The sequence below is a fragment of the Bos mutus genome, chromosome 7, assembly GCF_027580195.1.
Source record: "Bos mutus isolate GX-2022 chromosome 7, NWIPB_WYAK_1.1, whole genome shotgun sequence".
NCBI classification, from domain to species: domain Eukaryota; kingdom Metazoa; phylum Chordata; class Mammalia; order Artiodactyla; family Bovidae; genus Bos; species Bos mutus.
Genome location: NC_091623.1, coordinates 80,505,870 through 80,577,958, shown reverse-complemented (window position 1 = coordinate 80,577,958; position 72,089 = coordinate 80,505,870). Strand labels below are relative to the sequence as shown.

The 72,089-nt window shown below is 40.2% G+C and overlaps 2 protein-coding genes and 1 non-coding gene across 4 annotated transcripts in view; 1 reads left to right on the top strand and 2 right to left on the bottom strand.

Annotated features, from left to right (window-relative positions):
- Nucleotides 1–3,369, top strand: part of LOC102265395 (olfactory receptor 2H2) — a 17,826-nt gene extending 14,457 nt beyond the window's left edge. Inside the window, exon 2 of the mRNA XM_005891107.1 lies at nt 2,409–3,369. Within this exon, the coding sequence (XP_005891169.1) occupies nt 2,409–3,369 (961 nt within the window). The remainder of the gene's footprint in view (nt 1–2,408) is intronic.
- Nucleotides 3,370–12,052: 8,683 nt separating this feature from the next.
- NLRP3 (NLR family pyrin domain containing 3) lies at nt 12,053–61,020 on the bottom strand. 2 transcript variants are annotated; one of them, XM_005891102.3, is made up of 11 exons: nt 60,931–61,020; nt 58,901–58,962; nt 58,413–58,715; nt 54,008–54,112; nt 51,745–53,500; nt 45,966–46,133; nt 38,327–38,497; nt 37,126–37,296; nt 16,485–16,655; nt 15,857–16,027; nt 12,053–12,650 (listed from the first exon to the last, which is right to left on the bottom strand). In XM_005891102.3, the coding sequence occupies exons 3-11, from the start codon at nt 58,693–58,695 to the stop codon at nt 12,551–12,553; spliced, it is 3,096 nt and encodes a 1,031-aa protein (XP_005891164.2). In that variant the 5' UTR covers nt 58,696–58,715; nt 58,901–58,962; nt 60,931–61,020; the 3' UTR covers nt 12,053–12,550. The 2 variants fall into 2 exon arrangements, with proteins under 2 accessions (XP_005891164.2, XP_070230303.1); XM_070374202.1 differs by lacking the exon at nt 37,126–37,296 and having other exon boundaries at nt 58,413–58,962; nt 60,931–60,991.
- Nucleotides 61,021–65,345: 4,325 nt separating this feature from the next.
- Nucleotides 65,346–65,452, bottom strand: LOC138988731 (U6 spliceosomal RNA). The gene has a single exon (XR_011464986.1). It is a non-coding gene; the product is annotated as a U6 spliceosomal RNA (small nuclear RNA).
- Between the last annotated feature and the right edge of the window lie 6,637 nt (nt 65,453–72,089).

Here is a 72,089-nt window from a genome sequence, read left to right as displayed (position 1 = left end):
ACGGAATCAAGATTGCTCAGAGAAATATCAACAACCTCAGATATGCGGATTATACCACTTTAATGTCAGAAAATGAAAAGGAACTAAAGAACCTCTTGATGAGGATGAAGGAGGAGAGTGAAAAAGCCAGCTTAAAACTGAATATTTAAAAAACCAAGATCATGACTAGAGAAGGAAATGGCAACCCACTCCAGTATTCTTGCCTAGAGAACTCCATGGACAAAAGAGCCTGGTGGGATACAGTCCATGGGGTCACAAAGAGTTGCACACAGCTGAGCGACTAACACTGAAGATCATGGCATCCAGTCCCATCACTTCATGGCAAATAGAAGGACAAAGAGTAGAAGCAGTGCCAAATTTCCTCTTCCTGGGCTCTAAAATCACTGTGGATGGTGAGTGTAGCCATGAAATTAAAAGATGATTGATTCTTGGGAAAAAAGCTATGACAAAACTAGACAGTATGTTAAAAGCAAAGACATCATTTTGTCAACAAAGGTCCATATAATCCAGGCAATAGTCTTTCTAGTAGTCATGTATGGATGTGACAGCTGGACCATAAAGAAAGCAGAGCACCAAAGAATTGATGGTTTTGAATTGTGTGTTGGACAAGACTCTTGAGAGTCCCTTGGACAGAAAGGAGAATAAACGAGTCAATCCTAAAAAAACATCAACCCTGAATATTCCTCAGAAAGACTGATGCTGAAGCTGAAACTCCAGTACTTTGGCCATGTGATGTGAAAAGCCAACTCTTTGGAAAAGACTCTGATGCTGAGAAAGATTGAAGACAGGAGAAGAGGACAACAGAGGATGAGATGGTTGGACGGCATCACCAATTTAATGGACATGAATTTGAGCAGCCTCCAAGAGATGGTGAGGGACAGGGAAGCTTGGCATGCTGCAGTCCATGGGGTTATGAAGAGTCAGACATGACTTGGCAAATGAACAGCAACACAGAATTAAATCATCTTCGAATTAAATCATCTGCAAATTGGAATCCTTTCCAATTCTATTGCCTTTTGTATGTCTTTCATGCCTGATTCCTCTGGCTAGGACTTGTAGAACTATGAGTGGTAAGTGAGTGAACCCCCTGTATTATTCCTAATCTTAAAGAAGAAGCTTTCAAACTTTCACCATTGAGTATGATGTTAGCTGTGGACTTGCCATATATGGCCTTTATTATGCTGAAATAGGCTTCCCTGGTAGCTTGCTGGTAACCAATCCACCTGCAATACAGGAAAAGACCCTGGTTCAATCCTTGGGTCAGGAAGATCCCCTGGAAAAGGGATAGGCTACCCTCTCCAGTATTCATGGTCTTCTCTGGTAGCACAGATGGTAAAGACTGCCTGCAGTGTGGGAGACCTGGGTTCGATCCCTGGGTTGGGAAGACCCCCTGGAGGAGGACCTGGCAACCTAGTCCAGTATTCTTGCCTGGAGAATTCCCATGGACAGAGAGGCCTGGAAGGCTACAGTCCATAGGGTTTCAAAGAGTCGGAAATGACTGAGTGACTAAACACAGCACAGCATGCTGAGACACTTTCCTTCTATACCTAATTTGTTAAAAAGTTTTATCATGAACAGATGTTGAATTCTATCAAATGATTTTCTGTATCTATTGAGATTGTCATATGATTTATCATTTCATTTTATTAATGTGGCGTATCACACTGATTGATGTACCTATGTTGAATTATCCTTGCATCCCAAAGCCAAATTCCATTTCGTCATGGTGCATGATTCTTTAATGTGCTGCTGAATTTGATTTACCAGCATTTTATTGAGAATTTTTTCACCCATAGGTATCAGGGATATTGGTTTTAGTTTTCTCTTCCAGTAGCATATCTAGAATCTGACTTTGGTACCAGGGTAATGCTGGAATCATAAAATGAGTATGGGAGTTTTTCCTCACCTTTGATTTTTTGGAAGAGTTTGAGAAGGTTTGGCATTATTTGTTCTTTGGGTATTTGAAAAGATTCACCAGTGAAGCAATCTGATTTTGGGTGTTTCTTAGTTGGGAGATTTTTGATTATTCATTCAATCTCCTGACTAGTAATTGGTCTATTTTGATTTTCCATTTCTTCCTGATTCAGTCTTGGTTGTTTGATAGTTCTAAGAATGTTTCCATTTCTTGTAGGTTGTCCAGTTTTTAGCATGTAGTTGACTGTAGTGGCAAGGGTTAATTTTGAACATTCACTTACCATATTCTTGGTTTCTAGGAAAATGCTAGAATTATCCAAGTTTGAAGAAATGAACAGATGAAAATATCCAAAAATTAACAGGATGAATAAAAGGTCAGCAAAACATCAGAAAAAATATTAATATAGGATAATAGAGACAGTTTTCTAAAATCACAAATCACTTTTCTCTGCTACCTCTAGGTGATATTCTAATTGATGTCTTGCTTCTTGCAGTCCCAGATGGGCACTAGATGGACATGTCAATGGCACCATCCCAGATGACTTCATCCTTTTGGGTTTTTCAGATAACCCCAGCCTTGAAATGACCCTTTTTGTGACTGTGTCTATCTCTTACATGGTCACCCTAATGGGCAACACCACAATCATACTTCTGTTCCACCTAGACCCCCACCTCCACACCCCCATGTACTTCTTCCTCACCAACCTCTCCCTCCTGGACCTCTGTTTCACCACCAGCTGCATACCCCAGATGCTAGTCCATCTCAGGGGCCCAGACAAGACCATCAGCTACCTGGGATGTGCAGTCCAGCTCTATATCTTCTTGGGACTGGGAGCTGCTGAGTGTGTGCTGCTGCTGGTCATGGCCTTCGACAGATATGTGGCAGTATGCCGACCCCTACACTATACAGTCATCATGCAGCCTCGAGTGTGTCACAAGCTAGCATTTTTGGTCTGGACAAGTGGGATATTTGGCACCTTGGTGCAGTCACCCACCACCATGAAGCTCCCCTTTTGCCATCATCACCGGGTGGATGACTTTGTCTGTGAAGTCCCTGCACTGATCCGTCTGGCCTGTGGGGACACACATTCCAATGAGCTCCAGATTTCTGTTATTGGCTCTGTTTTCCTGATGGTGCCACTCCTGCTCATCCTTATCTCCTATGGTCACATTGCCCGGACAGTGTTGGCCATCCAGTCCCATGAAGGGAGGAGGAAGGCCTTCCAAACCTGTTCCTCTCACCTGGTGGTTGTTTTCCTCTTCTACTGCACAGTCACTGCTGTCTACATCCAGCCCCGAAGCCATTTTTCCCAGAAGGGAGGAAAGTTTCTAACTCTTTTCTACACTGTGGTGACCCCCACTCTCAACCCTCTCATCTATACCTTGAGGAACAAGGACATGAAGGGGGCTCTCAAGAGGCTATTTGGGAAAGACAGAACATCCAATGTGCAGTAAGCAAATCAGCTCAGATTCATGAGCTAATTTGTCAGCCTTTGTCCAGTTCAGTTGCTCACAGCATTAAATATGTGGTATTTCTTTTGTGGGAACTCTCAATTATCAACAAGAATATGAAAGGTCAAAAGCCTTATTTGTCCAGACAGAGGATCCATCAATACTAAAATCTGATGCATCCTGCAATATTGTTCTTAAATTTAAATGGAAGTGCAACATTGCTCCCATCAGGTTACCAGCACATAATAGACACCATATATTTTATTTTTTTCAGTTTTTATTGGAGTATAGTTGCTTTACAATGTTATGTTAGTTTCTGCCATACAGCAAAGTGAATCAGTTATACATAGACATATATCCCTCATTTTTAGTTTTCCTTCCCATTTAGATCACCACAGAACACTGAGTAGAGTTCTCCGTTCTAGAGTAGCTTCTTATTAGTTATCTGTTTTATATATAGTGGTGTATATATGTCAATCCTGATCTTCCAATTAATCCCATTTCCTTCCTCCTTGGAATCCATAAGTTTGTTCTCTATGTCTGTGTCTCTATTAAAAGAGAGAACTTATTATAAGGAATTATTAACTAGCTATTGAAGGAAGGAAAGGCAAAAGGAAGTAGCTACAACCCCTAGCACTAAGGAAGCACAAGAAAATGACTGAAATTGCTAAATCTGACTATTGAAAAGAGCAACCTCAAGATGCCACCAAGCAACAAGCAAGGTCACCTGGACAGGCTTTTTCTACCTGCAAAGGTTTTCTCTCAATGGAGACCAGTTAGACCAACTCCCGCTCATTGTCAGCACTGTCGGGTTTACCTTCTGTGCTGTTTCTTTTAGTAATACCTGGTTGGGAGACTGCCTTCGAAGGGATAGTATCTATAATAGTAAGTGGAAATCTTGACCAATTTTCACAGCTAATGACATCACCTCAGTTTTGGCCCTAAAAGTGGATCTGCTGCTGCTGCTAAGTCGCTTCAGTCGTGTCCGACTCTGTGCGACCCCATAGATTGCAGCCCACCAGGCTCCCCCGTCCCTGGGATTCTCCAGGCAAGAACACTGGAGTGGGTTGCCATTTCCTTCTCCAATGCATGAAAGTAAAAAGTGAAAGTGAAGTCGCTCAGTAGTGTCCGACTCTTTGCGACCCCATGGACTGCAGCCTACCAGGCTCCTCCGTCCATGGGATTTTCCAGGCAAGAGTACTAGAGTAGGGTGCCATTGCAGGCTGCATCAATTCTGGCTGATAGGTCTCTGGGCCAGATATTCCAGGACTGGGAACAATTTGAACAACAGGAATGAAGAAGGGAAAAACTTATTAAGTTATGTCACCCAGTTTGGCCACAATATCAGTTCGGAAATTGAAAATGGAATGAAGTACACTGTGTTCAAATTTTCATGGCCTTGCATTTAGGTAATAGAACCCAAAAAGAAGTTAAGGCATGTGTAACTTGGAGGGATAAATCCAGGAAGTACATAGAGGACATTTTAATAGACCCTCCCTACAGGACCATGCAGTCAGTATACTTAGTTGGGAACGAGGCCATCTGTGAGGGAAATCCACAATGGAATTACTTGGTGAATTCAATTGATAGAAATAGATGGGACCATATGATTACCCATTTAATAGAAGGTATGAAGAAATTTACAGTAAAACTTGTTAAATATGAAAAGGCAAAACAGGTCCAATAGGGGTCAGATGAAAATCCTGTAGTATTCCAAAGGAGACAAGTGGAGATTTTTTAAAAGTATACAAACATAGATTCCTCCTCTCCTGAAGGACAGGCCCTTTTGGATTCCATAGGCCAGTCTTTCCCAGACATCAGGCACAAAATTCAGAAAGTGATTTCTGAATCACTTCAGTGTGAGTTGTTCCAATTAGCTTAGTCAGTTTCAATAATAAGCATATGGCCTTATATGCTGAATGCACCCAGAGAAATATTTTAAAGGCCCAAATGTTGGAAGTAGCTTTTTCTGCTCGGAGAGCCCCAAAGGGGAAGCTGGTTTTTCTGATCCAATCTGGCCCTGGCAGACCAGCCGGCTTACAAGTACCCAGGCAGGACTAGTGTACTCCATGCAGATGAAAGGGGCACTGGATGAGGATTGCGATCAAGGAGACCCTGGCAAACAAGCAGCACATTGGAAGAAGGAATGCCCCAGATGCCAGAGAGTGGTGGGTGGCCCCTGGGCCATCGATAGTTTTGCAATCAGAAGACTGAAGGAATCAAAACGTAGCTCTGACTAAAGATACCATCTACCTAAGTAATGTAAAGCCTTGGGTGGTCTTTGATGTGATGGACTGCTTGATAGAATTCCCTATAGATTCTTTTTTTTAATTTTATTTTTTAACTTTACAATATTGTATTGGTTTTGCCATATATCAAAATGAATTCGCCACAGGTATACATGTGTTCCCCATCCTGAACCCTCCTCCCTCCTCCCTCCCCAGACCATCTCTCTGGGTCATCCCAGTGCACCAGCCCCAAGCATCCAGTATCGTGCATTGAACCTGGACTGGTGACTCATTTCATACATGATATCATACATGTTTCAATGCCATTCTCCCAAATCATCCCACCCTCTCCCTCTCCCACAGAGACCAAAAGACTGTTCTGTACATCAGTGTCTCTTTTGCTATCTCATATACAGGGTTATTGTTACCATCTTTCTAAATTCCATATATATGCGTTAGTATACTGTATTGGTGTTTTTCTTTCTGGCTTACTTCATTCTGTATAATAGGCTCCAGTATCATCCACCTCATTAGAACTGATTCAAATGTATTCTTTTTAATGGCTGAGTAATACTCCATTGTGTATATGTACCACAGCTTTCTTATCCATTCATCTGCTGATGGGCATCTAGGTTGCTTCCATGTCCTGGCTATTATAAACAGTGCTGTGATGAACATTGGGGTACACGTGTCTCTTTCAATTCTGGTTTCCTCAGTGTGTATGCCCAGCAGTGGGATTGCTGGATCATAAGGCAGTTCTATTTCCAGTTTTTTAAGGAATCTCCACACTGTTCTCCATAACTCTTTTGTGACCCTGGGGAATGTAGCCCTCCAGGCTCCTCTGTCTATGGGATTTCCCAGGCAAAAATACTGGGGTGGGTTGCCATTCCTCCTGCAGGGGATCTTCCTGACCCAGAGATCAAACCCACCTCTCCTGCACTGGCAGATGGATTCTTTACCACTGCACCATCAGGTAAACCAGTCTTTTCTGTAAATATTAGTAAAAAGATTTAGCCGTCTAGAAAAATGAGTTTGATTTGTTCCATCTGCCAGAAGCCTAATTGCAATCCAACAGTTTGTAGCTGATGAGTTTTATGATATTGTAGCTGACTCAAGGCTGAAATTTTGTAATGGGAACTATGAGACCTCTGTGTGTGTGTGATTGTTAAGAATTTGTGTGTTACCGCTGCATGGTATTGCCAAAAATTAATTCAAAAGAGTTCTATTTAATTGGCTTAAAGGAAATTGAGTGCTTATACAAATACTCAGAAATAGAAAATAATCCAGCCAGAATAAATTTCAGGTTCATATCATCTGGAAAATATTCAGTACTAAACTCATATTTAGTACTAAATGTGGCTTAACCTTGTTGAATTAATATATACATGTCTTTAGAGTCATCAGTGTTAAGTACAGAACTTCTGTTGTACCTATATTTACTAGAGATCAAATAAGACCTTATTCTGTTACAAATTTGTTAACAGGAAAGGTGAACTTAATGTGGAAAAAACTTTTAAAGAAAGTAGAATGTGTGTTTTCAGTAAAGAAGATACAAGGAATGAAATTGTATTTTATTAAGGGAGAAGAAAGTAACTCTGTCTTAAAGCTGACTATTTCTGAAGAGAAAAAAATTAAGTGATATATATAGAAAATGATGGGAAGGTTTTTGGAAAGTGGACCCTGAGGAAAGTGTTTTGTGCATTGTCAGGATTGACTGTGTTTAGGATAAATTTAACTGAGTAATGAATTTTAAAAGTAAGCTGATGTAAGACTTGAATGGGCTTCCCTGGTGGCTCAGACAGTAAAGAATCTGCCTGCAAATGCAGACCAGGGTTCAATCCCTGGGTTGTAAAGATCCCCTGGAGAAGGAAATAGCAACCCACTCCAGTATTCTTGAATGTGGCTTTTCTCTCTGTTAAGAAGACAGGAGACCCAGGTTTGATCCCTAGCTAAGGAAGATACCCTGGAGAAGGGAATGACTGCCTACTCCAGTATTCTTGCCTGGAGAATTCCATGGACAGAGAAGCCTGGTGGGCTACAGTCCATGAGGTCACAAAGAGTCAGTTAGCAACTGAGCATGCACACATACATACATTGTGAAACAATCATCTCAATCAAGCTAACTAACATATTCATTATCTCACATAGTTGCACTTTTCCTTTTGTGTATACATGTGTATTTGTGTGAGCTGAGAACATTTAAAACCTACCCTCTTAGCAAACTTCAAGGATACAATTCAGTATTGTTAACTATAGTCACATTGTTGTACATATAGCTTTGCTTTTAAAGTTTGTCTTCATTACATTTGTAATTTATTTGTATTATATAAGGCAGAAATATAATGTTTCTATGTACATGGCTGCTTGTCCCAGTCAGGTTCATTGACTAGTCTTTCCTTTTCTCAACGTTTTTGGTGTCATAAATCATATTACCATGCATGCCTATGCTTGTGCATGAATTCTATCCTGTTTATATTACATCAGTCAGTTATTAATCTCTAGTGTGTCAAGTTCTGCTATGTTGTTGAGTTTCTTCCAGATATGCTTTGATTCTTATTTTTCATATTCATTTAAACATTATCTTGCTCAATTCTGTGGAAATCTCTGTCAGTATGTTAATAACAATTGCATTGAATTTCAGTTTGAGGGGAGGGATAATCAGCAGTGAATGCCGCTGAATCTTCCCATCCATGAATATGACATATCTCTCAATCTCTCCATTCATTCAGGTCTTCTTTTGTATGATTTTTATACAATTTTTAAGAAATTTATTCCAGGTGAATATTGACTGAAAGAAAAATATACAAGTTAAATTTTATTCAAGATCTTACTGAGGACTTTAGCCCAGGAGACAGCCTCTCAGATACCTCTGAGGAACTGCTCCAAAGAGGTAGGGGAAGAAGCCAGTATACATGAGATAAATCCAAGACAAATTCTTAAAACTGAAGGCCTTAGGGAATGAGTATAGCAAAGAATACATCTTGGTAAAAGATTATTGCTAGTCACAAAGAAAAAATATCTCAAGTTAATGATTACTGTGCTTTTTTATGTAAGGTAAGATGAAAGAAACTGGGCTTAAAATTCTTCCTGAGATACATCTAACTAAGAAAACTGTTTGCCCACAACACAAAGCATCTTGTAGTCATCTTTAATTTCCTCTGTCTGAAGCACAGAGTGCACTGTTGGTCAACGACTACAGTGGATGTAGTAATTCAATTCAATTTAACTTGTAGACTTCAGTTCAGTTCAGTTCAGTCGCTCAGTCGTGTCCGACTCTTTGCGACCCCATGAATCGCAGCACGCCAGTCCTCCCTGTCCATCACCAACTCCCAGAGTTCACCCAGACTCACGTCCATCGAGTCAGTGATGCCATCCAGCCATCTCATCCTCTGTCGTCCCCTTCTCCTCCTGCCCCCAATCCCTCCCAGCATCAGGGTCTTTTCCAATGAGTCAACTCTTCGCATCAGGTGGCCAAAGTACTGGAGTTTCAGCTTTAGCATCATTCCTTCCAAAGAAATCCCAGGCCTGATGTCCTTCAGAATGGACTGGTTGGATCTCCTTGCAGTCCAAGGGACTCTCAAGAGTCTTCCCCAACACCATAGTTCAAAAGCATCAATTCTTCTGTGCTCAGCCTTCTTCACAGTCCAACTCTCACATCCATACATGACCACAGGAAAAACCATAGCCTTGACTAGACGGACCTTTGTTGGCAAAGTAATGTCTCTGCTTTTGAATATGCTATCTAGGTTGGTCATAACTTTCCTTCCAAGAAGTAAGCATCTTTTAATTTCATGGCTGCAGTCACCATCTGCAGTGATTTTGGAGCCCAGAAAAATAAAGTCTGACACTGTTTCCACTGTTTCCCCATCTATTTCCCATGAAGTGATGGGACCGGATGCCATGATCTTCGTTTTCTGAATGTTGAGCTTTAAGCCAACTTTTTCACTCTCCACTTTCACTTTCATCAAGAGGCTTTTGAGTTCCTCTTCACTTTCTGCCATAAGGGTGGTGTCATCTGCATATCTGAGGTTATTGATATTTCTCCCGGCAATCTTGATTCCAGCTTGTGCTTCTTCCAGCCCAGCATTTCTCATGATGTACTCTGTATAGAAGTTAAATAAGCAGGGTGACAATATACAGCCTTGACGTACTCCTTTTCCTATTTGGAACCAGTCTGTTGTTCCATTTCCAGTTCTAACTGTTGCTTCCTGACCTGCATACAGGTTTCTCAAGAGGCAGGCCAGGTGGTCTGGTATTCCCATCTCCTTCAGAATTTTCCACAGTTTATTGTGATCCACACAGTCAAAGGCTTTGGCATAGTCAAGAAAGCAGAAATAGATGTTTTTCTGGAACTCTCTTGCTTTTTCCATGATCCAGCGGATGTTGGCAATTTGATCTCTGGTTCCTCTGCCTTTTCTAAAACCAGCTTGAACATCAGGAAGTTCACAGTTCACGTATTGCTGAAGCCTGGCTTGGAGAATTTTGAGCATTACTTTACTAGCAATTGTGCGGTAGTTTGAGCATTCTTTGGTATTGCCTTTCTTTGGGATTGGAATGAAAACTGACCTTTTCCAGTCCTGTGGCCACTGCTGAGTTTTCCAAATTTGCTGGCATATTGAGTGCAGCACTTTCACAGCATCATCTTTTAGGATTTGTAGACTTGGATGGTGACAAAAATTATCTTTGCTTTTCTTTTGCCTGTACACTTAATAACTTTTATTGCTATGATTAATAGGATTTTGTTATATTTTAAGTGGCAGGTGTTTAGAAATAGTATTTCTTTTTAATTAAACTTTTTATTTGGAAATAACATCATATGTACATAAAAGATGCATGAACAAGAACAGTTTAAAGGATAATTTAATAACTCCCCCACCCCAACATCTACCCATTATTAACACTGACATTGACATTCTTGAATATAGTCTCCTTTACCTTTTCATAGAACTTCCTCATTTGGAGTTTGTGTGGTGTTTGCTAATTAAATTTTGGGTTCTCAACCAGAAACACGCAATAATTGATATCAGTTTCTCCTCAAGTCATCTTACCTGAAAGAAGGTGTCCATCTGCCCTCCCTGATATTTTTTATTAGATGGTCAGGGTACTGTCTAGTTTCTGCTTTTTATATAGTTAGTATTTTTCTTTTGCAACTGATTAGCCAATGTAAAAAGATAATTTCAGACTACATAAGAATCCTGCTCATCATTTAAATTTCCTATTAGGTTTTAGCACCCATTGCTGCTTCATGCCTGACTTAATTTTTACTATGATGATTGGAAAGAATGATTTCTTTCTAACTGTTTGTGTTGATGTTTGCATATTGATTTTCTATCCATCATCTTTACTTATTTTTTAGCTCTCCTAGTGAGGAAAACTTCATGGATTTTTCCAAGTTAATAGTTATACTGTGGGGTCTTTATTCAGATATTTCTCTTGACCTTTGAGAGGTAAAATCTTAATTCAATTTTGAGAGCCTAGTGCACAGAAATGTTTCTATCTTTCCAGCTTAACTGTGTGTTTCTAATTATATTTTATCCTGAATGTCAAGGTATTTTTAGCAGAGAGGCAGTCTGCAATACCTCACTTTACTAAGATGCAAAAATACAAATATTGAGACTGGAGTTACTCAAAAGTGCTGGTACTACAGAAGACAAAGACTTTGCATCAGAATATAAATTACATACTGCTTCCCTATTGAAAGAGTCTTACCATGAAAAAAAGTTAGCTCATCTAAAAAAGCAGTTTTGATCCCTGGGTCTGAAAGATCCCCTGGAGAAGGAAATGGCAACCCACTCCAGTATTGTTGCCTGGAGAATTCCATGGACAGAGGAGCCTTGAGGGCTATACTCCATGGGTTGCAAAGAGTTGGACATGATTGAGTGACTAACTTTCACTCTTTTCAGAAATCCAATGGCTACACTTTGACAAGCAAGGTCTAGATGACTCACTTGAAAAAGGAAGTAGTATTTCTATCTTGAACAATTCCATGTGGTTCGAGAGTTTCTCCATGTGTGGAAAAGTAATTAATCAATACATATTAATGAGTTAATGCTGTGTGAAGTGTGATAGATGAAATGCTCTTGTGATGAGATAAATCCAAGACAAATTCTTAAAACTGAAGGCAAAATGCATTTTCTACATAATACTTCTGTTTATGAATATAGGCTCCATCTACTCTAAAATTTTCCTTTGCATGATTTTCAACCTCCTGTCTTACCAGAACTGAAATTTCAACCATCAGAGTTAGAGGGATTTTTTTCCTCATTCATTACAATTGAATCATTTGGCAAAGAGATTTTTTTAATACATGAAGCAATTTAATTTATCTTTAGTAGTTTAGATAAATAAGTAAACGGCTTTCTAGGCACCCTCTCTTAAAACCAAGGAAAGGAAACAATTTAACTCAATAAATACAGTAAAGATTTTTTTCTATTTTCAAAACTTCCAACCAGCTATAATACAATAAAAATCAGTTATTTTATTAGAATATATAACAGTTAAAAATTAAAAATAAATAAGTTGCTGCCACAAAATTGCAGCATAATATATAGTTAACTCATTCTGTTATGGTCAGTTAAGAGAAAGATGGCAGGAAAGATGATATAGTCAAAGAAAAAAAGTGGGGAGAGGTACAAAGGAAAGGAGAGTTAGAGTAAAAAGAGAAAAAGAAAGAAAAAGTGTTTTCCTGAATGAGTTACATACATGAGGTCACCAAGAGGAACACATCCTCTGACTGAGCCACTGCGGTAAGAACTGTATCATTTGATGATTTTACTGCACTGGTGTCTTCAACCTAGGGGTAAAGGAGATTCTCACATTCACCAAGCAGAAGGACCATCAGCAAGTTTTCACTCTTCCTCACTGGACCAGAAGAATTGCAGAGAGGTGATCTTAATGCTGAAGGAGGAATGCTCACTACCACTTGTCCACACCTGAATGGCAGAGTGCTTCCACCACTACCGAGAAGGCTCAAAGACAATGGTTAATTCAGGCTTTTCTTCTTGAAGTGTTTCTAGGGCACGTTTTGTGTCATAGTTGAAATACATTTCACACAACCTATAAAAGCAAAAAGAGAGCCTTGGATTACACTCTTCAAATGAACACTTTGAGAGTTTTGGGCTTTAAAAATCTCGTCTCCTCTCTTAACCTCATACTTCTAAGCTTTCCAGTGCTACATATCATGCCTAATGTGATTTCTGTTACATTTTTAACCTTCATGTTTGGAAATGTTTAAAAGTGCAAATATAAAGAGAATAGTATAATTAATCCTGCCATCTAGCTTTGACAGTTAACAACTCATGGCCAGTCTTATTTCATCTATTACCCACCCAACTCCTCACATCAGTGGATTATTGTAAGCACAGCAGTTCAAGCATCTATAAATATATCAATGTGTGAAATGAAACAACTTTTAAAAGAGAATTACAATGCAATTATCATACCCATAAAGGTTAACAATAACTTTCACATATCAATATATGTCCAACCAGTGTTTCAATTTCCTCAATGGTCTGATAAAATTTTTATATTATGTTAATTTAATCAGGAGCCATATAAAGCCCACACATTGAGAATTCCCTGATGGTCCAGTGGTTAAGATTTGGTGCTTTCACTCCTGTGGTTTAGGTTCAATTCCTTGTCAGGGAAACAAGTTCCCATAAGTCACAGCCCACCCCTCCACTCTGCCAAAAAAACCCCACATATTGTAATTTCGTGGTACACCTATCAATGATATGAGTTCTTCCTCCATCTCTCTCTCTTTTTTTTTTTTAATCTCCCTTACAACTTAAGTAAGAAATTATGCCATTTGTCCTGTATCATTTCTAGTAATCTTGATTTGGGTATGTTACGGATGCTTTATGTTCCTTCAAAATTCATATGTTAAAGCCTTAACCCTCAATGTGATGTTATTTGGAAATGGAGCCTTCAGGATGTAATGAGGGTTACATGAGTTCATGGGGATGAGTCCTCAAGATGGGATTAGTGCCCTTATAAGAAAAGATACCATAGCATGTACTCTCTATCTCTGTCTCTGTCTGTCTGTCTTTCTCTCTGTGTACCACATAAGGGCACAACAAGCCCAGAGGAAAGCTCTCTGCTGCTGATGCTAAGTCACTTCAGTCGTGTCCAATTCTGTGTGACCCCATAGATGGCAGCCCACCAGGCTCCCCCGTCCCTGGGATTCTCCAGGCAAGAACACTGGAGTGGGTTGCCATTTTCTTCTCCAATGCGTGAAAGTGAAAAGTGAAAGTGAAGTCGCTCAGTCGTGTCTGACTCTTAGCGACCCCACGGACTGCAGCCTACCAGGCTCCTCCGTCCATGCGATTTTCCAGGCAAGAGTACTGGAGTGGGATGCCATTGCCTTCTCCAGAGGAAAGCTCTCACCAGAAACCAAATCAGCCAGCACCATGATCTTGGATGTTCCACCCTCCAGAACTATGAGAAATGAATGACTATGATTTGTTTAAGGCATATAGACTATTCTGTTTTGTTATGGCAGCCTAAGTTCACAAGGCAAGTTGACTGCATCCATGGATTCCCCAGTATGTGTTGAGCTTATCCCTCATCTCCAGAGTGTCCTAAAGATACAGATAATAAGTAAACAAGCAAATGATATAGCTTATATGATGGTGTTCAACACAGTGGAGGAAAATAAGCAGAGAAGAGGAAAGGCACTGCTGGGTTGCTATTTTCATTAGGATGGTTATAGTCAGACTCACAGAAAAGACCTCTGAGCAAAGAATTTAAGGATTCACAGGAATAAGACATGTGGACATCAAAGTGTAAGAAGTCCCAGGCAGAAGGAACAGCAAGTGTATAGTGTCAGAGGTGACACTGTTTTTTGAAACAGCAAAGAGAACAGTGTGAATGGAGAAGGAACTAGGGTTAGAAGATGACTGCAGAAATAGCAGGATTATGTGGGGCCTTAGACACTGCCATGAGTTTGTGGCTCTTGCTTTGTGAAACAAGCATGCTAGTAGGAGTGATATGCTCTGACTCACATTTTAGCTATACCCTCCATCTGCAGTGGTAGATGCAGAATAGCCTAGTAGAATGCCATCAGGACAGTCCAGACAAGAGGTGACAATGGCTTGAGCCAGAAAAGGACCTGTGAAGCTAGCTAAAAGTGGTCAATGAGTGGGCATGCTGTGAAAACAGAGCTAAAAGGACATGCCAATGGACTGGATATTCACATAAAGAAAAAGTGTCAAAGACAACACAAGGCTTTCTGTACCTGAACAGTTCAGACTGAGTTACCATTGACTGAGATGGGTGAGAAACGGATTTTACACAGAGGGGACAGCACAGGTTTGGGTTTGGACACGTCAAGTTTGGATGGCTTATTAGATATCCAAGCATAAAGGTGAGACAAGCATTTAGACATGGAATTCAGGGAGATATGAACTGGAGGGAGGGGTACAGCACATATGTGGTAAAACCAGAAGGCTAGATGATATTTAAAAAAAAAAAAAGCAGAAAGTATAGAGAAGAAAAATTAACTCAGATTGAGTTCTGGGTATTCAGCATGCAAAGGTCAAGATGAGGAAGAGAAACCAGAGGAGACTGAGCAGAAATAGCCAATGTAATAGGAGAAAATTCAGAGTAGAGTATGTCGTCCCTAAAACCAAGTGAAGGAAATGTCTTTCGTGAAGGATGTGATTACCAATGCTAGCAGAAGTTACGAAACTAATTAGGAAGCTCTTACTAGAGAGGTAATCAATGAGTGGCTTAGTGGTATCATTGATGATGGAAGGGAGCAGGTGGTCCCAACACCCTGAAGATAGGCCAAATTTTATGAATTTGTGATCTTGATGTTTCTGGAGCACTTTTCAATTAGAAATTCTCAGAAACAAGATGCACAACACCCTACTATGCAAGGACTTTTACAATAGATGGGTCTAATTTTACAAAGTACAATACCTTGTATAGAAATGTAATTCTATTTAGCTACTTTCTTTGCGAATTGTTTCTTTCAAGAATATGGATAGAAAGTCTTTTCACACCCAACTGAAATTTAGTTATTCCAAACATCTGGACGAAGTTGAATATGGAGTTCATGACTCACATACAGTATATAGTAAAAAAAAAAAAAAAATCTGCAATTGAACAAGGCTCAACCTTCAGACTGAGCAACTAAACTGAACTGAACTGAATAACCTTACCCAGAGTGCAAATGAAGCCATCCTGGATTTTGGAAACTGCAAAAAATTTTCTTTAGCACTGTGAGCCCTGCCATACAAATCTCTGCAGGGCACACTTACCTCAGGCTTTTCAGGAGGCAGCCCTGCTGTTTGAGCACTTCACAGAGAAGCATGACCCCCAGATCACCCAAGTCGTTGTTGCCTAGGCACAGCTTTCGCAGGCTCTGGTTAGAAGTTAGAAGTGTGGAAAGATCCCAGCAGCAGTGTGATGTGAGGCTGCAGTTGTCTAACCTGCAAGAAAGAAGGCGACTTTTTAAAAATGTCCCCTTAATTATCCTACACAGGTTTCCCAGATCTTAGCCTGTAATGTTTCAAATGTAGGAAAAGCTCAGGATTAACAAGCTTTGAACTGCTTTATGTGCCAAGAGTTATTCTCTCTTCTTTAAATGAGAATATTTTTTCCAATCTACTGGATTGTGCAGACCAAATTAGTAACAGCAGTTTGTGAAACAGTTCTTCCCAATTCTGTGCCTCCTCACAAATTTTCCTAAAACAAAAGTGCGTACCAACCCCAAGGAACTCTAGTATTCACCTTTACACTATCTAGAAGTACAGCTCCTCCCAGTACCATAATCCTGTAATAATCCAAACCCTAGGAAGACATATCGCTTCTCATCATTCTCCCAAACGATCCCATTCCCTGGGGCCACTATGCATTCCCATCACCATAATAAGCTAAGAGACTTACTCCAACACCTGAAGCTTGCAGTTGCGGTGCAAGAGTCCCTCACAGAGTAGCTTGACCCCCATGTCTCCAAGAGCATTGCCCTGTAGGTAAAGGTGGGTGAGATTCTGATTTGTACTGAGCACTGAGGATAGAGCTGGACAACAACCTGATGTAAGGCCAGAATTCACCAACCTGTGGAAGGAATAAGGAAAAGAAAATTCAATGTGGGATGGGGAGGATAAATCAGGAGCTTAGGATGAACATACACACACTACTATATATAAGATGATAACCAAAAGGACTATATAACACAAGGAATTCTACTCAATATTCTGTGACAACCTATATAAGAAAATAATCTAAAAAAGAATGAATATAGGTATATGTATAACTGAATCACTTCACTGTACACCTGAAGCTAACACATTGTAAATCAACTGTACTCCAATAAAAGTAAAATAAATTTAAAAAAAAAAAAAAAAGAATCCTCAATGCCCAACCTTTCTTGGACATCACACAGCTGTCTCAACACAGGAATGTCATCTTATCTGAAAAGTTTCATCCCTCAACTTACAGACCAGAAGCCAGCATCTTGAATATAATCTGTAAACAGTATGACTCCTTATCTCTGGCCTCATAAAAGATACAGATGATGTCTAAGCAGATGCTTTCCTGGGGTCAATAGAAGAGACAGAGCAAAAGCAAACTGATTCACATTACCTCCACATTTCTCCTTCTTCCTACATATATTCCCTCTGGCTATACATGTTCCTCACAACCACTTCTTCAAGAAAGACATCCCAGATTATCTCTTACTATTAATACTAATTCTCATTATTTTTATATTAACAGTGCAGAGACTACCTTATTTGATTTTTCTATCAACTGGGCAAGGGGGCAGTGTAGCTCTAACTGTAGAATATTTTTTTACAGATGAGAAAGCTGAAGCTCATCAAATCATGTTCCCCTTAAGGTCAAAGAGAAAGTATTTGGAAGAGAAGGAACCTATACTAACACCTTCTAGAATCATCCCCTGCTCCGTTGCCCCTTCTATCCACCTCATACTATGTTCTGCACTATAAAGGGCCTCTCAGAGTATAAAGCCTAGTTTTGCATTATACTCAGTAAAATTAAGACTGTTGATGTACGACTACTCTTGGGTCAAGTTGAGCATACACCATATATTTGTGAAATGTATACCATATGTTTGTGAAAAAGCATTTCACAAGCTGCTCAACTTTATAACTAGATAATATTATAATATAGCATTATCACCCAACAACAGCATGAGGGCTCTGAAATAGAGAGCTGTGTCACTTCTGAAAAGAAGCTCAGAGGGTGGTATAGTATACAGAAAGTCACAATGTGAGACCTTGAACAAAGCCTTTATTTAAGAGTATCTCATGCAGGCACATTCCTTTCTGCCAAAACCCTTAACCATGATATGTTTTTAAATTCTAAGGTGTCTTGGAATCAGGAAAAATAGAAGAAAGTCATTCAAATAGTATAGCATGAACAGATGACCAAAAGGAAACAGAAGTACTTACCCACCCACTGGTCTCCATCTTCATAGTTAAGGATGAATCACAACAAAAAGACTGAGCAAGCAAGACAATGAGGGAAATGAAGCCCGAGATGGGTGAGCAAAAGAAACTGAGTGGTTTATAGCAAGTTTTATCTCCAGCTAAGAAGAATTTTATCAGAGGATCTTTAGTGAACGTGCAGAAGGGTTTTTCAGGACTCCTGGCTGTTAGAATGAACGTTTGTAGTCCCTTACCCCCAAATTTCGTACGTTGAAATCTTAACTCCCAATGTGATGGTATTAGAATGTGGGGCCTTTGAGATGTGATTAGGTCCTGAGGGTGGAGTCCTCATCATGGGATTAGCACCCTTATAAAAGAGACCCCAGAGATTTGCTTTGCTCCTATTACAATGTGAAAAAACCAGAGTGGCTGTATGCAAGGCAGGAACAGAGTTCTTATCAGGAACCAGGTGATCTACAGGCCTAACCCTAACCCTAACCTTGGATTTCCAACCACCAGAACAGTGAGAAAGAAATATTTGTTGTTTGAGCCACCCAGGCTGTAGTATTTTTGTTATCACAGTCCAAATGGACTAAGATACTGGTAAAGATGAAGAACGCTCCAGAAGTCTAGAGATAGTCATCAAAAAGGAAAGGAAGAATATTTTGAAAGTTACAGAATAGTAATTTTTACCACTGTTTCCAAAAAAGGGTTGGAAGGTATTATACAACAAATGTCTGAGGAGAAGTACAATGAAGTGGCAGCAATTACCAGCAGATAGGGTGGTTTTGTTAAGAATAAGTCACATCAGGCTTACCAAAACCACTGAGATTGACTGAAGGGTACACAGAGCATATAGTGAAATGTTTAGAAAATCAAACCACCAAGCCCTACCAAACAATCTATTAGGTTTGAGGAATGTAACCAACATCCTATATCTTGGTTTCACCCAATCCATTCAACTCAGATCTACATTTACATTTACTGAACATAGATATTTCACCATGTATTATATGGTGATTGATTTTTTAAAAATTATTAATGATTTTGTGATTTATGTCACAAAAATGTCTCACAAAGAAAACTGAGGAAGAAGGTCTAACATCTACTGAGTATCTACTAAGTGCCTGGCTGTGTGATGATACATTTAAATAGGATTATTTCATTGAAGTATTACAAAACCAAGATGCAGGTGTTATTTTTAGCTTTATTTTTAAATAGAAAAACTGAGAATCAGAGAACTTAATTGAATAAGAAGGCGTTTTCTAGATGAATGGTGGGAATGGGAGAGTAAGGGTAACCCTTCAGGCAAAAGGAAAATGCTACACAAGGGTGAGGAAGGGCGAAAAACTAGCCAGATTCTTAGAATTAAAAATTAATTTAGTATGACTCAAAACAGAGTGAAGGGCCTGGTAGGCAAGAGGGAAGGAGCAGTGATCTAGGGCTGACTTCAAAGAAAAACTTCTGAAAGTTTTTTGAGCAAAAGTCCAATATTAACCAATATGCACTTTAGAAAATTCCCTGCAGTGTTATGTAAAAGAAAGATGAAAGGCAGAGGGGATTGAAAGTAAAAACAAAATAAAAATTATCCTCTGTTTACTTGTCAGCTGCCTGGAAAGTCCCACTATTCAACAACATGGAATAGACAGGGCAAGAAGAGGGCAAAGGAGAGGGATGAGAAATAAGTTACAAGAAATAAAGATTTGCAAATGCTTAGTATGCGATGCTTGTGTAACACTGTGGAGGGGGCACGGGCATTATATAGTCAGAAAGAAAGGTCTAAAGTTCAAAATAAGGAAATTTGACTGTTTCTAACAAAATATAAAATGCCTAAGTTTTGCCTTATTAATTCTACTTATAGGTTTCTGTCTCAAAAGAAATATGCTTACATAAAGTATATACAAATATGCATTTTTCAGAGTTATTTGTAACAGTAAAAAAGAAACTCATATAATAGTACATCATTCAATGAGCAGCAAACTACATTACTGTAATGAATACTACAGAGCATTACCAAAATCTGTAGATTTGTATATAGCAGCATGGCAATGTGTCCACAATAAATTAAAAAAGCAAATCATGGAAAAGTATCCACATACTGATTCCTGTTTGGACAGACATAGTGTTATGGGTTGAATCATGTCCCCCAAAATTTCATATGTTGAAGTCTTATCCCCTAGTACTTCAGAATGTGACCTTATTTAAAAATATGGTTATTGAAGGTGTAATTAGTTAAGATGAGGTAATTAAAGTAAGCTCTAGTCCAATAAGACTGATATTATTATAAAAGGGGGACATTCAAACACAGAGACAGACACACATCAGCACAGTTAGAATACCAAGTGCTGAAAAAACTAAGATTGAAGTAATGCACCTACAAGGAATGTCAAAGATTGACAGTAAACAATGAGAAACTGGAAGAGAAGTATGAAACAGATTCTTCCTCACAGCCATCAGAAAAAACCAACCCTGACAACACCTTGATCTTGGCCTTTTAGCTTCTGCTATTGAAATAAAATAAACTTTGGTTGGAACTATTTTAACAGCAGAATACACATTCATCTCAAGAGCACTTGAAATATTTTCTAGGATGGATCATATGTTAGGCCACAAAACAAATCTTAAAAAATTCAATAAGACTGAAATTATGCCAAGTATCTTCTCTGACCACAGTGGTACAAAACTAGAAATCAATAACAGGAGGGTAACTGAGGAAACTCAAATACATGAAAATTTAAACAACACTCTTCTGAACAACCAATGGGTCAAAGAAAAAATGTTACAGGAAATAAAAAATAGCTTGAGTTAGACAAAAATTAAAACACAATATACCAAAACTTATAGGATGCAGCAAAATCATTTCTGATAGGGAAGTTTCTAGGTATAAATGCACACATCAAGAAAATTGAGAGATCTTAATTAAGCAGCTGGACTACCCTGATGGCTCAGAGGTAAAAAATCTACCTGTCAATACAGGAAAAACAGGTTCAATCCCTGGGTCAGGAAGATCTCCTTGGAGAAGGAAATCCCAACCCACTCCAGTATTCTTGCTTGGGAAATCCCATGGACAGAGGAATTTGGCAGGCTATCGTCCATGGGTCCCAAAAGAGTCAGACACAACTTAGCTACTAAACAACAGCAACAATTAAACAACTAACTTTACACCTCAAGGAACTAGAAGAAGGGGAATAAAGTAAGCCCCAAAGTTAACAAAAGGAAGGAAATAAAAAAGATTATAGCAGAAATAAATAAAATAAAGAACAGGGAAATAATAGGAAAAATATTAGTCAATTAAGTAGGCCCTTAGACAATTTACAAACGTTTAGCTAGGGAAAAAAATAATAATAATAATAAAGAGAGAGAGAACCCAAATCAATAAAATTATAAAAAAGGTGAGACATTAAAACTGATACCACAGAAATACAAAAGATCATAAGAAGTGCTATAAACAACTATAACCACCTGGACAATCTACAAAATCTGAAAAATTCTTAGAAACATGCTAAATACCATTGACTCAGAAATAGAAAATCTAAACAGACTAATCACTAATAAAGAGAATGAAGTAGTACTCAAAAAAACTCACAACAAAGAAAAGCCCAGGACCAGATGACTTCACTGATGAGTTTTAGTAAACATTTAAAGAAAAATTAATGCCAATTCTTCTCAAATTCTTCCAAAAATTAAAGAAAAAGGAAAAATCACTAACTCATTTTATGAGGCCAGTTACCTTGATACCAAAAAGGACACTATAAGAAAAGAAAACTAGAGGCCAATCTCTTTGATGAATATAAATTCTCAACAAAACACTAGTAAATTAAATTCAGCAACACATTATTAGTATCATGCACCATAATCAAGTGGAATTTATCTTCAGATGCAAGGACTGCTCAACATATGCAAATCAATCAATGTGGTATATCACATTGCTGCTTCTGCTGCTAAGCCGCTTCAGTCTTCTGTGACTCTTTGCGTCCCTATGGACCATAGCCCTCCAGGTTCCTCTGTCTGTGGGATTCTTCAGGCAAGAATACTGGAGTGGATTGCCTTGCCCTCCTCCAGGAGATCTTCCCCACCCAGGGATTGAACCCATCTTCCCCACCCAGGGACTGAACCCATTTTCCCCACCCAGGGATTGAACCCACATCTCTTGGATTTCCTTGCACTGGCAGGCAGGTCTTTACCACTAGCACCACCTAGGAAGCCTGATGTATCACATTAATGAAATAAAATTTAAAAATTAAAACAGACTTATGGACATGGTAGAGGGGAGAAAGGAGGGGGTGGGGTGTACGGAGAGAGTAACATGGAAAACATACAATACATATGTAAAATAGATAGCCAACAGGAATTTGCTAGCCAATGGGAATTTGCTGTGTGACTCAGGGAACTCAAACTGGGGATCTGTAACAACCTAGAGGGTGTGATAGGGAGGGAGGTGGCAGAAAAGTTCAAGAGGGAGGGGTCATAGGTATACCTAATGCTGATTCAAAAAGTTTCATTCTTTTACATGTGAATATTCAATTTTCCTAGCACCAGTTATTGACAGACTGTCTCTTCTTCTTGAGTATTATTGGTTCTCTTGGCAAATGTTAGTTGAAAGTGTATATTAACTTATTTCTGGGCTCTATATTCTGTTCCAATTATTCACTTGTCTGTTTTTGTTGCCAGTGTCATACTGTTTAATTTCCCTAATTTTATACTATAGTTTGAAATGGAAGTGTAACACCTCTCACTTTGTTCTTTTTTCTCAGAATGAAAGTGTACATGAAAGTTGCTCACTCATGTCTGACTCCTTGTGACTCCATGGACTATACAGTCTATGGAATTCTCCAGTTCAGAATACTGGAGAGGGTAGCCATTCCCTTCTCCAGGGGATCAAAGTATATTATAAAATCATAGTAATCAAAACAGTATGGCAGTGGCATAAAAACAGACAATAGGTCAATGTAACAGGATCAAGACCCAAGAAATAAATCCATAAATATGCAGTCAACAGATATTTGACAAAGGAGCCAAGAATATTCAATGCTGAAGATAATCTCGTCAATAAATGGTGCTGGAGAAATAAGACATTCATAATAAAGGGAATGAAGCTAGATCCCTGTCACACACTACTCCCCAAAATCAACTCAAAATGGATTAAATACTTAAATGTAGGGGTGTCCCTGGACTCAGTGGTAAAGAATCCGCCTGCCAATGAAGGACACAATGTTTTGATCCCTGACCTAGGAAGATCCCACATAACATGGAGCAACTAAATCTGTGTGTCACAACTATTGAGCTTGTGCTCTAGAACCCAGGAGCCACAGCTAGGGAAGCCCACATGCCCTAGAACCCGAGCTCCACCACAAGAGAAACTACCACAGTGAGAGACCCATACACCACGACTAGAGAGTAGCCCCCACTCACAGCAACTGGAGAAAGCCCACACTCAGCAACAAAGATCCAGCACAGCCATAAATAAATAAAATTAAAAAAAAAAAAGATTGAGAGGGACACAGGAGGGAGTTTTTAAAAAAAAAAAAAAAAAGACTTAAATGTATGAAAGCATAGAACTCTTGAAAGAAAATATAGGAAACAAAACTCCTTGACGTGGAATTAGTGATCATTTTCTTTAATATGACACGTAAAGCATTAGCAACAAAATTTAAAATAAACAAATGGGACCACGTAAAACTAAAAGCTTTCACTTATCAAAAGAGACAATTAACAGTGAAAAGACAACTTATAGAATGGGAGGAAATATTTGCAAATCATGTATCTGATAAGAGGTTAATAGTTATATCCAAAATGTATAAAGAACTCATACAACTGAATAGACAAAAACAAAACAATCCAATTTAAATATGGGCAAAGGACCAGAATAGATATTTTCCCAAATATATTCAAATAGCCAATGGGTACATGCAAAGTCATCTGGAGAAGGGAATGGCAACCCACTCCAGTATTCTTGCCTAGAAAATTCCATGGACAGAGCAGCCTGGAGGGCTACAGTCTATGGGGCCCTAAAGAGTTGGACTGGAGGAGGAAATGGCAACCCACTCCAGTATTCTTGCCTGGAAAATTCCATGGACAGAGGAGCCTGGCAGGCTACAGTCTACAGGGTCGCAAGAGTCAGACATGACTGAGCGACTAAGCACACACATACAATGCAAAGTCATACTGAGATATGACTACTCACCAGGGATATGTAAATTAAACCACAATGAGATATTACCTCATGCCTGTCAAAATGACCATCATCAAATGTGTGTGTGTGTGTGTGTGTGAAGCCACTCCAGTCATGTCCGACCCTTTGTGACCCCATGGACTGTTGCCTGCCAGGCTCTTCTGTCCATGGAATTTTCCAAGCAAGAATACTGGAGTGAATTTCCATGCCCTCCTCCAGGCAATCTTCCACATCTCTTATGTGTCCTTCATTGGCAGGTGGGTTCTTTACCACTAATGCCACCTGGGAAGCCCATCATCAAAGATGAGTGATAACAAATGCGAGGATGAATGTGCAGAAAGGGAACTCTTGTACACTGTTGATGGGATTGTAAATTGGTATAGCCACTATAAAAAACAGTATGGAAGATCCTAAAAAACTTAAAAATAGGACTACCATATGATCCAGCAATTTTACTTCTGAGCATATATCCAAAGGAAATGAAACCACTATCTCTAAGGACTTGAAATTAGTATGTCAAAGAGATATGATAAAAGTATAGATATCTACAATGGAATACTCATCAGCCATAAAGAAGAAAAAATGATCACAATTTGCAACAATGTGGATGGATCTTGAGGCATCATGCTAAGTAAAATAAGTCAGACAGAGGAAGACAAATACTGTATGACCTCATTTAAAACAGAATATTTTAGAATTTAAAACAGAAACGGAAACAAAAAACTCAAACTAAATTCATAGAAAAAGAGATCAGATTTGTGATTACCAGAGGCAGGGGAATGCAGGAGGTGGGGAGGTGTAAGATAAATGAGTACTAGGGATATAATGTACACCCTGATGACTAAAGGCAACGTATCTGTATGGTATATTTCAAAGTTGCTAAGAGAGTGATTCTAAAACATTTTTGTAGCTGAGGTGATAGATATTATCTATGGTAATCATTTTGTAATATATGTATATCAAGTCATTATGCTACACATCTTAAACTTACAGTGCTGTGCATCAACTATATATCAAAAAAATTGAAAGAAAAAAAGTGAAAACAGAGACTTCCCTGACAGTCCAGTGGTTAAAACTCCACACTTCCCCTACAGGGGCTCGGGTTTGATCCCTGATTGGGGAACTAAGATCCCACATGCCATGCAGCACAGCCAAAAAAAACCAGTTTGTTAATTTTAAAAAGAGAATATAAAAAACGATGTCTGTTGTTTAAGTCACTCCCTTTGTCATACTTTGTTACAGTAGCCCTAGAAATCTAACACCCACAATATATTAAAATAGGTGGGTAGATGGTCAGATAAATGGATGGATAATTGCTCATTCATAACAAAATGTCTGGAAGTTTGCTCATCAGCCTGTTGCAAATAGTTCTCTCAGGAAGTGAGCTGAAAAGGAGCTTTCACTTCTTACTTCACATATCTTTATTATTTAATATTTTACACTAAGCATGTATTACTTTTGTAATTAAAAACTTTGCAAGCAGGACTTCCAGTTTCCAGACCAGCAAGTAGAAAGCTTAGAAGTTGCTGTTCCAGCCTAACAATAAGTTAAAAGCTGAATAAGTTGACAAATCAATTCTTCTTAAATCCACAAGAGAAATGTGGTCACAGCACAACCCACTGACCCTAAAATGACACAGAGGCAAATACAAAGAATCACAACTTCCTGGATCAGAAACCGATGAGCTTAAACCTCCATGGGAATCACTGGCCAGGTAGGAAAGCCTGGTGGCTCAGTCAGTAAAGAATCCGCTTGTAATGTGGGAAACCTGGGTTTGATTCCTGGCTCAAGAAGATCTCCTGAAGGGAATAGCTACCCACTCCAGTGTTCTTGTCTAGAGAATTCCATGGACAGAGGAGCCTGGCAGGCTAGTGCGCATGGACTCACAAAGAGTCAGATACAACTGAGCAACTAACACTTTCACTTTACTTCAAAGGCTAGTTGTGGACAAGTCTGAGAGATTAAAAACATTAGGAGGACCCAGTCATAGAGGGATCTACATACTTCTGGGAGTTTTACTTCCAGGGGTGCTCAACCAGGTTCTCACACTAAATATAAGAGAAAAATCCCTCTGTGCTTCCAGCTGGGGAAGGAGTAAAGAACTACTTTATTTTATTTTGCCTTGCTTTGTTCTACTTTGTTTTATTTTTTAGAGAATGCCCAGTTTATTATTGGAAGGGAGTAGGGGAGAAGGACATGCACATGAGAACCATTTGTGGCTCAGACCTGGGACTCTGGGGGTGGACAGAGTTGTTCAAGGGTCTCTAGTCCTGAGTGTCCTCCTGAGTTTGGTCTTGCAGGCAAGACACTATGGTTCCAAGAATAAAAAGAATGGAGGAGAGAAGCCAGGTGCCCAGCCATAACCGATACGTAGAGCTGAGTGACAGGCACTGAAGGGCTCGGGATGGACTAGAAGCAATACCCTTAAGACAAATTCCTCCAACTTATTTTTCCTTTTTGGCTATACCACGTGGCGTGTAGGATATTAGTTCCCCAACCAGCGATCACACCTGCACCCCCTGCAGTGGCAGCACAGTGTCTTAACCACTAGACAGTCAAAGAAGTCCCAGGAACCATTTATAAATACAAAAATACTTCAGAGATACTGTGAGTTCAGTTCCAGACTACCATAATAAAGGAAATATCTCAAAAAAGTGAGTCACATGAATTTTTTGGTTTCCCAATCAGGAAGATCCCCTGGAGGAGGAAATGACAACCTGCTCCAGTATTATTGCCTAGGAAATCCCACAGGCAGAGGAACCTGCCAGGCTACAGTCTATGGGGCCGAAAAGAGTGGAACATGACTGAGCAACTGAGCACAACAGTAAGTGCATATAAAAGTTACTTTTACACTATTCTTTAATTAAGTCTGAAATAGCATTATGTCCAAAAAAACGTGAATACTTTAATTAAAAAATACTTTATTACTGAAAAATGCTAACCATCATCTGAGCCTTCAGTGAGTCATAATCTTAGTTGGTAGGAGGCCTTGACCTAGTGTTGATGGCTGCTGACTGATCAGGGTAGTGGTTGCTGTGGGTTAGGGTGGCTGTGGCAATTTCCTGAAATAAGACAACAGTGAACAACAAGGTCCTACTGTATAGCACAGGAAACTATATTCAGTATTCTGTAATAAGCCATAATGGTAAAGAATATGAAAAAGAATGCATATATATGTATAACTGAGTCAGGTAGCTGTATGCCAGAAATTAAGACAATATTGTAAATTAATTATACTTCAATAAAATTTTTATAGAGAGACAACAATGAGGTTTGCCACATCAATTGATTCTTTCTCTCACATGAACACTTAGAAGAACTGTATGGTTATTAATTGACCTATTTCAATATTGTGTCTCAGGCCCATTGACAGGGAGAGACATGGAAACAACCAGTTAGTAGAGCAGTCAGAACACATACATTTATTGATTAAGTTCACTGACTTATACAGATGTAGTCTGTGGTGCCCCCAAAACATTTCTAACAGAAACATCAAAAATTGCTGATCACAGATCACTGTAACAAATATAACAATCAAAAAGTCTGAAATACTGAGAGAATTTCCAAAATGTGACACAGAGACACAAAGTGAGGAAATGCTATTGAAAAATGGTATGAATAAGACTTACTCAATACAGGGTTGCCGCAAACCTTCAATCTGTAAAAAATGCAATGTCTGTGAAGCATAATAAAGCGGAGATAAAAAAAATAGAGGCATGTCTATATACCAGAGTACTCTGTTCCTTTCACCTATACTTGTCCTCAGGAGAAACTAATTACCCAAAGCCTAACCTGCTGGGATAGTATTAGTCTAATTGATCTCAAGGAAGAGAAATATTCAGCTTCAGCCCTCTCTGGCCATCTTGTTCTGCTGAGAAGGGAGAAAAGAACTGAGATGCAGTTGAAAACCACTGAAAAGTCACAGTCCAGAGGTATAAATTCACTAAAACTGAGACCTAATCACAGGACTGCTTCCTCTCTCCTCAGCCTGCATTACCACATTATTGAAGTTCTATTTACAGTAGTTCCCTTTCCAGTACAACATGTTCAGTCTTCAAGAATAAGTTACAGGACATTTTAAAAGGCAAAAAAATAAAGTTTGATGAGACAGAGAAAACATCAGAACCAGAGTCTAAGATGGCAGGAATGTGAAATTATCAGACCAGGTATTTAAAATCATTATGATTAATACCCTAAGAGCTTTAATGGATTAAGTAGACAGTGTGGAAGAACAAACTGGCAAAGTAAGAAGAAAGATGGAAATTCCAAGAAGAAAACAAAAGGAAATACTAGTGATAAAATAGTAAATTATTTTTTATAATAATAATAAATAATACTATTTACTATAATAATAGTAAATAGTAAATTACTATTTACAAATAGTAAATTTTAAAAAAACTGTAATAGAAAAAGAATGTCTTTAATGGGATTGTTAGTAGTAGTAGACTGGACATAGCTGAGAAAAAAATCTCTGAGTTTGAAGATATCTCAACAAACACCTCCAAAACTGAAAAGTACACAGGGGAAAAAGAAAAAAAAGCAGAATATCCAAGAACTGTGAAATAACTATAAAAGATGTCATATGAGTATAAGATACACATAATGGGAATACTAGAAGAAGACAAGAAAGGAACAGAAGACTTACAGGGAAGGAGTATGACCAACAATTTCCCCCAAATCACAGATCCAGGAAGTTCAGAGACACCAAGTAAGATAAATACCAAAAAATGGGCGGGGGGGGGGGGGGGTGGAATCCTACAGATTGACATATCGTTTTCAGACCACAGAAGATCAAAGGTAAAGGAAAAATCCAGAAAGAAGCCAGAGTAGGGAGAAGTACTTTATCTGTTTAGGACCAAAGATAAGAATTACAACTGACTTATTATCAGAAACTATGTAAACAAGAAAAGAGTGGACTGAAATATTTAGTGTTGAGGGAAAAAAAATTCTAGAATTCTGTACCCTTTGAAATTAGCCATCAAAAATAAAAGAGAAATAGTTTCTCAGACAAACAAAAATTGAGTGAATTTGTTGCCAATAGAACACCTCACAAGAAATGAAATTTTCATAAGTTTTTAGAGAGAAGAAAACAATATACAAAAGATGTGCAAAAAAAAAAAAGCACCAAAGAAGAAACAAGTGAAAGTGAAATAAAAATTTATTTTTCTTATTTTTAATTGATCAAACAGATAGCATCATGTTCAAAATAATAGCAATAATGTATTCAATTATTTATATTTATGTGTATATATACACTCATAAATTGACTGAATGACAGTAATTATATAAGGATAGAAGGAAGGAATTAAAATTACTTTATTATAAAATAGTTACATTGTAAATGTCATTTAGGGTCATTTGAAAGTAAATTAGTTGTAAATGTGTACTGCAAACTCTGGAGCAACCAGTAAGAAAAGTTTCTTAAAAGTAGGATGGAGGGAATTTCCTGGCCTTCCAGTGATTAGGAAGGTGCTTTCACTGCCGTGGGCCAACTTCAATCCCTAGTTAGGGAACTAAGATCCCACAAGCTGGACAGCAAGGCCAAAAAAAAAAAAGAGGCAAAATGGAATTATAGTAAAGGTTTAATTAAAGTCACAAAAGGCAGAAAAGGAGATGAAAACAACAATAAGATCAAAGAACAAGAGCAACAAATGGAAAACAGGAACAAATATGAGATATTAGTTCAATTAAGTCGATAATTAACTTGATTATCAATGATCTAAATGAATCAATTAAAAAGCATGTATCGGAGAGCAAACAAAAAAGTAAGACACAACTGTATATTGTCTATAAGAAATCTACTTTAAAAATAAACACATACAGTTTAAAAGCATAGGAACAGAAAATATAAAAAATAAAATAAGTGTAAAGGAATAGAGAAGGATATACCATGCTAACACTAACCAAAAGAAAGCAGGGGGAACAAAGGAAGCAGAAACTACGTGGTGTATATACACATATATATGCAATGTAATATTATTCAGCCTTAAAAAGGAAGAGAATCCTGCCATTTGTGACAACATGAATGAACCCAGAGGACATTATGCTAAGTGATAAAAGCCAAAGATCTTAAAAAAAAAGTCAGACTCACAGTAAACAGAGTAGAATAGAGAATGAGGGGATAGGGGAAAAAGGAAGACACTGATCAAAGGGTACAAACTTTCAGTCCTAGGATGAGTGCATGCTGGAGACAATGTACAGCATGGCGACTGTAGTTAATATGTTGTGTGTTTTATATTTGCCAAGAATAGATTCAGACTGGGCTTCAGATCCAGGCTGTCCAACTTCAGAGCCCACAGTCATAACCACTCTTATTCCAGAGTAAGGGGAGGGTCATCCTTCTAGCCATAATTTAACAATCCTGAATACTCATTGGAGGGACTGAAGCTGAAGTTGCAATACTTTAGCCACCTGATGCAAAGAGCCAGCTCATTGGAAAAGACCCTGGGAAAGATTGAGGGCAGGAGGAGAAGAGGGAAGCAGAGGATGAGATGGTTAGATAGCATCACCAACTCAATGGACGTGACTTTGAGCAAGCTCCGGGAGATAGTGAAGGACAGGAAAGCCTAGTGTGCTGCAGTCTTTGAGGTTACAAAGAGTTGGACATGACAGAGTGACTGAACAACAGCAATGGACTTCTTCATCTAACAACAGAGGAATACACATTCTCTTCAGGTTCACACATAACATTTACCAAGACAGGCCACATTCTGGGTTATAAAATGTATCTTAACAAGCTTAAAAAACAGAAATCAGACTGCAATCAAATGAAACTAGAAACAAATAACAGAAAAATAGCTGGAAAATTCCAAAATATGTGGACACTAAACAACACACTTTTAAATAATGTTTTAAATATTCAACACAACATACAAAACAAAGAGTGAACCTTAATGTAAACTATGAACTTTGGGTGATTATGATGTGTCAATGTAGGTTCATTAGTTCTATCAAACAGCCACTCTGGTGGGACATGTCAGTAATGGGGGAAATTAAGCACATGTGGTATGGGGGCATATGGGAAATCTCTGCATCTTCCTCTAAATTTTGCTGTGAATCTAAGTTGACTCTTAAAAAAAATGCCTATTTAAAAAGAAAAAAGCACAAGAGCAATATCTAAGTTTGACGAGCCACCTGTATACAGGTTGTTTTCAAAGCTGAGGATCTTAGGAGAATTCCCAAGGAGTGTGGAAACATTTAGTGAAAAAGAAAACCAATGGTGAAATCCCCAGATGACAGGAAGAGAAGTCAACGCAAACCCTGAGAAGCAGAAGCTATAAAATTAGTAGGAAAGACTGCTGCTGCTGCTCAGTCAATTCAGTTGTGTTTGACTCTTTGTGGCCCCATAGACCACAACCCACAAGACTCCTCCATCCGTGGGATTTTCCCAGCAAGAATACTGGACTGCAAGTTCGATGCATGAAACGGGGCACTCAAAGCCGATGCACTGGGACAACCCCAAGGGATGGGATGGGGAGGAAGGTGGCAGGGGGGTTCAGGATGGGGGACACATGTACACCCATGGCTGATTCATGTCAATGTATGGCAAAAATCGCCACAATATTATAAAGTAATTAGCTTCCAATTGAAATAAATTAACTAATTAAAAAAAAAAAGAATACTGGACTGGATTGCCATGCCCCCCACTCCAGGGGATCTTCCCGACCCAGGGATCAAACCCACATCTCCACAATGGAAATGCTAGGAACTTCCTAAAAATAAGAGAAAAGGATTTCAAGGAGGAGATAAACAGAATTAAAGGCAGCAGGTTTCAACTAGGATTAGGATTGAGAAGGATCTACAAGAGTCAGAAATAGGATCATTGAAGGTCAACTGAGAGTTTATGCTCTGAGCCTCTTTGCTTTGTATGGAGTGTTTTCCCCTGGCTTCTTCACGGATCCCATGTCACCTGCATGAGAGGCATTTACTGAACACCTGGACAAGGATGTAGCTCTCTCTGCCACTCCAGTTTTTATTATACTATATATATATATAATTTTACTTGTCTATTGTCTAGCGTCTATCATCATTCCATATGAGAATGTTTGTGAAAACAAGGTCTTGGTTTGTTTTAGTCACTGCTGCTGTCAGCACCCATGACTGAGCCCCCAGAGTACCTAGAAAATAAAGTGACCAAATCATACCTGTTGGACAAACCAAGAGTGGCAAAAGCCAAATTGTTGTGGCAGAGCAATAATATAAGGGAAGGAAATGAAGGCATTGAATATAGCCTTTTTTACTAAATTGATGTGGCAATATCTAAAGAAGAGCAATGGGGAGAGGCTCAGGGAGGTAACAGGGCTTTGTTTTTATAGATTTTGATTATGGACTAACAGATTATTCCTCAGCAAAGACCGTTTCTGCTCCACTTAGTAATGATCTAGTTGGTATTTATGTCAGTAATGTGAATGAAGACATTTACAGTTTGCTTGTTATATGTCTGGGTAATATTGACAGGATCGTGATTCAAAAATGCCTAGACAACGAGTCAAAAGAAAGATAAGATGAAAATTAACAGAGCTAAATGTGAGAACCCATATAGTTGGATAGAGCAGGATATAGAAGCCCTTTAGACAGCCTATTGCTGCTGCTGCTGCTGCTGCTAAGTTGCTTCAGTCATGTCCGACACTGTGCGACCCCATAGACGGCAGCCCACCAGGCTCCTCCGCCCATGGGATTTTCCAGGCAAGAGTACTGGAGTGGGGTGCCATTGCCTTCTCCAGAGAGCCTATTAGCCAACTCATTATGAGGTTTTTCTGGAGTTAAGGGAGGGTTTGGTGGGTCACACTGGACTCTGTCTGCATTGGGTTCCACTGCCTTTTATCTGGGTGTCCTTGGACAAAGGTTTTAAATTCTTTGAGCCTCATTTTATCCTCTTTAAATTAGAGATACCAATATCTACTTGTCAGTTTTTATGAGGCCAATGGAGAATAAACCATGCAAAAAACACAGAAGGGCAGTGTTACATGGTCAAGTGCATGTAACAGAGGGTATTTCTGTGGTATAATAAGAAATATATTTGGTCTTTGTCCCTCATTCCTATCTCAGAGGTCCTAAAAACCTTGGAATTTCCTGGGGGCTTCCCTGATAGCTCAGTTGGTAAAGGATCTGCCTGCAATGCGGGAGACCACGGTTCAATTCCTGGGTCAGGAAGATCCACTGGAGAAGGGATAGGCTACCCTCTCCAGTATTCTTGGGCTTCCCTTGTGGCTCAGCTGGTAAAGAATCTGCTTGCAATGCAGGAGACCTGGGTCGATCCCTGGGCTGGGAAGAGCTCCTGGAGAAGGGAAGGGCTACCCATTCCAGTATTCTGGCCTGGAGAATTTCAGGGACTGTATAGTCCATGGGGTCACAAAGAGTCAGACACAACCGAGTAACTTTCACTTTCAAGAGTGTCTATTGCTAATCAAAGGAGCCTCTTTTGATCACATTTGAGTTTATGTTAATGGGGTGACTTAAAGTGGGGCCCTTAGATTGGCTCAGGATAGGGCTAATCATCAGAAAGGCCAAGTGGTTAGAAAGTTGGAACTTTCAGCCCCACCCACTAACCTCCAGCAAGGAGAAGGAAGGAAGGCTGGAGATTAGGCTCTATAAAATCTCTTGAACAATGAGTTTTGGAGATCTTCTGGGTCAGTGAATCTAACCAACCTGGCATCTACATACCAGGAGGATGGAGCACCCCAACTCCATGGAGAGAGAAGCCCCTGGGCTCCAGACTCTTCTCTACCTCATCCTATGTGTCTCTTCATCTGTTTGTATACCTTATAACATCTTTTATTTAAAACTGTAAACATAAGTATCTCCCTGATTTCTGTGAGTCAATCTAGCAAAGTTTCACACCTGAATAGGGGGCTGTGGGAATCCCCAATTTGTAACCAAGTCAGATAGAAGTGTGAGTAATCTTGGGACTCATTACTAAAAATTGATGTCTGGCATTGGCAGGGCTAGGGAGGCAATCTTGTAGGACTGAGCCCTTAGCTATGGGGTTAGTGTCGAAATCTAACTGACTTGCAAGACACCCAATTGGTGCCTGCAGAGAATTGGTCACTGGTATTACAAAATATCCAAAGTTGTGTGTTACTATTTCCCACAGACTTCCAATAGAACTCATGATCTGATGTGACTGCCAAAAATATAAGGAAACCTCAGTCCTCACCACTGACAACATAGTGCCCTACCATAAGAGGTGAAAGTTCCACCACACATCGTTAGGAGTGTCATGTTCAGGTCTGAGTACTGCACTTCAAATAGGGACATTAAAAGACCAACTCTTACCTAGGAGAGCATAACTAAATAGGTGAAAGTACTAAACCATGTCCTAGTTAAATATTTAGAGACATCCAAGTAAAAGATGAGAAGAACTAGAGTGTGAGTGCTGCCTCTAAGGAATCAAGATCAGCATCTCTTAGCAGACTCTGAGGAGCAGAACAAGGGCCAATGCACAAAACAATAGAAGGGGCTATATGGAAATAAGAACTGCAGGCATTGCAGCAATGACTAGCATGCTTACAAGTTTTCACACATAAAACGGGTGAATGTCTTAGAAGCAAGTGTTCGTTCAATGATGAACTGGACTGTACAATTCCTAGGGTTTCTTTCGACTCTGAGAGTCTCCAGACTCTATATGTAATAGGAAAGAACAAATCTGACTCCATATTAGACCTAGTTCTTTCATTTTAACCTTGGGCCCTGTTGACTGTGCTTAGTCATGCTGGCTCTGCACCCTTGTAAAAGAATGTTCCTGGGTTTCCCTGGGTGGCCTAGTGGTTAAGAATCTGCCTGGCAGTGCAGGGGACAGGGGTTTGATCCCTGGGCCAGGAAGATCTCACATGCCTCAGATCAACTACTGAAGCCTGAGGATCTAGAGCCCATGCTCTGCAACAAGAGAAGCCACCACAGTGAGAAGTCCATGCAACCACAGTGAAGTGTAGCTTCTGCTCACCAAAAGTAGAGAAAGTGCTCACAACAACGAAGACCCAACACAACCAAAACAAACAAAAATTAATTAATTTTAGCCATTTGCAGCAACATGGATGGACCTAGAGAGTGTCATACTGATTGAAGTCAGATAGAGAAGGAAAATATCACATGATATCCCTCATATGTGGAATCTAAAAAGAAATGATGCAAATGAACTTACTTACAAAATAGAAAGAGACTCACAGACTTAGAAAACAAACTTATGGCTGCCGGGGGAAGGAGAAGTTAGGGACTTTGGGAAGGTCATGTACACACTGCTGATGCTGCTGCTAAGTAGCTTCAGTCGTGTCCAGCTCTGTGCAACCCCACAGACAGCAGCCCACCAGGCTCCCCCGTCCTTGGGATTCTCCAGGCAAGAATACTGGAGTGAGTTGCCATTTCCTTCTCCAATGCAGGAAAGTGAAAAGTGAAAGTGAAATCACTCAGTCGTGTCCGACTCTTAGCGACTCCATGGACTGCAGCCTACCAGGCTCCTCCATCCATGGGATTTTCCAGGCAAGAGTACTGGAGTAGGTTGCCATTGCCTTCTCTGCATGTACACACTACTGTATTTAAAATGGATAACCAGTAAGGACCCATTGTATAGCACATAGAACTCTGCTCAATGTTATGTGCCAGAATGAATGGAAGAGGAGTTTGGGGGAGAATGGATACATGTATCTGTATGGCTGAGTCCCTTCACTGTTCATCTAAAACTACCCCAACATTGTTAATCGATTATACCTTAATACAAAATAAAAAGTTTAAAAAATAATAATAAATTAATTTTTAAAAATTATTGTTAAAAAATGTTCCTATTGCCTGAAATATACAGAATAGCCTATTCTCAAGGCTCTGATCTTTAAGAGTCATTTGGAGATAAAGAGTTGCAGAACAGAGAATAACATTTATCTTGGAGGTTTACAAGAACAGCTTTACCTGCCCTACATGGACAACTACAAGAACAAAGGATTCCGACACTAAGGAGTTTGCAACAACCAACCGCATCCCTCCCTCAACTTGCCTTTAAAAGTGCTTTGCTGAAACCCTTAATGGAGTGCAAGGTTTTGAAGTGCAAGAGCCACCGATCTCCTTCATGGCCGGGCAATAAATCTTTCTCTGTTCCAAACTCCAACATTTCGATTTGTTTGGCCTCACTGTGCTTTGGGCATAGGAACTTGCATTCAGTAACATGTAGACATAACAATTTTGGGGGGACCCAAAATCATTGCAGATGGTGACTGCAGCCATAAAATTAAAAGACACTTGCTCCTTGGAAGAAAAGTTATGACCAACCTAGAGAGCATATTAAAAAGCAAAGACATTACTTTGTAATGTCTTTGACATTACAAAGACATTACAAAGGTCTGTCTAGTCAAGGCTATGGTTTTTCCAGTTGTCATGGATGTGAGAGCTGGACCATAAAGAAAGCTGAGAGCCAAAGAAGTGATGCTTTTGAACTGTGGTATTAGAGAAGACTCTCAAGAGAACATTGGACTGCAAGGAGATCCAACCAGTCAATCCTAAAGGAAATTAGTCCTGAATATTCATTGGAAGGACTGATGCTGAAGCTGAAACTCCAATACTTTGGCCACCTGATGAGAAGAACTGACTCATTTGAAAAGATCCTGATTCTGGGAAGGATTGAAGGCGGGAGGAGAAGGGGACAACAGAGGATAAGATGGTTGGATGGCATCACTGACTCAACGGACATGAGTTTGAGTATACTCCAGGAGTTGGTGATGGACAGGGAGGCCTGGCATGCTGCAGTCCGTGGGGTTGCAAAGAGTCAGACATGACTGAGTGACTGAACTGAACTGAGACATAACAAACTTATTAGCAGTAGGTAGTATCTAGTACTTCAAACTACTTTAGACATTGTCTCTTCCATTCTCTACCCTCAACTCCATCTGATTAATCCTTTTTAGAGTAACCCCATTCATATTTTCCAAATAATGTATCACTGAAAAGAAGTTGCTTTATTGCTGAGACGTTCATGAAGACTTACCCCAGTTTTTGCAAGTTACAGTGTGGATTCTTTACTTTTTCACACAAAATCCCAACTCCTGAGTCTCCCAGAGCATTTTCCCCCAAGTAGAGTCTGGTCAGGGAATGGTTGGTGCTCAGGACAGATGCAAGGTCCTCACAGCTTGCCGATGTGAGACAGCAACTGACCAACCTTTCAGAGAGATGGCAGATGGTCACAACACCTCTCTCAGCCCAGTCCACGCACTGCTGTGAGTCAAGACAGCACTTGTCCTGTCCTTGCCTATAGTCCAGTCCGCACATGAGAAGAGTATATCCAAGCTCTTTACCAACTTTTTGTTTCTTTTTCTGTTTGGTGAATTAGCAAGAAAACACCCTCAAAGCCCATGCAATGTTACATCTTCCTAGATCTCTACCTTTATTTTTATTGAGGCAAAATATGTATAGCATAAACTGTACCATTGTAAACATGTGTTCATTTATAAGTGTTACAATTTAGTAGCACTTAAGTATATTCACATAACTGTGCAACTATCACCAGAACTCTTTTCCATATTCCCAAACTGAAATTCTATGCTCATTAAACAATAACTCCAAATTCCCTTCCCCCAAAACCCTGGAAACCACTATTCTACCTTTTGTCTCTATGAATTTGACTATTCTAGGTATTACATATAAATGGAATCATACAATATTTTCCCTTTTGCTTCTGGCTTATTTTACTGAATGTATAGCCCTGTTGTGTTTTGCTTTTTTATAATAGCCACCCTAACAAGTATAAATTGGCCCTACCATTTTCAAGTGATTTTTTGTCTTCTTCAAAATTCAAGTCTCCCACAGGCATTCAGAGAAGAGCTACATAGACTGTCAAGCAACTGCATTGCTTTAGCCCCATTTTTCCTATTTAACGTGAACCAGGGCCTTATCATCAAGTCCCAAAACTCTTCTAAAGCAAAATACATTGGTTTTATTTTCTTAGCTAGGTTGTAAATACCTTAAAGGCAAGCATAATATTTCTGATTTTTTTAAGTTCCCCTCCAGGTCTGACTATGTGACTTTTCCCACAAAAAATGCTAACTAAATTAATTATTGACAAACATGCGGAGATAAACACAAGGAATCCTCTAAGTAGCCCAAGGCCATTTTCACATTAAAATTCTAACACATCATGGCTCATTAAAGCCACAGCTATTACTTCATGAGGGAAATTAGTTCAGCCTCACCAGAGCTTCTTCAGATTGCAGAATAGATGCCTCAGTCCCACACACAGAAGTCTGATCCCGAAGTCTCCCAGGGCATTGTGGCTCAGGTCCAACTCCACCAGCTTCTGGTTGTTGCTCAAGACTGAGGAGATGTTGAAGCAGCACTGATGGGAAAGGCAGCACTGTCCCAACCTTCATGACAAGCACAGAAACAGAAAAATCTCAGAGCATAGGCCGCTTTTCTGTCACTGCCTTCTGGCCTCTGCTGGGTTTTAGCACCAGGCAAGGGCACTGTGTTCGCATGTTACAAAGAGAATTAAACTCAATTTATAATTAAATTTTCATGAAGGAAAGTATCATCTTGGGACTTCCCTTGTGGTCCTGTGGGTAAGGGTCTGTGGTCCCAATGCTGGGGGTCTGGGTTTGATCACTGGTCAGGAACTAGATCCCACACTCCACTCTGAATATCAAAGATCCTGAGTGCTGTAACTAAGACCCAATGAGGTCAAATGTAAAAATAAATATTTTTTTAAAAAAAGGAAAGTATCATTTCATCAGAAACTCCTGACTACAGCTCAAGACATATTGGGAAAACAAATTCGACTCAGTTCTAGTGAAGTGGATGAACCTAGAGATTGTCATACGGAGTGAAGTAAGTCAGAAACAGAAAAACAAGTATTGTATATTAACACATATATATATGGAATCTAGAAAAATGGTATTGTTAAACCTATTTGCAGGGAAGGGATGGAGACACAGACATAGTCAGCGGACTTGTGGACACAGTGGGGGAAAGAGAGGGTGGGATGAATGGAGAAATAGCATTGACATATACACACTCTGTTAAAGTAAATAGCTGGTGGGAAGTTGCTACGCAACACAAGGAGCCCAGCCTGGTACTCTGTGATGACCTAGAGGGGTGGGTTGAGGGGAGGAGAGGGAGGCTCAAGACGGAAGTGATATATGCATAATTATGAGTGATTTACTTTGTAATATGGCAGAAACCAATACATTATAAAGCAATTTTCCTTCAATTAAAAAATAAGTAAAAAAAAAAAAAGGCATATTGGGAAGATAGTTCTCAGGCTCTGTGGCTCACAATCTGTGACCATAGCTGCCAGGGAGCACCCTCTAAATAATGGGCAATTCTCAAGTATTTAAATGGCATGTTTCTGTTTCATAAATGAAAACAATGGTTAGCCAATGAGCTCCACGTCTTTACCACATGTTCCTAATAGCTGAAACTCCCTCAGATGGATACTGCTCTCTCTAGGGCTGTATGCATCTTCCTTTTCCCTTGGACAGTCTTGTCCCTGCTGTTTTGTTTGATGTTTTAATCCCAGCCCTACATCTACACTGAAGGAGTGAGCATCTCTAATTCTTGATTTGCTTTCCACAGACACACACCATCACCATCATCACCACTATCAGCACCACCACCAAAACAATTATTGCTCTCCGAGAAGCAAGAACAGTATTCCAGCTCATTTCAAATGTCCTAGGAGCTTGTGGGACTACCTTTTCTGTCTCCATTTCCACACCAACTAGAAGCAAATAGATAACTAAATCTTTATCTGCAGAACATCTCATGCTCACACATGTCTCCCTGTTTGTGTCTCACTTTCTAGAATCACAGAGGGGCATCTCATCCACAGGGGTGATGGAGAGAGCGGCATGGTATAAAGGTAGGGAGGAATGTTAAATGTTAAAATCAGCCAGAACCTCGAAGGCAAAAAGAACACTTTATAATTTATCAAAACAGGTAAGAAAAAGCTCTTAAGCAAGGAACTGCCATGATCAAAGCATAATCTTTTAAATATTAAGTAACCCTCTGTCTTCTGTACAGAGAATGAATGGTGGGTGGCAAAAGTAGATGCAGGGACACCAAACAGACAACATTCATCTGATACTTATTTTTGAGCACAAACAAATGGTAAGAGCTTGTCCAAACATTGTAGAGACGATTGCAGGACAAACATGAATCGTGTTATGAGAAGTTAATGGTCTTGGAGGGCATTGCAATATCTAAGCAAATAATTGTGGTTGTTGGATCTGGGCTGCTGGAGTTGAGACAGGCTGGGACCTGGGACCCTTTACTGCAGTGCTTGCACCAGGATGAAAGTCTCTTCGGGCAATAGAATACAAAAGAAACTGTAAGGGAGGAATTCCCTGGTGGTCCAGTAGTTAGGACTCCACAATTCATATGTAGGGGAAGGGGCCTGGCCACACAAGGTAGCGCAAGAAAAGGGATATTAAAAAAAAAAGGAAAGAAACTATAAGGGACTAAAAATAACTGCATGCACGCATAGTTGAGGCAAATTATGAATAAAAAGATACAAAAAGGCCAAAATCCCGACTGCCATTTCTGAAGTACCAGGAGCAAAAGTACGGTAACTGCACATGATCCCTGCACACAGTACCGCTGAGGGGGTGAGCAAACCACCTAAGCCATCCCTCCGGTCCAACCCACTGATCTGCCCCTACCCTCACTGCATTTAACAAACCAACTCACCCCACCTCAGAGAGCCAGCAAGGGTACCTTTTCTTGTTTTCACTCCCTCATGCTGCAACACTACCCCCAGTAAAGCCATGGCTTTACTTCCTTATTTACTTAAAGTTTCTTATCCGGCATTTTACTGATTTTTGTTGATTAAAGAGTCTATGGGGGGATTTCCCTGGCAGTCCAGTGATTGAGATTCTGCACTTTTAATGCAGGGAACATGGGTTCAATTCCTGGTCAGGGAACTAAAATCCCACATGCCCAGTGGTGTAGCCAAACAAAAGGCAAAAAGAGTCTAAGGGACTTGCCTGGTGATTCAGTGGTTAAGACTCCGCTTCTACCACAGAGGACATGGGCTCAATCCCTCATCAGGGAACTAAGACCCCATATACTGTGTGGCACAGTCAAAAAAAGAAGTCTAAGGACCCTGGATGGATGGTAACAAAATAAGAATGAGGAAAAGTGGAAAATGGCTTGTACAAGGGTGAAATTAAGAAGACTGATGATAGGGTGGTTATTAAGAGTAACACAGAAAGGTATGAAAATGTCCTGAGGTGGTGGGCTTTAAAACTGGCTGTGAAGTCCAGATTTGTGATGCAGGAGGGTTGCAGAGATGGCCCCTACAACTATGTACTTGATTCAGGGCATGTGAGTCTAATTCACAGTGTGGGCTCATCACTTCAGTCACTCAGTCGTGTCCAACTCTTTGCTTCCCCAAGGACTGCAGCACACCAGGCCTCCCTGTCCATCACCAACTCCCGGAGTTTATTCCAACTCACGTCCGTTGAGTGGTCATGCCATCTAACCAATCTCATACTCTGTTGTCCCCTTCTCCTCCCGCCTCCCACCTTTCCCAGCATCAGGGGTCTTTTCCAATGAGTCAGTTCTTCACATCAGGTGGACAAAGTATTGAAGTTTCAGCTTCAGCATCAGTCCTTCCAATGAATATTCAGGACTGATTTCCTTTAGGATGGACTGGTTGGATCTCCTTGTGGTTCAAGGGACACTCAAAAGCCATTAAAAAGAATACATTTGAATCAGTTCTAATGAGGTGGATGAAACTGGAGCCTATTATACAGAGTGAAGTAAGCCAGAAAGAAAAACACCAATACAGTATACTAATGCATATATATGGAATTTAGAAAGATGGTAACAATAACCCTGTATGCAAGACAGGAAAAGAGACACAGATGTATAGAACAGTCTTTTGGACTCTGTGGGAGAGGGACGGGGCCGGCGGGGGGGTGATTTGGGAGAATGGCATGGAAACATGTATAATATCATATAAGAAACAAATCGCTAGTCCAGGTTCGATGCAGAATACAGGATGCTTGGGGCTTGTGCACTGGGATGACCCAGAGGGATGGTACGGGGAGGGAAGTGGCAGGGGGTTCAGGATTGGGAACACATGCACACCCGTGGTGGATTCATGTTGATGTATGGCAAAACCAATACAATATTGTAAAGTAATTAGCCTCTAATTAAAATAAATAAATTTAAATTAAAAAGAACACTGAAACTGATTATAATTTGATCAGCTAATGAGTTATAATAAATGTAATCCAACTGAAAAAAAAAAAAGAGTCTCCTCCAACACCACAGTTCAAAAGCATTAATTTTTTGGCACTCAGCTTTCTTCATAGTCCAACTCTCATATCCATACATGACTACTGGAAAAACCATAGCTTGGACTACATGAACCTATGTCACAAAGTAATGTCTCTGCTTTTTAATACCCTGTACCTGGGATTTCTTTGGAGGGAATGATGCTGAAGCTGAAACTCCAGTACTTTGGCCACCTCATGCGAAGAGTTGACTCATTGGAAAAGACTCTGATGCTGGGAGGGATTGGGGGCAGGAGGAGAAGGGGACGACAGAGGATGAGATGGCTGGATGGCATCGCTGACTCAATGGACGTGAGTCTGAGTGAACTCCGGGAGTTGATGATGGACATGGAGGCCTGGCGTGCTGCGATTCATGGGGTCGCAAAGAGTCGGACAACTGAGTGACAGAACTGAACTGAACTGAACCGGTTGGTCATAACTTTTCTTCCAAGGAGCAAGCATCTTTTAATTTCATGGCTGCAGTACCATCTGCATTGATCTTGGAGCCCAAGAAAATAAAGTCTGTCATATTTCAAGTTTCCCCATCTATTTGCCATGAAGTGATGGGACCGGATGCCATGATCTTCAGTTTTTGAATGTTGAGTTTTAAACCAACTTTTTCACTGTCCTCTTTCACTTTCATCAAGAGATTCTTAAGCTCTTCTTTGCTTTCTGCCATAAGGGTGGTGTCATCTGTATATCTGGGGTAATGATATTTCTTCAAACACTCTTGATTCCAGCTTGTGCTCCCTCCAACCCAGCATTTCACATGATGTACTGTGCATAGAAGTTAAATAAGCAGGGTGACAATACACAGCTTTGACTTACTCCTTTCTCAATTTGGAACCAGTCTGTTGTTCCATGTCTGGTTCTAACTAATGCTTCTTGACTTACATACAGATTTCTCAGGAGGTAGGTAAGGTGGTCTGGTATTCCCATCTCTTTAAGAATTTTCCACAGTTTGTTGTGATCCACACAAAGACTTTGGCATAGTCAATAGAACAGATGTTTTTCTGGAACTCTCTTGCTTTTTCTATGATCCAACAGATGTTGGCAATTTGATCTCTGGTTCCTCTATCTTTTCTAAATCCAGCTTGAACATCTGGAAGTTCACAGTTTACATACGGTTGAAGCCTGACTTGGAGAATTTTGAGGATTATTTTGCTAGCATGTGAAATGAGTGCAGTTGTGCAGTAATTTGAACATTCATTGGCATTGCTTTTCTTTGGGATTGGAGTGAAAATTGACCTTTTCCAGTCCTGTGGCCACTGCTGAGTTTTCCTGATGTACTGAGCACAGCACTTTAACAGCATCATCTTTTAGGGTTTGAAATACCTCAATTGCAATTCCATCACCTCCACTAGCTTTGTTTGTAGTGATGCTTCCTAAGGCCCACTTGCCTTTGCATTCCAAGATGTCTGGCTCTAGGTGAGTGATCACAGCATCATGGCTATCTGGATTATTAAGATCTTTATTGTATAGTTTTTCTGTGTATTCTTGCCACCTCCTCTTAATATCTTCTGCTTCTGTTAGGTCCATACCATTTCTGTCCTTTATTGTGCCCATCTTTCCATGAAATGTTCCCTTGGTATCTCTAATTTTCTTGAAGAGATCACTAGTCTTTCTTGTTTTACTGTTTTCCTCTATTTCTTTTTTTATGATTTTTTTAATTTTATTTTTTAACTGTACAATATTGTATTGGTTTTGCCATATATTAACATGAATCCACCACAGGTATACACGTGTTCCCCATCCTGAACCCTCCCTCCTTCCTCTCCGTACCATCCCTCTGGGTCATCCCAGTGCACCAGCCCCAAGCATCCTGTATCCTGCATCAAACCTGGACTGGTGACTCGTTTCATATATGATATTATACATGTTTCAATGCAATTCTCCCAAATCATCCCACCCTCTTCCTCTCCTACAGAGTCCAAAAGACTGTTCTATATATCAGTGTCTCTTTTGCTGTCTCATATACAGAGTTATTGTTACCATCTTTCTAAATTCCATATATATGCATTAGTATACTGTACCGGTGTTTTTCTTTCTGGCTTACTTCATTCTGTATAATAGGCTCCAGTTTCATCCACCTATTAGAACTGATTCAAATGTATTCTTTTTAATGGCTGAGTAATACTCCATCGCAGCCCTGTTTATAATAGCCACAACATGGAAGCAACCTAGATGTCCATCAGCAGATGAATGGATAAGAAAGCTGTGGTACATATACACGATGGAGTATTACTTAGCCATTAAAAAGAATACATTTGAATCCTCTACTTCTTTGCATTGATCACTGGAGAAGGATTTCTTATCTCTCCTTGTTATTCTTTGGAACTCTGCATTCAAATGGGTATATCTTTCCTTTTCGCCTTTGCCTTTAGCTTCTCTTCTTTTCTCAGCTATTTGTAAGGCCTCCTCAGACAACCATTTTGCCTTTTTGTGTTTCTTTTTCTTGGGGATGGTCTTGATCCCGGACTCCTGTACAATGTCACAAACCTCTGTCCATAGTTCTTCAGGCACTCTGTCTATCAGACCTAATCCCTTGAATATATTTCTCCCTTCCACTGTATAATCATAACAGATTTGATTTAGGTCACACCTGAATGGTCTAGTAGTTTTCCCTACTTTCTTCAATTTAAGTCTGAATTTGGCAATAAGGAGTTCATGATCTGAGCCACAGTCAGCTCCTGGTCTTGTTTTTGCTAACTGTATAGAGTCTCTCCAGCTGCGGCTACAAAGAATATAATCGATCTGATTTCAGTACGGCCATCTGGTGATGTCCATGTGTAGAGTCATTTCTTGTGTTGTTAGAGGAGGGTGTTTGTCACAGTGTGGGCTCATAGCAAGCACTTTATTATAGACCCACATGATATGCCCTGTGACAATTTAATCCACGCAAAATATTTTAATGGGTTCCAGGTCAGGTAGCCATTTCTGTATCTGAGGAAACTCTTCTATTCTCATCTATAAGCATGACTAATGAAGAAATGGAAGACACTAAAAGTCATGCCCTTTCCTTCAACAAATGACTTATTTTCAGTTCCCCTTTATTCTTCCCCATCTGAAACTTCTCAAATAACTGTCCTCCAAACCATTTGGCCTTCCCATTTGTAATAGGCTGAGCTGCGTCCCCCCAGAAAAGTTCATGTTGAAGTCTCAACCCTTAGCACGTTAGAATATAACTAAATTGGATTTTTAAAAGGTAATTAAGTTAAAATGAGGTCATTAGGGCAGGCCCTAACCCAACATGACTGGTGTCCTCGTATGAAGAAGAGATCAGACACACACAGAGACCATGTAAAGACACAGGGAAAGGACAGTGATCTACAGCCAAGGAGAGAAGCAGCAGAAGAAACCAACACTTCTGACAACTTCATCTTGGACTTGCAGCTCCCAGGATTGTGAGAAAGTTAATTTCTATTATTTAAGTCTCCCACTCTGTGGTACTTGGTTATGCCAGCCTTAGAAAATTAATAAACTGCTAAAATGGTCCTTCTTCTCCCTTTCTCTCTTTCTCACATACACATACACACATATACACACAGATTCTTACCACAATCTACGAATGTTACAGCCAGGTTGTTGGAGTGTTTCACATAACACGTTCATGCCTGGGTCTCCCAGGGTATTGCCACTGAGGTTCAATTCAGTGAGATTCCAGTTATTGCTCAGGACTGAGAAGATGCCCCTGCAAATGCTGGAGGTCAGATAGTTCACCAATCTAGAAATTGGAAGGAAGGAAGAAGAGAAAACAAAGTGAATCTCTAAGAATAGCAAACTGAAGTTGGAGCCAGGAGTGGATGACACTAGTGCAAAGGCATCCTAGGAATTAAGAAATGTGTCACAGAACCAAAGACTGGGCTCTGAGGAATGCAAAAGGCCAGAGGAGTCCTGGTAAGGCTATTCTGCACATTTTATGATTAAAAGAGTCTGTGATGCACCAAGGAAACCAGAATTGAAAAAGACACGTGTACGCCAATGTTCATAGCAGCACTGTTTACAAAAGCCAGGATATGGAAGCAACCTAGCTGCCCATCGGCAGACCAATGCATAAGAAAGCTGTGGTACATATACACAATGGAATATTACTCAGCCATTAAAAATAATGCATTTGAATCCGTTCTAACGAGGTGGATGAAACTGGAGCCTATTATACAGAATGAAGTAAGTCAGAAAGAAAAACAACAATACAGTATACTAACGCATGTATATGAAATTTAGAAAGATGGTAACAATGACCCTATATGTGAGACAGCAAAAGAGACACAGATGTAAAGAACAGTCTTTTGGACTCTGTGGGAGAAGGCAAGGGTGGATGATTTGAGAGGGTAGCACTGAAACATGTATATTATCATATGTGAAGCGCATCACTGGTTCAGGTTTGATACATGAGACAGGGTGTTCAGGGCTGGTGCACTGGGATGACCCTGGGGGATGGGATGGGGAGGGAGGTGGGAGGGGGTTCTGGCTGGGGAACACATGTGCACCCATGGCTGATTCATGTCGATGTATGGCAAAAACCACTACAATATTGTAAAGTAATTAGCCTCCAATTAAAATAAATAAATTAATTTTAAAAAGGAAAAGAGCCTGTGATGAATAGATAAAAAAGGTGTGATATATACATACACAAACACAAACACACAACAGAATACTACTCAGCCATGGAGACTCAGACACAGAGAATGGACTTGTGGACACAGCAGGAGGAGAGGGTAGGACAAGTTGAGAAAGTAGCATTGACATATCAGTTCAGTTCAGTTCAGTTGCTTAGTCAGTCATGTCCGACTCTTTATGACCCCATGGACTGCAGCACACCAGGCTTTCCTGTCCATCACCAACTCCCAGAGCTTGCTTTGACATATATACACTAACACATGTCAAATAAATAACCAGTGGGAAATTGCTATCTAACACAGGAAGCCCAGCCTGGCACTCTGTGACAACCTAAAGGGTAGGATGGGAGTGAGGAGGCTCAAGAGAAAAGGGATATATATAGAGAGAAAGAGGCAGGGTTGATTCATGTTGATGTATGGCAGAAACCAACACAACATTGTAAAGCAATTATTTTCCAATTGAAAAATACAAAAATAATGAAAATTTGTCATTTGCAACAACTTGGATGGACTTAGAGGGTATTATAGTATATGATATCACTTATATGTGGAATCTAAAAACTAATACAAATAAACTTATTTGCAAAACAGAAAAAGACTCACAGACATAGAAAACAAAATTACAGTTATCAAAGGGGAAGGGGGAGGAGGGATAAATTAGGAGGTTGGGATTAACATACAAATACTACTATATATAGCTTCCCAGGTGGCTCAGTGGTAAAGAAGGCCCCTGTCAAGCAGGAGACATGCGTTCAATCCCTGGGTCGGGAAGATCTCCTGAAGAAGGAACTGCCAACCCACTCCAGTATTCTTGCCTGGAAAATCCCATGGACAGAGGAGCCTGGTGGGCTAACGTCCATGGAGTCACAAAGATTCAGACACGACAGTAACTAAACCACCACCACTGCTATATATAAAATTGATAACCAACAAGGATCTACTGTATAGCACAGGTATACAGTATTGTTACAACAATAACTTGTAACAACCTATTAGGAAAATAATCTGAAAAAGTATATGTATATATACATATATATAAAACACACACACACACACACACATATATATATATATAACTGAATCACTGTGCTATAGATTTAAAAATATGACATTTCAAATCAACTATACTTCAGTTTAAAAAACTAAAATGGGAAAAGATGAGGGGAGGGAATCATTTGGGAGTTTGAAATGGACATATATTCACTGTTATATTTAAAATGGATAACCAAGAAGGATCTACTTGCGTGGCACATGAAACTCTGCTCAATGCTGTATGAAAGCCTAGATGGGAGGGAAGTTTGGGAGAAAATGGACACATGTATATATATGGCTGAGTCCCTTCTCTTTTCACCTGAAACTATCACAGCATTGTTTGTTAATTAGCTATATCTCAATACAAAACAAAAAGTTAAAAAAAGAAGTACACATTACTATGTGTAAAATAAATAAAATACAAGAATAAGTTGTACAACACAAGGAATATCACCAATAGCTATAAACGGAATGCAACCTTTAAAAATTGTGAATCACCATATGTAAAATAGGTAGCCAATGGGTATTTGCCGTATTACTCAAGGAAATCACACTGGGGGCTCTGTGACAACCTAGAGGGGTGGGATGGGAAGGGAGGTGAGAGGGAGGTTCAAGAGGGAGAGGACACATGTATACCTATGGCTGATTCGTGTTGATGTATGGCAGAAACCAACACAATATTATAAAGCAATTATCCTTCAATTTAAAAATTTTTTTAATTAAAAAAACAATTTTTTAAAAACTATGAATCACTGTGTTATACACTGGAAACACTGTATATCAACTATATCTCAATGAAAAATAATAATAATATTTTTTAAATTACAAAACAGCCTGTGACTTTGGCTGACTGTGAAGAGCCTCTGGTTCCTCCCTCAGGAATCCTTCTCCTCCTTCATCAATTGGCTACCCTGCCCATGGCCCTGGACACTGCTAAATGACCCAGAGGCTGGTTCTTACATTAGCTGCATAATAGCGTCAGTACTGATCACAAAAATCCCTATGCCAGGCCATGTCATAGGAATAAAGCCAGAATCTCTGAGGTAGAACCAAGCGTACTGATATTTTTAAGACTTCCAGGTGATTCCAAAGTGCTACTCCTGTTAAAATGAAGATCCCTTGGGTCTAGGATCAGGCCTGCGGTCCTTCACTTCTAACAGGCACCAGGTGGGTGCTCATGCTGCTAGTCCTTCGAAGGCTCTACAACACACTAGGCAAGCTCCTGTCTGCAGAAGAAGGTAGCTGTCATCTACCATGATGGGCATCAGGCTTTTTCTTCAAGGTTTTAGTCTGAGTTTCTGCCAGCCTTCTTCACAATCCTGTGATCGTAGGTGTCTTGTTTTCTGAGCCTTATTTTTAGTGCCCTAGTGAGATCTTATCTCAAAATATGGTAGCAGATGGGGCTGTATAGTTTGAAAAAAAAAATCAATATGTAAAAAAGCTAGAAGTCTGGGACCTTGAGGAATTCAGACTGCTCATGTCCAGGTTGTCCTCAGAACTGAGCCCTTGGTGGCACAGTACCAAATCTACCAAGTCTTCTTTCTCTCGACAGGTATCAATTGGTATGCTTCTAAGAATGAGATACTGACAGAAAGCCTTCACATTCAGTTGCATTAACTGAGAGCACTGAAAGGCCATCTCTTGTAATAAGTGACAAGTGGAACATCTACAGAGATTTTATTTATAAGACTGAACAAACTAAGCAAAAATCTTTCTTGCAGTCATAATATGCATGCTTATTTCTAAAGACTGAAAATGAAAGTTCACAGGATTTGCAAACTATATTAGGCTCTTTCATAGGTGCTGTAGTCCCCCCTGTTCTCACTCTCTCCCTCTTCCATCTTCTTTCTAGCTATTCTGAACTATTTGCCATTGTTAAAATGTACCCTGCTTTCCCATCCCATCTTTGAACCCACCATCCCCTTGGTCTAGGCTGCCCCTTGCACATTCTTGGCTCTTTCATACGCCATGCTTCAGGATCCAGCTGGTCAAGGGCTCCCCCTGTGTGCTTCAGATGCACTCCACCAATATTCTTACCAAAGCCCGCCCCCTCTACCAACAGCCCTGGTTTCCTTCCTGGCCCCACAACCCAACTGTAAGTTGTTGTGAACAGGACCTGGGTCTTAGCCACTACTGAAGCCTCAGCAGGTAGTCCTTGATGACCCAACAATAAATAGAAAAGTCATCCTGGTAGCAGTGCCAAGGAAAAGAGAGGGAGCTAAAAGCTTATTGCTGCCAGTGTAAGGGCCAGCTTCTTTTCTCCTTAATTTTGTCCCATGTCAAGTGTCCTCTATAGAGGTCAAACCCAAGCATTCACAGAGCAGACAGCTCCCCACAGCCACTGAAGCTGTGGTAGTTTCTGCCCAAAGATTTAGAAGTCAAGGAACTCAACCCTTTCAATGAACACACACAACTGATTTCCAACCCTCTAGCAACTGAGTAAACAGACCTTGAAGTGGGTGCTGTTGACAAACGACAGTGTTAGTTCTTCAGTCATGTATAACTCTTTGCGATCCCATGGACTGTAGGTCACCAGGCTCCTCTGTCCACTCTCCTGGCAAGAATAGTGGAGTGGGTTGCCATACCCCTCTTCCGGGGGTCTTTCTGACCCAGGGAACAAACCGGGGTCTCCTACTTTGCAGACAGATTGTTTGCCATCTGAGCCACCAGGGAAGCCCTAGCTGTTGACAAATGCCTGGCTGCAAGCACAAAGTGAGGGCCTTGGAGCACTCTCTCCTTTCCAGCCCTATTTCCCTTCATTGCTTGTTCCAGTGAAGCCATGTCCCTCCCCATTTTCTCCTACATAAATGCTCTTCCTCAGACTATATCCATGTCTCCTTCATATAAGACCCCACTGCCAGGACTTTTCTGGTGATCCAGTGGTTAAGAATCTGCCTGCCAATGCAGGTGACATGAGTTCCATCCCTCTTCCTGAAAGATTCCATCTGTACAGGCCAATTAAGCCCACGTGCCACAACTACTGAAGCCTGCATGCCTAGAGCCTGTGCTCTGTAACAAGAGAAGCCACCCCAGTGAGAAGCCTGTGCACCACCACTAGAGACTGGCCTCTACTTGCAGCAACTAGAGAAACCCCACACACAGCAAGACCTAGCATAGCAAAAATAAATTAATTATTTTTTTAAGAGATTGTCTAGGTAATAAAAATTTCCTTTTCCTTCTCTGCCACCCACCTACATTCTCTCAATGTTTCAAGACAAGCTCAAACTTCACTCCTCCAAGAAATCTCCCCCAAGCATCCCACACTGAGGTCCTCTGTCCTCTGTGTTCCTGGGCAGAATCATACTGGTTGTTCTGCCCCTTAGGTGACAGGCTATTAAGCAATAAAGTCCCAAGTAAATTACAAGCAATTTGAGTTTATGAACATTTGCTTCCATTATTTTTTTCACATAACACATTGTGCTAAATTGGCATCCACCAAACATTTGCTTATTGTTTCATTGGCTTTTTTCTCATGTCCTTTGTCCACCTACTCTTCCTCTGCTAGTCAATATCTGCCAATGAAGGGGTCTGGTAGAAATAAGTAATGCTGGCATTGTTTTGTAGCTGTGGAAACTGCATTTGCAAGACTGGTGAAAACAAAGGAAAGAGAGCAAGTGCCAAGAATCAGATGACCAGAAAGTAGAAGACATATAGTACCAATTGCCTGAAGCAAGATCTCCTTACCCCTGAGAATATGCCACCTCAAAATCAGAGAGAACAGAACGGTCCATATGAGAGTGTCTAACTTCCTCCTCTTCTTCCTCCTCCTTGGGTGAGTTATGGAGCAACCTCAAGGAAAGGGATTCCATATGGCGACAGTTCTCAATACAAAAAGAAGAAACCACATGGTCCATTCTGGTGGACAGCTTGATCTCAATTTTGGGGAAATGGCTCATGGCCCTTTGCACAAAGTCCTCCTCCTGCATCTCATACAAACAATAGAACAATTCCAGCTGGCTGGGCTCAATCTGTAGTGTCTTGGCCTTGGCTTTTGCTTCAATCCATTTCAGCAGCTCCAGCCTGATTTTCTGAGAGATCTTACAACTCAGTTTTTTCTCTAAGTAGGAGGTTCTCTCCTGGTTTATAAGGCCAAAGAGGAAACGGACAACAAAAATCAGATATCCCTTTTCGAATTTGCCATAGTTTTCGAGAAGGACCTTCACATCTCGGTTGGGAAGCTTTGAACAAGCCTGAGGCGTGTTCCTCATCTCCCCATGATTATCTTCTTCCAGCAGGTAGTACATGGCAGCAAAGAACTCCTGGAAAGTCATGTGGATGAAGCTGTAGAATTTCTCGCAGTCCACTTCCTTTTGGAACAGGTTCATCCTCAAGAAAGCAGACACATCTGCCTTCTGCAGGCCATGATTTCTGAGATCACACTCCTGAAATAGGATTTTCTGGTTCCAGATTCCATCTGCAGCCAGTGAGCAGAGACCCCAGAGGGTAGCAGAGTTGTGGTTCTCCTGGCTCCCTCCCTGAGATTGCAACAAACTGGAGAGGAAGAAGATATACACTGCAGTGGTGGTCTTGGATGTCCGAGCAAGACTCTTACCACTATCCATCTGCTGTTTCAGCCCAGTGCACACAATCCAGCAGACCAGAGGAATAAAGCACATGGTGAAGAGGATCTCATTCTCCTGAATCAGTCTGAAGGCTTCCCTTGCTTGCTGCTCATCTGAGAAATACTTTAAGAAATATTCCTTCCTCCTGGCCTCTGAGAAACCCAGGATCTCCACATGACGAGCCTGGCCCAGCAAGTGCTGAAGTTTCTCCAGGGCCACGGGTCTTGTGGTGATGAGGAGGGAGGCCTCAGGAAGCAGTCTTTTTCTGATGAGGCTGCTCAGGAGAATGTCTCCCCGCTCCACCTTCCGCCAGTTTGTGCAGAGTGCTTCTGTGTGCTCATCAAAGGCACCTTGCAGCTCATCAAAGCCGTCCATGAGGAAGAGGATCCTGGAAGGCTTGCTTACAATCTTGCCTATCGGTGGGTTTGGGCCAGGGCAGCAGCTGGCAATCAGGTCCCCCAGACTCCTCTGCGTCCCAAGGCTCACCTCCCGGCAGTGAATGTAAAACAAATAGTCAAATCTATCCTGGTAAAGTTTCTCTGATGCCCAGTCCAACATGATCTTCCTAGCCAGTATTGTTTTCCCAATGCCCGCTGCTCCCTGGAATACCACTGTGTGCACAGGCTCAGAGTATTGGTCCTCAGGATCAAACAGCAATTCCAAGTTCACAGAACTCACAGGGCTATCCTGTATCTTGGCCCAGGTCCTACCAATGGCCAGGAGCTCATGCTCCCTCTCCTGTTGGCTCCTGTGTTCCTTGATGAGACGCAGCCTGGTGAAGCGTTTGTTGAGGTTCACGCTCTCACCCAGACGGGCATTCCTGTCTTCAATACACTGGAATTTGCTTCTCACATATTTTCTGTACTTCTTACAGTAATCTGTGTCAGAGACAGAAAGTTAGACTTCAGAAGAAGCTTGATCACATCCACCAGAGACAAGCTATCAACAGGGGCTGGTGGTCTCTAAGGAATGGAAACTGATATTGAAGAATGGGAGTTGCAATTTCTCGCCACTGCCTGGGGTATGGATAGCCCCAGAAAATGTAGGGTGTCGAAATCTTCCTAGACACAGTTGAACAGAAGAACAACAAAGTGCCATATGCTTTGGCCCTGGCCAGAAAGTCTTTCTTCATTCAATCTTACTCCTTTACGTAGTCTGCAGCTCATGCCCTATAAAACCTGAAACATTCAGTTGCCCACCCACGGTTCCGGGACTGCAAGGAGTGAAACATGCATCTATTTCTTAAGCTAAAGTGGATTTCCTAAGACAGACCTTTTCACCCCAAGGAACATGTTAGGATCACCAAGTTATCCACCTTCTGAGCTTCAAGTACCTACAGAACCAGGTCTCTAAACCCAATCAGAAATACCAACTACATTGCTTACCTTTTTTTTTCCTACAAATAGAGATTCTGGAAAGGTATCCCAGTAAACCCATCCATTCTTCTTCAAGGCTTTCCTCCTGACTTAGCACAGAAATATTTGCATTCTCTGAGAAATAAAGGAAGAAAATACAAAGTGTCAAAAACCAGGACTCCTGATTAAGGTGATGTCATTGAAACCTAATGACAAAGGTCCATCTAGTCAAAGCTATGGTTTTTCCAGTAGTCATGTATGGATGTGAGAGTTGGACCATAAAGAAGGCTGAGCACCAAAGAATTGATGCTCTTGAACTGTGGTGTTGGAGAAGACCCTTGAGAGTCTTGTGGACTGCAAGAAGTTCAAACCAGTCAATCCTAAAGGAAATTAACCCTGAATATTCATTGGAAGGACTGATTCTGAAGCTGAAACTCCAATACTTTGACCACCTGATGCAAAGAGCCAACTCATTAGAAAAGACTCTGATGCTGGGAAAGATCGAAGGCAGGAGGAGAACGGGATGACAGAGGACAACATGATTGGATGGTATCACGGACTCAATGGACATGAGATTGAGCAAGCTCCAGAAGATGGTGAAGGACAGGGAAGCCTGGCGTGCTACAGTCCATGGGGTCTCAGAGTCAGACACAACTGAGCGACTGAATAGCAAAAACAATTGAAATCCAATAGCCAGCACCTGGCACAGGTCAAAGCCACCTGCCGTGAACATCTCCCAAACCAAAATACAGCTCAGTTGAATGTCCAGTTGGAGGCATTCCTGTACTCCTAATTTCAAAGCAATGGATACCAACTAATATTGTGTCCTCATTGTATCCAGGCTTGGAATCTATCTCCCAAGCTTGGAAATCAGAAGGCAAACATATGAGGCATCAAAGTTTCTCATCCTCATTTAGCTTTGGCAGACTCCCTCCCTTGTGCTCTGGTTTTGAGACCATCCCCACACTCTCAGGTATCCCCAGGATGGCCAAAGGCCAGCAGTATCATCTATCCTTGAGCCCAAATGCCTGGAATTCATCTGACCCATATTTGGAATCTTCAAGAGCAAGAATAACCCATCTGACTTATATCTAATTCAGAATTTTGACTAACTTTAGATTCACTTAGAAAGTTTTAAAAGTATTGATTCTAGGACTCTACTCCTAATGATCCTTCTTCAGTTCTCTGAGGTGGAGCCCAGGCACCATTATATTTATCTATTTTTAAAATAATTTTTATTGGAGTACAGTTGATTTACAATGCTGTGTTAGTTTTCTGCTGTACAGAAAAGTGAATCACACTTATACATACATATATATATATATATATATACACTCGTTTTTAGATTCTACTCCCATATGGGTCATTACAGAGTATCAAGTAGAAGGCACCTTTTTATTTTAAAAGCCCCACATGCATCCACAGTTGAGAATTACAGACCTAAACAATCAATAAATTACACATCCAAAAGAAGTATCTTATAAGAGAAATTAGACACAGCAGAACAAGAGATAGGTACCAGGGCAAATGCATGGGACAGGTAAATTTAGGTGGGCAGGAACTCCAGAGCTATATAAAAGATTCCTGAGGTGTCTACTTATTCTGAATGCAAATGCTCTTAACCCCCCACACACAAAACCACAAAATAAAATCTAAACATTAACTCAAACCAAGAGCAAAACTTAATTTTTACCTAAAATATAACACTAGCCAGCCCCCTGAAACAAAAAACAAAAACTTCTAACCCTAGGTATAATTCTTCCACCCCCAAAACCTACGCCAAATGGTATAATGGTTATTCGACCAAAGAGACTCTTGGCATTGAATCCAGGCTTGGCTCTGGTTAGAACAGAGCTATGGACAACTATAACTTTTTCCAGGCTCATTTCACATGGTTTTGCAACCATTCTCCAGAATTATTTTTCATCTGGTGAAAATGAAATTCTTTATATCCATTAAACAACAGTTCTTCATTCCCTATTCCTTGCAGCCCCTAGAAACCATCACTTTGTCTCTATGAATTTGTCTACTCTAGGTACCTCTTATAATGGAATCACAGAATATTTGTCTTTTTGTGATTGGCTTATTTCACTTAGTATAATGAAATTGAAAACTTATTTGAAAAAGCACAGGGTTCTTGTGAGGAATAAATAAAATCCATAAAATCTGCTTAGTGAACTACTTCTGCAACCACGATTGCAAGTGAAAGTCTCAGTCCCTCACTCTTGTCTGACTCTTTGTGACCCCATGAACTGTAGCCTGCCATGCTCCTCTGTCCATGGAATTCTCCAAGCAAGAATACTGGAGTCGGTTGCCATTCCCTTCTCCAAAGGGTTTTCCCAACCCAGGGATCGAACTCAGGTCTCCCACATTGCAAGAAGATTCTTTACCATCTGAGCCACCAGAGAAGCAACCTTGACTATTACACTTTAAAATGGTTATTGAGAATGTCAATACTGACACAATTATAATTAAGCCATTATACACAATTTGTTTATAACATCACACTGATAAACACACCTGCCTTCATGCACCTATTTTTTATCTCCCTCATTAGATCCATATTTCTTCCCCACTTCACTCTGCTTGTGATCTGCTGATCTATTTTATATTTGCCAGTATAAATACTTTTTAATTAACTTTAGATATGCCAACATGGACAAAACAAGGTTAGAAGAAAAAACAGGGTAATCCAAAAATAATTCATTAGAAAACAGAAGTTTAAGTCTATAAAACTGACTTCAAATGGCATAGATGTACTACATATACACCACCATTTTTGTCTGTTTCAGAAACACTGATTCATTTTTATTACTCTTTTTTACTAGCTCAACATCATCATCTTGTGATTTTCTAGGTTCCTCTGAGCCCTTTCTTGTACCCTTCCCTTGCTCAGAACACCAAGCCAGAAGGAAGAACCTCACCATATGTCCACAGAGATGAAGAGGATTTCTTTCACTAATTCCAACGCCCAAATTAATGGCCATAGGAAAAGCTTTTCTGCAGAAATTACAAACTTCTATAAGCTGAGAGATTGCCCCCAAGCCATGGGAAACAGAGATCTAAGTCTGTTGACCATGCAGGTAGATACTTAGATGCTAGATGAAGACTTGGAGAAAGTCCAGGCCCAGGAGAGATGTGAATAAAGTGTAACTAATTAAAGAAGGTTCTTATGGGTATGTGAGCCCTGACAGGTTTTTAAAGGAGTTAGAAAAAAGAAAACTGCTTTCCTCCATCTTCTCATAGCACTATCATGAGAAGAAAAAATAGATGATAAAGCCAAGATAATAAGTGATTAAAAAACAAACATATCAGCTTTGATTTGTCAAAGGATACCATCAACAGAGTGAAAAGACAACCCTCAGAATGGGAGAAAATATTTCCAAATCATATATTTGATAAGAGGTTAATATCCAGGATATATATATATATAAATGAAATGAAAATGAAGTCACTCAGTCATGTCCAACTCTTTGCGAGCCCATGGACTGTAGCCCACCAGGCTCCTCGGTTCATGGGATTTTCCAGGCAAGAATACTGGAGTGGCTTGCCATTTCCTTCTCCATATATATATATAAAGGACTCCTAAAGGTCAACAGCAAAAGACAAACAACCCATTTAAAACATGGGAAAGGAATTGTATAGACATTTCTCCAAAGATAAGCAAATGACTAACAAGCACATGAGAAGAGGTTCAATATCACTAGTCAATAGGGAAATACAAATGAGATACCATCTCATGCCCATTAGGACGGCTACTATTAAAAAAAGAAAACATAAATGTTAGTAAGGCTTTGAAGAAATTAGAACCCTTGTGCACTGTTAGTGGGAATGTAAAATGGTGCATCTACTGTGGAAAACATTATGGCAATTCCTCAAAAAATTAAACTAGAATTTACCATATAAGCCAGTAATTCCACTTCTGGAAATAAACCCAAAAGAATTGAAAGCAAGATCTCAAAGAGATTTGTACAACCATGTTCATAGAAGCATTATTCACAATAGTCAAAAGCTAAAAGCAATTAGAAAGTCCATTGATGGATGAATGAATGAATAAACTGTGGTATACACATACCACAAAATATTATTCCACATTAAAAAAGAATGAAATCCTGACATATGAGACAATGTGCGTGAAGCTTGAGGAAGTTTATGCTGCTACACAAAAAGACAAATAATCTATGATTTCACTTATAAAAGGTACTAGAATAGTCAGATTCATAGAGACAGAAAGTGGTTGTCAGGGGCTGAGGGGAGGGTAGAATTGTTTCATGGGTACAGAGTTTTGCAAGATGAAAGAGAGTTCTGGAGATTGAACAACTGTGTGAATGAGCTTACCACCACTGCATCATACACTAAAAATGGCTGATAGTAAATTTTATCTTATGTATATTTTATCATGATTTTAAAAAAGTACTGTCTTCATTCCACTCACCCCATTCTGGCTCTTCCCTCTTAGCTTTCTCATAAAGGTCTCTCCTGTTGATTGCAGCAAAAATCCACTTGGCCATGGCCCATGCCTTCTCTTCCCCGTTGAAATCAATCATCAGAGTGGCTAGATCCACGTGATCTGCTTTTTCTGTCTGACCCCGAGGAATTGAGGTGCAGCCCTTCTGACTGGGATAGTCTTCTAAATGCATCTTGAATTTCTTAAAGTCTATGTCTTCCAGGTCCTCCAGGTAACGAGCCAGCTTGCAGCGGACACTTACCATTCTCATCTGCACACCCGGTCAGAGTCCTTGGGCATAAATCCACACTTGGAAGTTAGGTGGTGCAAATAGCATATGGTTAAGAAGTCTTTTCAGAAATTTACCCTCAGAGAGAATTAAAGTATCAAAAACCCAGAAAATTGAAAGGAAAAAAATATCACTGGATTCGAACAAGTTGCCATCTTTAGCTTTTAAAAATGAGTCAAATTCTTACCAGAAAGTCTTTCTATTGGCTTAACCCAGGTGTGTGTCCTGAGCCATGGAAGAAAGGTGCCCCTATGGAGACAAACAAAAGCACCAACACAATCACATTAACAGTGCAACGTAGTCTTAAACCGCTTCCTGATGCCGTCTTGATGTATCACCAAGAGAACTTTGATCCCACTGATTACTGGCTATGTATGACCCTGGGCAATCTCTCCACTATTTTTCAACTTCAGTTTCCTCATCTATAAAATGGCAGAGTGGAAAAGATTTTTTTACCTTCCTCCCAACTGAAAGACTCTGGTTTCTTGTTTCTGTTTCGAACCAAGGAAAGATGAATAAGGGACAAGAGAAGAAAGGATACCAGGAATGAGTAATTATGGTGATAACAGAACAGCATATGTCTAGAGAGAAGGAAAGAGAACATAGAAGCATGCAGAGGAAGGCATAATCTGCAACAAACCCTTTATCAACACATTGATTGATTAAAACTGAAATGGGATGGAACTTGGGGTAATAAGGAAGAATGATAAATATATACATTTCTTTAATGTCTCCTTGCAAAATTCACAATTATAATAATTATTAGAACTCACATTTATTGAGAGCTTCCCATGAGTTAGGTGCTATACTGATGCACAAAACTGAAAAATTATATTCCTAGTTCCATGGTATGGAAGTAGAAACTGAGTCTTAGGCTAACTGACTTGCCCAGAGTTTCACAGCCAGGAGGGACAAAGCCAGGATTTACACTAGGGTCACTGATTTCTGAGTCATGCCCCTAACATTGCATTTTTCTCTGCATAAAAAGTGTGAGACCATTTCTTCCACCATTTAAGTAGGTATCTCAGTCACGTAGGAGGAAAAAATGGTTGAAGATGATAACAAAATATAGATGAAAGTGAAAGTGTTAGTTGCTCAGTTGTGTCCGACTCTTTGTAACCCCATGGACTGTAGCCCACCAGGCTCCTTTAAAATTCTCCAGGTAAGAATACTGGAGTGGTTTGCAATTTCCTTCTCCAGGGGATCTTCCTGACCCAGAGACTGAACCCATCCTGCATTGCAGGCAGATTCTTAATCGTCTGAGCCACCAAGGAAAACCAAAAATCAGATTGTTAAAAAACAAAAGCACTTTCCCAGGTTTTATCACACAATCTCATTGTAATGTTCAATGTCTCGGTTTCCTAACTAGACTTCAAGTTCCACAAAGACTTGAAATCAGCGGCTATATCTCTTGATCATACACAATTTCTAGATTTTGGATGGATGAGCACATTGGCTTTGTTTGGAATTGAACTCTTCATATTATTGAACTTAGAAAAGAATTATAGGAAGGGAGAAGCCCTATGAGCCCAGGTCTCCTGCATTGCAGGAAGATTCTTTGCCATCTGAGCCACCAGGGAAAGCTTATGAAGCTTTCAAACTCTCCAAACTGGAATTCGTAAAAGCCCAGTTTAATGTTCAAGACATTTTAAACATGTTCAACACTCCTTCTGTCTCCATTCCTGCCTCTCCACTCCTTGCATCATGCATCGCCCACCCCTCGCTGCCCCTGTCAAGTCCATCCCCTATGCATTTGGCAGGTGGCAGGAGGAGAGGGGTTACTCCAGACAGATCCACCAGCTCTGCCAACCCTCTCAGGTCCCATTGCATCAGTCTTTCCATCCACATCAGGACTCTGCCTCTCCTCTGTGCTACCGTATCCCTAACCTTAGTGCACCCCCACCCTGACCCTTACCTTCTCTGTCCCTTGGTTTCTAAATATGCTCATTTCCTTATATGCATCCCATCTATCTACTTCCTAGGGGAATGAGTGTGAGCCATGGTCACTGTTCCTGACCCCCACTCCCCACACACATGCACTGGCACACATAGCGACCAAATATTGATAAACGTAAAAGAAACATTCCAGAAACATTGTTGAAGGATAGACTTGAAGGCTGGCAGAAGGAACCTCTAGTCAAATTCTGCCCCTTGAAACAATTTCCCCACTCTTCCCCAGGCTATTTCAGCCACCCGGCTCCACAGAGCTGGACTCACCCAGACGTCAGCCTCGGGAACAGCCGGAGAAGAAACTAGATGAATTTATAGCAGTCACAACCCAGCAGGAAGGATGTGGTCTCAGTTTGGAGCAAACAGGCTTGCATCACAGGCAAAAGCAGAGACTAACGGTTACTCACATCACTGGATTTTCCAAACCGAAGCTCTCAAAGCTGAGCCTGCTTGCAGCCAGAGATACCTGGCCTCCCCTCAATGGCCACTGGGGTAGAAAAGGGGAGGAAATTCAACTGCTGCTCAATGAATGTTCCCTCTGACTCTGACAGCAGCCATGTGAGTGTTTTGATGACACAGAGGGGGCTGTAATGGGGAATACCGTAGCAGCATAAACAGACAATTAAAAGCATAACCTGGCTATCAAACTGCAGATCCCATTCACTTTCAAGCTGTCACATGGAGGAGGTCAGTAGACAATATAGTAACCACTGACTGTTATTTTTCTTCACCACTTAATTGAGGTAAGTATATACCTGTGAAACCATCACCACCATCAAGGCTATAAGCATATTTATCACCTCCCAAAGTTTCTCCTCACCCTATTATATGGGGAAAATTGACTCTGTGTGTGTGGTGAGAACACAATATAAGATCTACCATAAACAAATATTAAGCACACAATTTAGTATTATTAGCTACAGGCTCTATGCTATAGAGCAGATCTCCGGGACTTATCCAACTTGCATAATAGAAACTGCCCACTTTCTGACTAACATTTCCCTCTTTCTGTCCCTCCCCAGCCCCTGGAAACTGTCATTCTACTCTATTTCAATGAGTTTGACTATTTTAGATCCTACATGAGTGATTTCATTTGGTATTCCTCTTTCCTCTCATTTATTTCATTTTGTCATCAAAATCCATTCATGTTGTTGCAAATAGTAGGATTTCCTTATCTATCATGGTTGAATAACATTCCATTGTGATATTTTTCATATATATATGCTAATATGCATACGAAATATTCATATGAATATATGAAATATTCCATATATATAGAATATATATAGTTCAACATATATTCCAATAATATACTCCAATGTATATTCCAACATTCTAAATATATATTTATGTATGTATATATATATCACATCTTCTTTATTCATTCATCTACTGATGGATGCTTTGGTTGTCTTTATTCATTCTTCTGATTATGAACACTTATGCTGTTTCTGTGTCTTGGATATTGTGAATAAAGCCACAGTGAGCATGGAAGCACATATCCTTCAAGATCAGATCCTGATTTCAATTCTTTTGGATAGGCACAAACTCTACTCTCCCACTCACTGACTTATTTGTTCAACTAAAATTTATGGAGTACCTAGTGTGTGTCAAGCATGAACACAAAGCTGAATAGCAGCTTGCCTTACCCAAGAAGAGCTAGAGAAGATAGATACACTCAGACCTGCTTTTCTAATTGTTACCATGTCTGCAGGACCACAGTCCAATAATAGCATGAGTTCCATGGAACATGGTAAGTGAGAGGCACTCAGCACCCCAGGGAATGCAGGAAACTTGGAGCAAGAAGAAAAAGCATTCAAGTCTAACCTAAGGGTACAGAGGCATTGGTGGATGACTTTGTCTCCCTGTGTCTCAGTTTCCTCATCTGTAAAATGGGGATAACAATAGCACCAATCAGAGATGGTTGTCATAAAAATGAAGCAAATGGGTAAATGTGAGGCCTTTGGAACAGAGCCTGAATCACAGAAACTGGTATCAGTGGTTAGCTCCTCCTCCTACTGTTGTTACAGAATGGTGTGCAAAATGCCCTTGAGAGAGTCAGTTCCTAGGTAGGTTGATAAGAAGTCTGGGGTCCCCTAGGAGGAGAGAGGGGTCTGGGGCTCCCAAAGAGTAGATAGGGATCTGGAGTTCCCAGGGAGAAGAAAAGGACATTTTTTCTACATTCCTTAGTCACATAAAATGTTTTTTTCTTTACGCCCAGAGCTGATGATTACACAATAAAACAGCTCAGCTTAAACTCTGTACTAAGGATTATATAACAACAATATGTCCAGCTTGAGGACAGTTTCTCCTACTTGAAAACCTTCTGACTAATCCTGTTATCCTAAAATGTATATTATGCGAGTGAGTCTGGTAAGATCTTTCTATTGTTAGTTCTAATTCTGTCATCTTAAAATGTAAATTGTGAGAGTGGGTCTAGTAAGACTCTTAAAAGCTTGATACATTCTTCTGATTTACTGTAATAATCAATTTAAAAAGTATATAACTCCCTTGCTAAGACTAGGGAGGGGGCACTCTCCATCCCTCTTCTGATGTCTATTTCAGAAGCTTTCTCTGTCCCTTATTATACTTTAATAAAACTCTGCTATACAAAAGCTCTTGAGTGATCAAGGCTGGTCCCTGGTCCTGAAGCTAAATTTTGTCTGGAGATCACAAATCCGACATCGTTCACAGTAAGCTATCACTCTGAGAGATGAAAGAGAGACATCTACTCCCACTGAAGCAAGGGCAGGATAGCAGACCTGAGTCTCAAGCTCTGCACGTTGTTAAAGGCCAGGGTGCATGCAGGAGCTGTGAGAACTCCAGATGCTGAGGCTACAGAGACAGACAGCAGATCAATCAACCAATAACTGAGAGGGAAATGCAAAGTAGAAAGCAGAGTTCAAATGTCATTCCAGAATTTTGAAACAATACTCTAATCATGTATAAAAACTAATCAAGAAAAAGAAAAAAAAAAAAACACCATGCTTTGCCTGCCTGTTATTCTGCATTCTGAAAACATTGTTTCAGATATGGGACTATCAAAATCAATACAAATAATAAACAAAGAACGCCATAAAAATAGAATACAACAATTCTCTTCCTATCTATTCATCACTCCCTTCTAAAACCTTGGTGAATAACAATGAAATATTGTGTACCAAAGAAAAACAAGTATACCCACGAAACACCTGCAACTCACTTCTGTAAAGCAGAGTTGATTGGAGTTCTGGGTATTGCCAAATTTGCCACAAACTCTTTCTAATTGAATAATCTACAGGAAACCAAACCAAAATGAAAGTAAATCCACATGTTGCCCCAACCCACTTCCAAGTACATATGAGCCATCCCTGATTGTACAGGTGGGAGCAAAATGAGGAAATGAGATAGGGGTTTTTTTGAACAACAACAACAAAAAATCCAGACATGAGACATAAAAGTATAGGCATGGTGACAAAGATCTAAAACATATAAAGTCAAGATTCTATTGAAAAGTCCAAAGCAAAACAGCAATAACAGTGAGAAATGGGAAAGAGAAGTTGCTCAGGTGTGTCCGAGTCTGCAACCACATGGGCTGTAGCCTACCATGCTCCTCCATCCATGGAATTTTCCAGGCAAGAGTACTGGAGTGGGTTGCCATTTCAAGTTACCCTAAATACTGCATGTGTCTCTGGGCCTGAATGCTTCCAAATCCTCACCCATCTTGCCCTTCCCTCGACCTCCACACAGTTAACGTGATATGCTAATTGCCCTTCCTGTGCCTGTGGGGAAAGTAGTTTCAGTTCTACAGGAGAAGCCGGAAGGCACATTGCTTTCCTGGCAAAGATACTCTTTTTTTTTTTTTTTTTTTTAATTTATTTTTAAATTTTTTTATTTTTAAACTTTAAAATATTTTATTAGTTTTGCCAAATATTGAAATGAATCCGCCACAGGTATACCTGCGTTCCCCATCCTGAACCCTCCTCCCTCCTCCCTCCCTACCCGCCCTCTGGGTCGTCCCAGTGCACCAACCGCAAGCATCCAGTACTGTGCATCAAACCTGGACTGGCGACTCGTTTCATACATGATATTATACATGTTTCAATGCTATTCTCCCAAATCTCCCCACCCTCTCCCTCTCCCACAGAGTCCATAAGACTGATCTATACATCAGTGTCTCTTTTGCTGTCTCGCATATAGGGTTATTGTTACCATCTTTCTAAATTCCATATATATGCGTTAGTATACTGTATTGGTGTTTTTCTTTCTGGCTTACTTCACTCTGTATAATAGGTTCCAGTTTCATCCATCTCATTAGAACTGATTCAAATGTATTCTTTTTAATGGCTGAGTAATACTCCATTGTGTATATGTACCACAGCTTTCTTATCCATTCATCTGCTGATGGGCATCTAGGTTGCTTCCATGTCCTGGCTATTATAAACAGTGCTGTGATGAACATTGGGGTACACGTGTCTCTTTCCCTTCTGGTTTCCTCAGTGTGTATGCCCAGCAGTGGGATTGCTGGATCATAAGGCAGTTCTATTTCCAGTTTTTTAAGGAATCTCCACACTGTTCTCCATAGTGGCTGTACTAGTTTGCATTCCCACCAACAGTGTAAGAGAGTTCCCTTTTCTCCACACCCTCTCCAGCATTTATTGCTTGTAGACTTATGGATTGCAGCCATTCTGACTGGTGTGAAAAAAAATATGGAACGCTTCACGAATTTGCGTGTCATCCTTGCACAGGGGCCATGCTAATCTTCTCTGTATGGTTCCAATTTTAGTATATGTGCTGCCGAAGTGAGCACCAAAGATACTCTTTTAGGCTGCAGGCGTTGCAGTCACTTTCCAATCGTCAACCCTGCACTAACCAATAGAGTAGCTACTAGTCTAGTCACACATGGCTACTGAAATGTAAACTTAATTAAAATTAATGATTCAGGGGGGCTTCCTTTGTGGTCCAGTGGCTAAGACTCCACACCCCCAAAGCAGGGGGTTTGCTCCCTGATCAGAGAGAACTGATTTGGGAACTAGATCCCAAATGCCACAGCTAAGAGTTTGCATGAGGCTTCCCTGGTGACTCTGGTAAAGAATCCACCTGCTGATACAGGAGACACGGGTCTAATCCTTGATGAGGGAATATCCCACAAGCTATGGAAATACTAAGCCCATACTCCACGACTATTGAGTCTGGGCTCCAGAGACCAGGAGGCACAACTACTGAGCACACGTGCTGCAACTACTGAAGCCTGTGCTCTACAAGAGAAGCCACAGCAACGGGAAGCTGGTGTCCTGCAGCTAGAGAAACACACGCGGCAATGCCAGCTGGCAAAGCGTCTGCCTGCAATGAGGGAGACCCAGGTTCAGTCCCTGGGTCAGGAAGATCCCCTGGAGAAGGAAATGGCAACCCACTCCAGTACTCTTGCCTGGAAAATTCCACGGATGGAGGAGCCTGAGAGGCTATAGTCCGGAGTGACTTCACTAATGAACACCCAGCACCATCAAAAATCAATCAATAAATCAACATTTTTAAAAAAGAGTTTGAATGCTTGAGTCCTAACGGGGAGGCTAACTAAAAACTGAACATGCTGCAATTAAGACCTGGCACAGACAAATACATAAATAAATATTTTTTAAAAATCAATTCAGTTCTGGCTGCACTGGTGGCATAATAAGGGCTCAGTAGCCACATGTGGGGATGGTACAAAAGAGTACACGTATATCACAACTGAGTTTTAATGGTCAGCCTTGGTCTGACTCGAAGGCTAGAAGGGCATCCTTGAGCTTAACTCCTAATGCTTGGAAATCTTAAATTATTTCCTGCTGAATATTATTCTATCAGACATTACATTGTTGAAGATATATATAAATATATATATGATTACTTATTTTTAAATATATATATGCACTTAGCACTTATTAATACATGGTATAGACAAATTTGGAAGACCTGTATCTGAAACTACAAACATGAAGTTAGAACACAGAGAGAATTTTTATTTTTTGCTTTAATACAGAGGACTTTCATTGAGTATGTTGTACAATATACATTTCTTCATTGACTGGCTTTTTCCCAACAAGCATATGTAACTTTGCAATTAAAATAGGAAAAAAAAAGAATTCTACCTAGCACAGCTATCAAGTTGGTGGGTTTTGATGGCCTTGAAATAGGATAGCAGTGACAGTTGGGCTTCCCTGCTTTTCCAGCCTCCATCAGTACCCCAGTCCTCTAACTGATAACACTCCTTTTATTGCTTCTCCCCTATTAGGTGCTGATTCTTTCTCCTATGCCTTCTAATCCACGTCAAGACATGAACTGCAAAAGGCTAAACACTCTGTGATGAGTGTAGAATTTCACAGAAGTGAAACAGATGCTATAGATGGTCAGACCACCATCCAGTGGCCACCTTCTTTCTTGCTCAAAGGAACTCAATTTTGCGCAAGAATTCACCTCTTCCTCACAGAACTTGGGAAAATTTAACTCTCCTCCAATTTAAGGGGTGTATTCTGGTTTATATAACTCAATCACTAGATCCTGCTCTCCTAGTAATTATTGTTTAAGGAGTGGGCTGGTGAGTAAGTTCTGATTAAAAGACCCGGACTCCACAGAAAAAAGTCTGCTCTAAAGATTCTCCATATTTGGCCATTTGCTGCCAGTAGATGTGGTCACATTGGGATATGATGCTCCAAACTGCACGAGGGAGCACGAAACACACTAAGGATGGCACGCCTGGAGATGGAAGGAACGTGTCCGCTGAAGCAACCAGCCCAACAGTGCAAGGCCCGTTTAATATGAGTCTTCTGCTCCTTAGATCCAAAGGCAACTTACACTTACATGCCTTTGTTGAGGCATGATTGAGTTTTCTGTGAGTTTTGATTTCCCTGAAGTCAACACTGAACTAATACTCACTACTTACAGACATAGCATGGCTGAAAACCTGTGCATGGGCTCACAGGTGGGCATCAGTGCCCTAAGAACTGTTAAATTGTTCTAAAAATAACACAGTTGCCAGCCACTACCGTTTCCTCACCGTTTGCTACTCAATTGAAAAAAAGTAACCAAGTCATTTATATTTTATTATATTGATAAAATACAAACACTTTTACATATAAAAGGGTAAATCCAATCTGTCCTAGAATTTTTTTTCTTTTTGCATAATTTTGGTGCCTTTTTCCATTTTATCTCCTTTAAAATAAGTTTGTTTTTTTTTTTTTGGCCATGCTATCCAGCTTGCAGAATCTTAGTTCCTCAACCAGGAATCAAACCCATGTCCCTTGCAGTGGAAGCACTGGAGTCCTAATCACTGAACCACCAGGAAATTCCCTAAAATGAATGTTTAATTAGTTCTTCCTTAGGAAAAGAAGGCAAATCCTTAGCTGTGAGGGTTAGAGGCAAAACTTTTAGCCTCACAGGATATTTACATTTTAAAACTGGTTGCCAACAAACAAAATCAGAGGTTTTCCATAAAACAGATGTCAGCTTTGTGTCTAAAACTTAGAATTCTAGAACCAATCCAAGCAGCACTCCTTCAATATGGAACCAGGAGCTGGAAAAGGAAGCCACACTGAGCTAACTTCAGTTTTCTGCAGTCTCCGTCACTCCCTCCAACCTCTTAGATTCAGCCCATACCTCCTTTTATGTTTGCTTGCTTGGAACTTGAATTTGAATTCCTAATTCCTCAGTCATATCTTCCCCACCCCCACCCCCAGATTTATTGAGATATAATTGACGAATAACACTGTGCACGTTTAAAGTGTAGAACATGATTTGGTACACATTATATATTGTGAAATGATTACCATAAGATTAGTTAACACATCCATCACTTAACATAGTTACCTTTGTGTGTTTGTGTTGAGAATTGTGTGTGTTGTGTGTGTGTTGAGAATATTTAAGATTACTCTCAACAATCAAGTATAAATACATATTATTAACTCTTAGTCATCATGCTATATATGAGGTCCCCATAAGTTAACTCATCTTATAACTGAATGTCTTATCTTTAAGCAAAGAAAATAAACATTTCAAGTTTTTTCATCAGAAAGAAGGGATATTTGGTAAGGTTCAGTTATATGTATATTAAAAGTCATTTTAATATACCTGTGTATAGCCAAAGGTGGAAGCAACCCAAGTGTTATCAACTAGTTAATGCATTAACAAAATATATTATATATATACCATGGAATATTATACAGCCTTAAAAAGGAAATTCTGACATATATTACAACATGAACCATGCTGACATTATGTTAAGTGAAATAAGACAGTTACATAAAAACACATGCTGCTGCTGCTGCTGCTGCTAAGTCACTTCAGTCATGTCCGACTCTGTGTGACCCCATAGACAGCAGCCCACCACTTATATAAGATTCTTAGAATAGTCACATTCACAGAAACAGAAAGAATGGTGGCTGGAAGGGATCCAAGGCCAGGGGTGGGTGGTGGGGAGGGGGAAACAGGGATGCATTTAATGGTGACAAAGTTTCAGTTTTGCAAGATGAAGAATTCTTGGAATTCCCTGGTGGTCCAATGATTAGGACTCTGTGCTTTCATTGCCAAGGGCCTGGGTTCAGTCCTTGGTTGGGGACCTGAGATCCCACAGGCGGCATGATAAGGCCACATAAAAAAAAAATGATGAAATGTTCTGGAGATGGGTGATGTTAATGGCTGCACGATGATGTGAATGTATATCACACTGCTGGACTGCACACTTAAAAATCATTAAAATGGAAAATTGTGTGTTATATGTATTTTCTACAGTAAAAAAGAATATCAATTATGTTACACATTTCCACTCCTCATTTTCTTTCTCTCTCGTTTAACCCAGAAGAATAAAGAAGTACAAACGCTACTCCTAGCACTCAGTTAAAAATAAGCAATTATATTTCGCTATACCAGCTACCTCTCTAGCTGGTATATTGCAATTGTGGATCAATTGCAATACTTAAAATGTTTATATAGAGACAGAGAAAAGATGAAAACAGACACACACCACATTTTTGCTTCCCCCAAAAGGTTATTGTGTGGGAAGAAGAAGACATTCTCCTTCGTGCAGTTCTGTATTGTCTCTATCATAATGAAGCCCCCATCGACCGAGGAGCCCGGCCGGCTACAGCCCATGGGGTCACAGAGTTGGACAGGACTGAGCAACTGAGCAGGTTGTCCATAGAAGGCAAGGACATGATGAACCTTAGAAACCTTTTAAAAGTTATGGGGAAAAGCTAAAAAGATTTCCTATTAAAGAGAGAAGGAAGAGAAACCTCTAACCCTTGTGTCTCCTCTGAAATTAATCCAGAACAACAGAGAAAAAAAAAAAGAACTTCCACTTCTATGAAGTCACCAATCATGAGAGGGCCCAGGGCTCTTGAAGCCTAGAACTGGAGTGAGAAGGGACATAATGAGAGAGACCATCTTCAGGAAAATAAAGAGAATCCAGAGTTTTCCAGAGTAGGGAACACACACTAGTGGGAAACAGCAACCCCAGTCCCACCCTCCTTGCAATTTCAAGGTCTGAGTGTTTGGGCAAATCACCAAACATCTTTGAACCCTGTGGACCACAGTAGTGGCAGGATGTTGGGATATTACGGGGACATACATGTTCAAGAGTGAGTGATTATCTGCTACTAGTGTGGGGAGAAACTGTGAGTGAACCAATAGAAGACTGATTCTTTTTTTTTTTTTTTAAACTTTAGAAGACTGATTCTTGCTGACACTGGTCAGCTAAGGAGAAATCCAAGCTAAATCACCCAAAATCTGTGATGTGCAGAGTTTTGACACATGTCAAGGAACTTCCTGTTTTTTGGAAGGGGCCCACACCCAGCTGAGAGGAACAGCGAGAATGGGACAAAAGGCAGGAATGTTGTACTCATGCTGCAAGCCTGCTGATGTGCATGGGTCCCTTCTCAGAAGAATATATTCAAATGCATAAAATACTGGATGCTTGGGGCTGGTGCACTGGGACGACCCAGAAGGATGGTGTGGGGAGGGAGGAGGGAGGAGGGTTCAGGATGGGGAACACATGTATGCCTGTGGCGGATTCATTTTGATATTTGGCAAAACTAGTGCAATTATGTAAAGTTTAAAAATAAAATAAAATTTAAAAAAATAAATAAATAAATAAAGCACATAAGATCACAAAGGAAGATGTTGAAATAGAGGTACCAAAATACTTTTAAGTTTGTGGTATTTATGCCCAATAATTCATAATTTGAAAGAAATGATGAGAGTAACTGGTATGTCAGCCTTTCTGTAAAGTGATATGAAAATAACTCTAATTTCCACTGGTGACAAATGTGTAGGATACATGGGCTGTGTTGCCTGCACTAGAGAAAAATCAAGATCAAAATTTTTCCCATCCAAAAAACAAAAAAAAATTTTTCCCATCCAAGTTAACAGACCCCACCAGACGACATCCACAGAAGCCTCGGGGATATACGCTACCTCTTCCTCCAACTGAAGTGAAGTGAAGTGAAAGTCGCTCAGTCACGTCCAACTCTTTGAGACCCCATGGACTGTAGTCCATGGAATTCTCTAGGCCAGAATACTGGAGTGGGTAGTCTTTCCTTTCTCCAGGAGATCTTCCCAACCCAGGGATCAAACTCAGGTCTCCTGCATTGCAGGCAGATTCAGTTTTTCCAAAAAAGCTGTTCAGGAAAAACTCCATTATTTTAAAGAAAAGTGATATTTTTTTTAAAAAAGAATGATCATGAAAACTATATAAAGATAACGCAGGAGGAAAAAACAAAAGAAGTAAAGGCATCTGGCAAATAAAAGATAATGACAAACACTTGAATATAGTAGCATGGTGGAAGTTAGTAGCATTCCAAAGTAAGGGGAAGTTAGTGGGGCAGGCACAATAATGCACTCCCTCCCAGCATATCCACATGCTAATCCCCATAAATCATGAGTATATAACCTTATATGACAAAGGGGAATTAAGGCAGCAAATAAATCAAGTTTGCTAATGGGGTGACAAAATTGAGGAGAGTATCCTTGATCATCCAGGTAGGACTAATATCATCACAAGGGTCCTTATAAGTGGAAGAGGAGTGAAGAAAAATTCAACGTGATCTGATGCAAGGACACAGGGAAAAAGAGACATCTGCTGCTGCTGCTGCTGCTGCTAAGTCGCTTCAGTCATGTCCGACTCTGTGCAACCCCATACACGGCAGCCCACCAGGCTCCCCCGTCCCTGGGATTCTCCAGGCAAGAACACTGGAGTGGGTTGCCATTTCCTTCTCCAATGCCTGAAAGTGAAAAGTGAAAGTGAAGTTGCTCAGTCGTGTCTGACTCTTAGCGACCCCATGGACAGCAGCCTACCAGGCTCCTCTGTCCATGGGATTTTCCAGGCAAGAGTACTGGAGTGGGGTGCCATTGCCTTCTCCGAAAGAGACATCTAGAAGCTGGAAAAGGCAAAGAAACAGATTCTTCCCTAGAATCTCTAG

Coding starts and splice junctions, on each gene's coding strand:
- NLRP3 (XM_005891102.3), bottom strand. CDS start 58,695: ATGAGAATGGTAAGTGTCCGCTGCAAGCTGGCTCGTTACCTGGAGGAC. Junction 53,501..54,007: donor TATTTGTAGGAAAAAAAAAG/GTAAGCAATGTA, acceptor TCTCTGACACAG/ATTACTGTAAGAAGTACAGA. Junction 38,498..45,965: donor TGTAACATTCGTAGATTGTG/GTAAGAATCTGT, acceptor CTTGTCATGAAG/GTTGGGACAGTGCTGCCTTT.